The sequence below is a fragment of the Pithys albifrons genome, chromosome 2, assembly GCF_047495875.1.
Source record: "Pithys albifrons albifrons isolate INPA30051 chromosome 2, PitAlb_v1, whole genome shotgun sequence".
Classification (NCBI taxonomy): Eukaryota; Metazoa; Chordata; class Aves; order Passeriformes; family Thamnophilidae; genus Pithys; species Pithys albifrons.
The window spans coordinates 34,735,819-34,797,206 of NC_092459.1; the positions used below are offsets into that span (position 1 = coordinate 34,735,819).

General features: G+C 42.1%; 1 protein-coding gene across 2 annotated transcripts; it reads left to right on the top strand.

Moving 5' to 3' along the window:
* The first annotated feature begins 25,609 nt into the window (after window positions 1-25,609).
* HTR1E (5-hydroxytryptamine receptor 1E) lies at window positions 25,610-59,003 on the top strand. 2 transcript variants are annotated; one of them, XM_071547844.1, is made up of 3 exons: window positions 25,610-25,682; window positions 49,010-49,231; window positions 57,314-59,003. In XM_071547844.1, the coding sequence occupies exon 3, from the start codon at window positions 57,478-57,480 to the stop codon at window positions 58,570-58,572; it is 1,095 nt and encodes a 364-aa protein (XP_071403945.1). In that variant the 5' UTR covers window positions 25,610-25,682; window positions 49,010-49,231; window positions 57,314-57,477; the 3' UTR covers window positions 58,573-59,003. The 2 variants fall into 2 exon arrangements, with proteins under 2 accessions (XP_071403945.1, XP_071403944.1); XM_071547843.1 differs by lacking the exon at window positions 25,610-25,682 and adding an exon at window positions 43,481-43,569.
* Window positions 59,004-61,388: the final 2,385 nt, after the last annotated feature.

Here is a 61,388-nt window from a genome sequence, read left to right on the forward strand (position 1 = left end):
GGAGGTTTTTTTTTGGCATCTCTGCTCCCTCACTTCCCAGAAAAGAGAAAAACAAACAAAGATTCCACATATTCCCTATGAGACAGGGTCCCTCTGAATGGAGAGGTGGAGGGGTCAATCACAGCAGTTTCCAGACATTGTGGCCCACACACAGATGTCAAGCTGGACTGTTTCCCATGGAGCTCTCTGGTCTTACACTATTTAATCTGTAACAGAAAAAAACCAAAGTGGTCCTGAGGTTCATTACCTGTTCTCCCTGGTGCAACATGAATCAGAACTTGAAAAACGTCACCTGAAGGATAAAAGACTGAACTGCTAGTGAGTACATGTCTAAGTACAGCTTCAGGTATTTGATACCAGGACTTCAGCAAACAAATCAAGACTTTTATCTTGCATTTCTCAGGACTTAAGCAGACTTATACATGAGATGTCAGGCAATGGGATATGCTTATGGGCCAGATAGTCAGTTGAGAAGGTGGGAGATGAAAGAACATGGGACCATTGGATGCACCAGGACGTAGACACAAAGACAACGACCAACTGTCAGGAAGACCAGGAACTGACTCCTGTAGGGAGAGGATGCAGGAACAGATGTGATGATAGAGACAGATGGATGGTTCCCCGCGTTTTCCATCTGCATATGCTGGAGATCTTTTTCCTTTTCACTACATCATTTTGTTCCTCCTAGTGGTTTGAAGTATGTCTACTCACTGTTACTATTTTCTGGCACCTTTCTCGTGTGCCATTTTTTCTGTTCTACATGGTATGGATTTTCTTTGTTTCATCACTTCTTCTCTTTTTTCACCCAGCTTTGTTCCCAGTCTGTTCCTACATAAATTTATCCTGTTGGCCAGACATTATATAAAATATTGTAGGAACAGGATGTTCCTTTGAAACATAATTAAGTATGGAGTGTGAACAGCTGATGATCTGGCATTTTCACCAGGAAAAAAGGGGGCAAAAAAGGTCTTCCATTGCATGCCTATTTTAGATTAAAATTGCACTGGACAAAAGCCAGGTGGTACAGTGATCCCAGGTATCCCCCAAACCCTTGACTCTTCTCAGGATAAAAGACATTCTCAAATTCATCTTCACATACTAGTGTTTTCACAGTTCCCTCCAAATTAAGATATACAAATAAGAGGAATGGGTGAGCGCAGAAATCAGTCTGTTTTGATAAGGTCTTTCAGTGAAAAATGGCATGTAGTGGTGGGTCCACTGCAGAGACCTGGCTTCTTGTGGGATTTCAGCTCCATCTCCCACCAATCCCTTAGCCACCAGGGCAACCATGTGTGCAGAGAGCAAAGTGTTAAGTGCACAGAAAATTTCCTATGAGTGTGACTTTAAACAACACATGTAGATAGTGGTGTGACCAACCAGCTAAATGTGAAGTCTCAGATGTGCAACTTTGGGTCTACAGGTGGAAGAGAAGAATTAAAAATTGGACCAGACACACAATGAAGTATGAGCATCAGCACTTTGGGAAAAGCTGAGACAGTCTGGAACTTCCCAGGTTATTAATTAGATGTTAAACACTATGTCACGAGTTAATCCTACTTACACAGAAACACTCAAAATAACAGCTATTTTTAGCCTAATTACAGTCAAATAGAAAAAAAATATTTACAAGTTTACTGCAAGGAGGAGCTAAGCACTGCAACTTGTTTCTACTGATGATGAGGGTGGCTCTTCCAGGACCAGAATTTTTAAAGAAATTAAGTCCCTTTCCCAGTGCTGCTAAATGTTTCAAATGGTGTTTCATCTAGGATTGTTTTGCAGCCTGTGCTGAGCAGCAAGATAGGAGAGATGATCACAGCAATCCTTTTAGGCTTGTCCCCTACCACATGTACCTAATAAAAGTGTCTTATCAGGCTGCCTGGAACAGGGCCATGTATGGTGGTTATGTTCTTACATTGTATGCAAGACATGTCTGCTTTTCAGTGGGTGGGATCTGAATCAGAAACAATCTGCCTCAAACTTCCTAGGGCTAAGGAACAGTATGAAAGCACACACAGGAATGAACATAGAAAACAAGGGAAGATACAGGAGGTACAAGGCCATAGGCCAAAACACGCTGCTCAGATGGTTCCTCAAGTGGAGCAGTGAGAGCTGCTCTGAGCACCAGAGCCACCCTGGTATTTGAGATCCTTGCAGACTGAAGCCACACTTCAAGGTGCCACCACTGCTTTGCACAAGCTTAATGTGAGCAACCTGCTGAACTGAATGGATGTCAAGAAGCAATTAGGCTGAGAGGTAAATCAGGCTTTAGTCTTTATCACAGAATTCCACACTTTGCTGTGTTTTCCCTGATTTGTTAAATAATTCAAATCCTGTATGTTAAATGGGGATATTAGGAACCAGAGATGCTCAAGTCTATCTTTTTAGAAAGTCTACTACATACGAGGAACACAAGCAATTGTCATCATCCACTCCATTCTTGCAAGTTCAACCATTGTGAAAATGTCAGGGTAGGCTAATTGTATGCTGCATAATGTATTTGACCTACCTCTTTCACTCAGATGCACTTGAAACTACTCAGCAATCCTAAGCAAATCTTGCAATGAGCACTAAATTCCCAATGTTATTGATTTATAGGTTTACTGCTCCCTATATGATTATAACTGTTCAATAGGTCAAGCACTCTCTTTACTTAATTAATATTTGCCTCAGCCTGAAGGCATCTTGGTGGAAAAATCCTGGAAATATGCAGTCTGCAAACTTTGTGGAGTTAACAAGATATTTATACTTCCTTTACATGCTGCATTAATCTTCTATCATAACCGGAGACACATCCAGTGTCTACCTTTGGGTTGGCTGGAGAAATGCACAGTACCAAAATTTCTCTGCTTCCTTGTCACCTACCAGTAACTGGTTGCTTATTGATAAATACATGCACACTTCATCATGTCATCCCCTCAGTGCAACCCTTTGTCCTTCTTCTTCAGGTAGCTCTGTTTTGCTTGACATCAATTAGTCATGCTGTGTCAAGCCATGTGCAGGCTTTCAAAATGGTAGCATCAGGCTTAGTTTCAGGAGAAAGGATACAAGGGCTTTTTACTTGTAAGTGAATACACACCTGGGCTCCCTTTAACTTAATTTTTACAGATACTGTGGCTTTGACCCTGACGACAATCAACAGCAGGGCTGTGCACCACTACCAGCAGGCCCCCACACCACAAGCAGTGGTCCCATTCCTGAAGCATGGCACCTCTGGCAGGTTTCAATAGGTGTCAATGTCTGTAGTGACTCTAGTAAGTCACCTAATGCACCGTGCAATGTCTCACCAAAACAGCAACATCTGGTCTTGTGGGCAGATATGAGTGAGTGTATTATATATAGACACTGATCTCAGTATACTGGAGGATTTATTAGCATCCTGCTGTGGCCTAGTCCCACAAGCCCGGCTGTCCCAGTGCCAATAAAGCTGCTCCATTATCATGCAGACAGTGCTCCATTGACAGGGAAAGCTGATCCGTGTTGACTCCTGTATGCCAAAAAGCAGCATGCTGCCTGCCTCTTAGTAGGGCCAGAACAATTTTCACATGGTAACCCCTCAACAGTCAGGTTAATTGTAAACCTACACTAATCTTTTGGGAGACTCTCAAACATAATTTTCAATTTTTTTGCTCTCAAAGGCTTCGGAGTTTTGGTATATGCTCAATTTCTTAATCAGTGAAAGCTGTAAACGTATCTTTGTTACACCATACAGCAGAACGCACCTTGCCTGCTTCCTTTTATTTATTTTCACAGATAAATTATTGGATTTTTCATCTCCCAGGCACTATTCAACCTTTAACTCTTCTTTCACATTTCCAGTCATCCAGCAAATTCCATTGCTTTCTTTTCTTGTTTATTCTTATTCAGTTTTCCCTTGAATGAACACCTTGTGGTTGGCCCTGAGGGGAATATCTGTTTTCTCTCTTTCTTCCAGGAAGGGAATGGGAACTGAATAACACGGGGGGAAGGAAAGAGGTGGAGATGTGCCTTTCTGCCGGCATATTGAGATTCTGTGACATATTGAGATTTGCCTATTGTTTTATACCATCCTTGGACAGACAATTCTTGCAAATCCATGTATCTTCACCAGCTGATGATTCTTCCTGCACTCTGTCTGTGTGGTTTCAAGCAGCTGCCATGCTATCCTCATAAAAATATATTGTTGGCTTTAAACTACAGGCATCTGACTGGGGATAGCAAATACTACTGCAGTTTCTGCAAGTTCCTCTAACCCTGGCTCTGGTACCCATCCCTCTGTCTGCCATGGCCTGTCCATGGTGTTGCAGCTAAAGCTGTGTTTTTCTCTCCCTTCCTGCCCTCTGTGGCTTTTTTCATTTTCTGATGCATTGCTGCCAACTTCATATCCCCCTTCTCCTCTTTTCCTTGTCCCAGGGTGTTCTCTCTCTACTCAGATCTCTAAGCATCTTGCTTTTCCCTTGCTGACTACTACTATCCTAAAATGTCCAACCTCCCTAATTTTCCATTCTCTCAAGATGCGAATAATTTTTTCTTTCCTCCACCTCTGCCTGGGGCATTTCTTCCCTCATGTAGGATCATCTCCTTTCTTCTCTCTTGCCCTTCTTCAGTTTGGTTCTGATGTTTGCAGTAGCAAACCCCACACTGGTCCTTTGCCTCTCCAGTCATTCTGGATCTTTTCATCCTAGTCAGGTGGCACCTCTGCATTCTGAAGGCACAGCCCTGCACAGCTTGATTTCCAATAGATCCCAGTCTTTAGTCAATCAGCATTTTTCTGTAAATGCTCAGTGTTACTTATGAATGGGAGTCTTTAAATCAACTTCATTCTGACTAATTTCTTTAGAGAATTTCCTTTAAGCAAATACTTGAAGCTTTGAGTTGTATCATGTTTGCTCCTGGACTCAAGACAATTTTACTTCAATGAAGTTGTTGGACTTCAGGAGATTGCATTTCTCAGCAGGTCATCAGGCTTTCTTTCCCCTTCATATTTCTACTGAATTGAATCAAATTTCTGAATTCCTGAATTTCTGCTGAATTAAATCAACAATAGATATTGTTGATTGCATTCGTCCAAAAAGGGCATTAAATAGAACCTCCCTGGGTAATTCTTCTTCAAGAAGCATCTTGTCTTGAGAGCAGTTTGTTTTAACCCTGGCATCTTTCTCAGCAAAATTTACACATTATGAAGGTCCTGTAATGAACACTTTTTTTTTTTAAACATCACATCATACACTTCTTTGTTCTACAATTCTTGTTCTTCTTTGTTCTTGTGCATGACTGTGAGCCTTTATCTACCACTAACTGCAATGGGCATGTTGTGAAAATACATCAGCATGTCCCTAACAAGGCTGAAAGCAGGAGGTGGCATTTGTCTCTGTACTTTCTAACATTATGTCAGGGAAAAATAAAGTAGATCTCCCAGCTGTGTTGCTTGTTAAAACTTTTCAATGAAACATGCAGATGTAAACAGCCGGATAGGATTTTTTTAAAAAACTCATGAAAACAAACTCTCTGAAAGTCAAAGGAATATCACTAATATTTTAAGATTTTGGAGTCAGTAGTACTTACCATGATAGGTTTACTATCAGAAAGAAAAAGGATGTTAACACTGTGGTTTAAATAAAGTTGTTTAATATAGCATTTAAAAGAACAGAAAATAAGTCACAAAAAAACCCAAACAAACACATACATACACAAAAAACCACACCACACCTCCCCCTCCCCCCCAAAAAAACCCCCAAACCAGACCCTCAAGTCACAATCAAGGCTTTTCAAGGCATGTAAGCAAAATTATTTGTCGCTGAGAATTAGAACCTGTTGGCCACAGGACTTATTTGTCACTTAGTTTAAAATGCTTTAATCCTTCACTCCCTTTAACAATCAGTAATTCACATCAACTGGTTTTCTCTTGGAGCACCTGGAAAGAGCAGCTGCTGCATGACCCAAGAGGCAAATGATGGTCCACCTTTGCTTCTTATCAGTATTAGTACCAGAGGAAGGACGTCACTTTGCTGGCATGGGAATTCTACAAAAAATCACCAGAATATTTAACATAGCAGACTGAGATTTTTTGTTTTCTATTCTATGGGGCTTATCCAGAAATACGACAGAAACCACCGAGTCACAATGGGAATTTGTATCCCCTGGCAAATCCAGATGAAATCCATATCTTCCCTCTCCTGACAGGAAAGGCAACCAGGATGGCTAGCACAAACCCAGCAGTGGCAGCAGACCTCAAAGTGATGAGAAAGTCTGGGCCTCAGGTTTCCTGTACTTCTCTCATTTGATTTTTTTTTCACCATTTTCCTTCAACTGGCCTCTTATTAGCTCTTCAGTTAGACCCGAGGTGACCTGTCATTTCCAGGCTGCAAAGACAAAATTATGTACACTGCTTAATCACACTTCTAAATGCACCTTGTCACTGCTGCATTGCATACACTTGAGATGTCTCACTGTTGTAGCTAATCCCCTGCACAGCACAAACAGCTCAGGCCAGCTGGCCAATGCTCATAACTGCCTGACATTTATTCCATCTAATTTGCAAAGTGAAAGCAACTTTGTTTAGTGCAGATCTCTACCAGTTCATTTATAGCAGAATAGCTCATTTAAGTGCTAATAGAAGAAATCTTTCTTTACCAGGATATTCATGGAGTTTTAGACTCCAATTCAAATAATTATTTCCTTGACCACTATAGACAAAATGAAATGGTGTTAAAGATTGGAAACACATGGAAGAATATTTTCATTAACAACGGAATACAACCATTTACCAATTTTAATTGGAGTGGCATCATTTGTATTGCTATAGTTAAAGGCCTACTGGTATTTGTGGTATAAATAGATGGCCATTTATCATAACATCTCAACATGCATTTACACTGAGATAAAACCTGACAGGATGTAATAACTTGTTTTTAAAATGTTTTTTTAAATGCTAATTTGATACATTTTCAGTGTAAGTACAAATTTAAACCCAGCTTTGTGAGAAATTAAATGTCCCTACTTTACAGCTATGTTGTATTAGAAAATCTTTTTAGCATTAACCAGAGGAGTTTCCTGCCCTGAAAAATATTTTCTGAGTTTTTGGGGTTTTTCCTACTGTCTATATTAGGATGAGATCAAGACTCTGTCAAAGTTATTGGCCACAACAGATAACAGCAGAAAAATAAGCATGGCCTTAAGCTATCTTAGGAATAGCAGCATTTGATGTTTGTCTTAAATGGTGGCAGAAAACTTATCTCTCATCTTCTGCACCCACAGTCCATGGCTCCCTCTGGTATTCAGGGCTTACTTCTCAGAACTTCTTATACTGGTGCATCCCAGTGTCTCCCTTGACGAGTTCCATAACAATCCTCCTAGGGTTTCTTCTCTAGATTTGCACACAAATTTTACCTGTGAACTGAGACATTTGGTTCACGGGCATTGGCCACCAGCTGTAGTCCCAGCTCCTCTCTGCTTCTCACACTCCTCTGCTTCTCACACCCTGCAGGTGCTCACACACACTTTTGGGGAAACACCTCTCTCTGAGTGATCTTTGAAAGCGATATAAATCCTATAGCACTGTCACTCCTTCACTTTGTCCACTCACACGTGCTGTCTGGGCATCTGTGTTCATTTGTACAAGCAGTAACAAGAGGCTGAAACTATTTATGGACCCTGCTATGCCAGATTGTGTGGGAGAGTCCCAGCCCTCAGTGTGCTTGTAAGAAGAGGCTATGCTACTTCACTTATGAATTAAACACTGAAGTTTGTGAAAGCATGATGATAGGCATCCCCATCCCTGCTGCACAAAGGTACTGGCTGCACAGACGTAGTCAGCAGTGGATGGAGAGTAGAAACTGGTCTCTATGCAGCAAAACTGTACATGCTATGTCTCTGCTGAGCTTCATGCAGAAAGAAAGGACTGTCCCAGTGTAGAAACATATGTGAACTGAGGAAGGTGAAGTCCAAGCAGAAGCAGCAGAGGAAGACTGAGGAAGGAGAGGCTGACCAGGAAAAATACCTCTTCTTCCTTTCATACATCATGGCAATCAGTGTCTTTTGAGTTTTCATTTAAAGACACATTGCTTGAGATTTTTTTTCTATATATTTAATAGGAAAAGAAAAACTTCGGTACTGTGACAAAAGCTCTCCTTTTGTCTGACAGCATAGTGGGAATGAAAATATTTTGCTCTGCTCTCCCTGTTTTCTTTCTTTGCAGACTCAAACAGGATGCCCACATTCAACTGAGGATCTGAACCACTTCCTGAGATTTCACTTAGGTTTTGTCCAGACTCTTTCTTTTTTCTTGCAGAAGAGTCAACGGGGAGTTAAATACAGGTTCTGTATGCATAGAGCTCTAAAGGCAAATAAAAATTCACTACTGAGCTGTGTGCATCCCTTTCAGGCATAAGGAATATAGTTCGAAGCTGATTCTGTACTTCTGAACTCCCAGATTTACTGTTATGTTACACATCTGTCCACTCAAGAGAAGCCCTTTAGGATTTTTTTTATTTCTATTCTTTTCACATGGCTGCAAAGATTAAGCCTTGCCATTGCAAGAGGAAACTTGTGTAGTTCCTAGATAGCAATCCAGCAGAAGGAGGTGGAAGCTTTCATGGCGTTGCAACTTTCCCAGCAATATCAGTGTCTTTTAGAAACAGGAGTAGCAAACACTTCTCTTTATTAAGTGATAAATGCTTACATTAAATTTGGGGTTACTTCTACCAGCTTGCTACAAACTGTGAGTTATTTATCTCACTCCAGACACACTTTTAACACCGCCATTGAAAAGCAGGTTTCTTTTATCCATACTGACTGTCATACAGACACCAAGACTTAATTATTATCCACATCCATATTGTGCTTACCAATTCCAGCACTAGCTGCTGGTAGATGATATGTCTTGGATTCCCCAGGCAATGCTACACAGGTGACCCTGGGAAGTGATAGTAGATTATTGTGGGACAACTTCTGTTCTACTACTGACTCCAAGTACTTCAGTTATTTTTGCCTGGCAGTGCTCCCAGGCTTGTCAGCCCTGGAGACTGGTGTGTTCTTGTGGTGACAGCTGAGTCAGTACAATTTGGGGGAGTGACCATTGGTTATTGAGAATGTCAACAACTCATGCATACACCCAAGTGCACCCCAAGAGCACAGCATCAGGAAAGTTGGCTGCATAACAAGATCCTCAAGTCCTGGCTTTGCTGAACCTCTAGCTCCCTGTAGCTGGAAGTAGTGTTTGATATGACACCAGCACTCATTGTCTTGTGCAAAAACAGCTAAGTGAATGGGAGCAGAATACTGTTGGAATTTGGGTATTCCAGCTTGAGTAGGTAAAACCCTGGGGCTTGTCATATTCTGTCATATATCAATGATGAAGGTCACATTCTGGCTAAGTTCCTGATATCAAGAAGCTCATCTTGAGCTTGACAGAGGAAAGCTTGGTGGGCAGCATGGAGCTGAAGGGGCTGCACTGGCAATTGACAGTGATTTGTAAGTAAAATGAAAGGTGAAAGGCAAGAAATCCCATTATTAGGTGGATCTGCCTTCTGAGCAGAACGGTAATGAAGACACAGGAAACGCAAGCTTTGTTCAGGTTCTGTAGAAGTGATAGCACCAGAAAACAATGAATCTTTTTGAGCAAAGAAGTAGCAGCAGCTACAGTCTGCTTAGAAAATATATGTAAAATACACAGTGGATTGCTGGAAGAAGAAAGTAAAAACAGTTTGCATGAGAGACAATTCCTTCCAATCCCTCTAAACACATGCCTCAACTATTTTATTTCAGGGGTGAGATCTAGCAACTTATTAATAGGAAAAATGTCTGCTTTGCTTATAACTTCAGCTTCTAAATTATTAACAATTCCTTTGGAGCTTCACAGTAAGGCAAAGGCAAATGAGAATCCTGCCTAAATACAGACAAACAAATAAATAAATAGTTAAATAAGTGTTAATCACTACACACATTCTATTAAACTTTTTTCTTTTGACTATCAGGTAAGCATTGGTAAAACACTAGTTGATACAGCTTTTAAGGCAAATTCTCCTGCTAGGCACCTAATTATGAATGCTACTGAAGTTGTTTATACCTCTAACTACTTATTAGTAGTTAGGTAGGTGCATCAGTAAATACAGAGAGATTTGTGTGATTAACTGTGCTAGGTAAAATCATTGGTTGTCAGTAAATTCTGGAGGTCAATATTTTGTTAAAAAAAAAAAGGAAATTCCTTGGGGGATAAAAAAGTAGACCCCAATTTTGTGCAGTCTGAACTCTGATATTCTATATATATGTGGCAAAGACCCTTACATGTCTGTCAGCATGTAAACACAAGCCTAGAGCTGTTGGGCAGTGTGAAGTCCTGTGCAGTATGAGGATCTATGGCTTGGGCTCCCTCTGAGTGAGGACACCTCCTGCCCACCAACTTTGGCAGCTCCTCTTCCTCAGTGGGCAACTGCTCTCTGCTGTTCTCCAAGCCACCTCCCTGCACAACACACCTGCCCTCTTCCAAAGGATTCTCCCCACCATTCATCCCTTTGCCTCCACAGTGCTGAACTTGATTCTTTGGCAGCCATGGGGATGAAATGGGAGACCTTCACCAGTCCCAGCATGCAGACAGAGCCAGGTGAGCTGGGCTCCGGTGCTGCTCACAATTTGTGACATTTTCCTTCCTTTCTGCTTCCTGGACTGACTTGACACTGCAGAGGGACCAAGCTTCTTCCAAAAAAATCTTAACCCCATGCTCACCAGTTCCCTGTGGAACATGCCTGTTGAGGTATGTACCGAGGCAATAACAGCTGCACAAGAAACTCCTGTCTTTGTTGAAAGATTGCCTCCTATGTTGCCATGGATATGATGACCTGTTTCTAAACTCTTTATTTCCCCTCACTGTATATGATCTCGGCTATGATCTCTAGATTTTGATCCATACTAAATAAAATTTTTAAACAAATTACTATTCTGCTTTTATCTTGTGATCGCCAAACTGCCCTGCAATATAGTCATTTTTGATTCCCCTTCTGCCAGTTTTTCCAAAGGAATCATCATCTCAAAGGAGAGGAGAAGAAACAGCTGATTTGGCTGAATGTGTTTTTTGCCTGTTTCTTGTTTCTTTGAAGGATGTTTTGTGCCAAAACAACAGAGCTGAAATGGATGGGGTGAAAATAATTATTTTTTAACCATGTTCCCACATAAACTTGAGAGATTCAGAACGCTGTCAGTAATGCTGGAGAAAGCTATCCATGTTAACTGTGCAACTTATTTATTCATCAGCTATGCTTGTTTACATGATGCATGAAAGGAACAAATTCTGAGAATAATAAAAAGCACATTCAGGTAAGAAAATGAAGCCTGAACTACAAGTATCTACAAAGTTATTGTGAGGGGGGCTGTCCTAGTTACAGCAGCCAGGACCAGCTTATCACTGTGTGGGTGTAACCAAAAGTGTGTATTCTATACCCTCTATCACATTTCTGATGAACTATTAATAATGGACCATTTGCAGCAGCTGCCCAGGGCACATCTGAGCCCTCAGGCTACAAGATGGGTATTAAAAGACCCTGTGAGATAGGGAAGTGTTCCTGTCTTCACACCAATGACTCAGCTGTGATAACTCCTCTACAGAGAGATTAGCACCTTCGCACCCAGACTGAGAGGTCATGTCTGCTAATGGGCCATCACGGAGTCCAAAAACTCACAGAGTTTAATCACCTGTTGTGGAACTCCCTGCCCTAGGGGAGGTACAGGGCATTTCCACCTGACCCTGAATCTTGGGGTTTTGGGACTTGTTGGATCCAGTGGAGGACCAGAACCTAAACAGGACTGCTACTGCCACTCTCAAACAGACTTCAGTCATCATCCTCACCAACAGGTGTTCCTTTCCTTTTACTTTATACTCAGGGGAACCACATGGTGCACAGCACAGGGGTTGATGAACACTATTCTGTTCATGACTCAGGATTCTGGGTTATGCATCTGGGTTTTGTAGGTTAAACCAATTTTTTCTCTGTATCATTGTATTTATTATAATCTTTTTATTAAATTGTAACTCTGACTTGTTATCTCTTTGGGTTGGGTTCATTTCTCCTCCCAGTTCACCTTTAAACCAGCACAGGGGCTCATTTCCTTTTTAAGGATTGTTGGTTTGTTGGGTTTTTTTGCTGTCATGGGCATGTATGTGCAAACTTCCTTTGTAGAACTCTCCATTTGGCCTGAAAATGTCATTTAAGAGCACCCTTCTTCTGTTATTTGTTCTCGAGTCAACAGCTCCTCTTTGAGCATGCAAAGTGAAACATCTGTGAGTGGATCTGAAGTTCAAATGCACCTGCATGAGTGTCAGAGATGCCAAAGACAACTGCAAAGTCACACTCACTTCTTCCTCTGGTCTGCAATGGTGCTGTTTGAAATGTTCTGCTTTGATCTCACCCAGGACTTAACTCCATTTCAAGCCCTGCCTTGAAGATGCACCACAGCCACAGTTGCAAACACCTTCTCCCATGATGTAAGAAGCAATTTGTTCACCATTTTTCTAGAAAGGTGGTTTAAGCTGGACTCGCTACTGTTCCTACATAGTTGAGCAGGGAGAGAAGATACACATGCCTGTTTGACACCACAAGGCAGCACCTCAGCAAGTCTGCCCTGTTGTTCTCCATGCAGGAGATGGCATCCAGAAGACACTCGTGAGGAAAGGAACTTGTGGGCTGGTGGGGGTCATTTGGCTCCACACCAGCACTCCAGACATGGGAAGTCTCAACTGAGCTGTCTGTATATTCAGGGGATTTCAACCCTGATGTTGGTTTTAACAAGAGATACCTCAATGTGTGGCCATGTGCAGTGCTGAGCTGAGGCCTCTTTTGGGACCATCCCTCTAAGAAAATCTATGTCCATACAGTATGAATGCAGGCACTGCAGGGGCAGGGGAGAACAGCTAAACGAGGTCTATACCTCTAGTTCAGCGAGGCAGCTGGTTCCACCACTGCAAGCCACACTCAGGGCTTTTACCCTTCTCACTTAAGTGTCATCAAACCAGAATACATAAATAGTACTGGGAGCAGAGAGACTGAACCTGCTTGGGTCCTGGCTAACAAATCCTGAAAAAGCAGTCAGTGATAATAGAGATAAGGGCTGTGGATTTGGATTAGCTGTCATGCAAAACTAAGATGACTGAAATTCATGTTTCTATAACAAAAATCTGAACACTAAGCAGAATCAGGGTATTTGGTTTTTTTAGTTTAAAATGCTGTTGTAACTTAAAAGGAAGTAACTGATTACTGTACTGTGTGCAATGCTATTTGCAGCATCATTAAGCCTCCCTGAAACCTTGCTATTGGAAACTAGATTTAGCCAGGGCCCATTATGAGCCCAGACAACTGTACAAAATTGCCTGTTTTTTTCATATAATTATCCCTAAAATATTTAAACTTTGGTACCTCAAATCAGGCATTTCCCTATTTACATTCCTAAATTAGAGTCCATTTGTTATTCATGACTTGCTTACCTGTAACACATAGATTGGGTGGTTCATACAACCCATCCCATCCTGTTTCAGAGGAATATGGTGTCACTAAATGTTTCTTGCTTCCTTGAAGCATACTGAACCCAATGCAGAGGTTTTGACATTTCTACTTGTCTGTCTCAGATGGCACCTAAATACTAGAAAGGCACTAGAGAGAGACGGGTTTAAAAAAATCTTCCTAAATATTTACCTAAATACAATCAATTGCTCTTCATGTTTTTATAAAAGCTCTCTATAGGAATCAGTATGTGGTGTTAGCAGAGGGCCAGGTTATGAGTTTTCTGAGTGATTACCTGAATCTGCATGCAAAGAGGGCAGTAAAGGACAATGCAAAGTACTGAAAGTATTTATAATATATTTCAGACATCAAAGGTGATAATTTCTCTTGCTATTTTTTTCCCTGTTAGAGTTAAAAAATGTGGAACCTACAGAAAAATTTAACCTGCTTAGGCCACTTTGTTGGTAACACCATTTTTGTAGTTTATCAAAGGATGACAAAGTTTTGAGATAGGATTACATGCTTTTCTGAAGGGAGGACATACTTTATCTCCCATGGTTTCTAGTGCTCCCCACTGTTCTGTGGGTCCCAGAGAGCTCAGCTAAGCTATGATGGTGGTGATCTGGATGTCTTTTTTTCATACCATTGCAACTAAACCACAGAGCTGAGGGGATTCACCTTGGGACCTTCAGGAAAGGAGAGAAGGATGTTTTGCAGCAAGAGTTTGATCTACAATGCTGTTTCTGGGAGCTGAAAATTCCCTCCTTTGTGCCTAAAATCCTTCCTAAGCCTCAGGATTTCCTCCCTGACTTGCAATGTCCAGCAGTGGGACACACATACACTGGTCACAACGTCCTCACAAGCTGCTGTTGCTAGAGGCTTCCTGGGTCTCCAACAGGTACTTCTCTCCCTCTTTGGAGAATGTCTGCATGAGTTCTGTTTTCCAGGGCTGGGGAGGACTTCCATCTCCTCCCAGATGGCAACCCTACCCGAATTGCCTCCTTCCCATCAGTCCCCACATTGGAACATACCCAAAATCTAGTTCTTCTGATAGAATTAGTGTAGACAAGATCAGCTTTATATGCAATTACTGATGGGGTGACTGAGGTGCTGTAGGTCTTACAAGGCTGTGCTCCCAAAAAGTCCTCAGCACTATCTTCCCACTTACCTTTGATTTTCAACCACTTCTCATACATCTTCATCTCAGCAACCTGCAAAACCCAGCCATCCCTTGGGGCATCATCTGTGACCTGTGTCAGGTGCTTGTGCTGGTACCTGACAAGTCCAGTGTGTTCTGATGTCATGACCAGAAGTGTCCCCTGTGGGGTTCACTTCTGTTCTGTTCACTCAGCCCATGCTCTGGCCAAGCCTGAAATGGAGCCCTATGGCTACCTGCAGTCCCAGGTAAGGGTCAGAACAGTTCCTCCTTCCAGACAGGGAAGGGTAGCAGGTGGGAAGGAGAAAAGAGGTCATGTAAATCCAGAAAAACAGTGTTGCTCCATAAAATGAATGACACATTCCCTTCACTTTCAAAAGCTGCCAACAGCAGTATGCACATCAGGAGCAACTTTAGGCTGCAGCACACAACCACACACACAGGGCCAGTCCTTTCTCTTCTTGGTTAAGAAGGTGTTTCTTTTCATAAACTACTGGGTGCCCCATAGAGGCACTGCTGGAGGAAGAGGCTTATTTTTCCTTTTTTGCAGCTGCACATCACTGAAACACAAAGTATGGGCTTATAAATATTGTGTAATTGAATCTAACTCTGTGTACTGTATCCTGTCAGTGGCACTGCCTTTTCTCCCAGACACATATCTTTCAGCACTTGCTGCTGTGATTCCCACATTAATATCTCTGCCTGTTGCCGGAATGTGCACTCCCATCAGCAGCTCCTTCCAGCAATAGCACTATTAAAAATAATGAAATGCCAGGTTATGCTACTGTGCATCTAGATCCATTATGGAAATGTGCTGCAGGACGATAGCAGCCTGAGTCAGTCCTCTATTAGACTTCCAGAGGGAAAAAATGCAAAGAAAGACATTTATCATTTTAAATAGCACCTGGGCTCCTGTCCATGGCTCACCTTTTACTGAGCAGTGCTTTTCCTGAAGGATGTACAGGGCAACACTTTAGTGAAAGAGGCACTGAACAAATCTCACTTTTCTGACAGTCCTTCTTTCAGTAGACAGAATCTCTGCTATTTTTATCTACCAGAACTGTGGGAAATAAAATGAAATGAAAGGATGTTGTAGGGTCTAGAAGGAGCAGGCTGGCAAAAGATTTCAGAAGATTGGGACAAACAGATCTAAACATAGGAAATAAAAAAATAGCAGACAATGTACAGTGAGTTTCAAACACTGTTCACTACACTGTCAGAGAGATCAATAATATTCTGTCATTATTGATTTCCACTGGGCATAGATGGAGTGTTGGGGAGGGAGCAACTAAATTGTGCAGAAGATATAAGGAACATGAAGAGTTAGGTAGAAAATACTGGTAACTGGACTTTTTCATGCAACAAATGTGTTTGAATTCTCTCAAAACAGGCAAGCCTGATGGCACAGACAAGTTCATTTCCATCAGTATTATTCCTCTCACTGGGAATTCTTCACCTGCTTCCTCTAAATAATCACAGGCCAAATGATATGAGCCTAAAGGAATACAGACAAGGCAAAGAAAATACTGCTTGGTAGTTGTCAGGGTGTGCAATATCTCCAGATTTACAGAAATGACCCACCCATCTCATTTGATTTGAGCCTGTGTTGGTGTTACAAAGAAAACAAACCTGCCTCTCCCTCTGTGAATTCACAGCATCTCTTGTCACAAGGATGCACAGGTTGTATCACTCACTTGTGTCTTGCTTGAATATTTTCAAGAGCACACACACATATACACGTAAGTGGACAATATGACCTCCCACTACCATATAAAAGAAGTTAGGATATAAATGGCATATACAGTGGCACATAAAGTTTTTCTCTGACCAATCTGGGATTCTAGGGGGAACCACGTCCAGATGTTTTTGTAGTTCTAGGACCACTGCCTTCTTACTGAGTGGGGCAGATTTGTTGCCAATTTCCTCTTTCTGTGTGTACTAGCATTGTCCTGCATACGCACTGTCTGTATTCCCTAGGAACAGCAGTGAGTAAAACAGAATGATCACATGAGGGCCATGAGAAGGAAGCAAAGCTGTCAATTTGTCAGGTATTTTGACTGAGTAAGAACCCTTAGCAGCTGGGTTGTGCCTGTTAGCCCATGCAGACAGATAATCAGGCAACAATCAGCAACTAATACAGTGCAAAGCAAATGTACCATGCATGCTTGAGAAACACAAAATCCATAAAAAGCATTGTTCCTAACAGATATGTATCTAAGCTGGGGTCTGTCAAGTCAGAAAGTTTATAGAGAGAGAATGTCAGCTCAAATGGGGAGGGCAGGGAGAGAGCAGGGAGAAACAGTAGAATCGCAGCATGTAAGTGGCTTCTTGCCTTATCTGGTGATGATGAGAAGACTTACCTGACCAACCACACCTGTAAGCATGTGAAGGATTTAATTGCTTGATTACTTGCAGCTGTTGTCCATAAACCTGTTCTCAAGAGCTTGAATACCTCCTTGAGATATCAATTTTTCTGTATGGTTAGATTCTCACTTATCCTCAAATTTTAGTGATAAAACCCTACAATTTAGTGACCTTCTTACTGGGCATTGCCACCTTTGCTGTGTTTTAGGTAATGTAAAATGTTACTTAAGCATTTGTTAAAGAATAGAGCATAGAATGTCTGAGCAGAGATGGTCTCTGCACAACTTGTCCCAACTTGTCACCTCTTGTAACAACTTGTCACCTCTTAGACTGAGCAGCTTTTCTTAACAAATTCAGCAGGCTTTGGGTGCAATTAAAACTGTTGCTATGAAAGTGTTTGAAAAGACTTAAAATTACTCCACTACAGGGAACTATATCAAATCTCAAACCAAAACAGAATTGTAGCCATTAAGTGCCATCTTCATTTCATTTTTTAAACCCATACTGAGATACATCCCTATTATGGGACCATATTACCCCTGCCTCTATTTATCAGCCAGTTCAACATCACCAGTATATCATTTTCAAACATCCCAAATCAGAAACTCACCCCTGTTACAATCAGGCCAAGAATCCCACAACGTCCCAGCTAACAGCTGAAGTTACAGCACCAACGCAAAAGAATGTTGCGTAGTAAAATTTACAGTCAGCACGGTAGGTGGGACAGATATAATTAAAGAACTGCTGCAGAATATAGTAAAAATGAGTCAAAATTTGGGGCAGTTTTGTGGGAGAAAAAAGAAGAGTTACAGAATATCTTTTTTTCCTGATGATTTTATCAACTATAAGTATTGCCTACAAACAGCTCTAGACATGCACTGTTTTGGGTACTCAGAGTGAAACTCATTTTGCTTTTCACTACTTCAGCTCCATTTTTTCCTTTTCTGTGCAATTTCTGTGTGCTCACATTTCAAGTCATAACAGAACACCATTATTTTCTTGATGTCTTCACAAATGCTTTTTTTATTAAGCTGAGAAGATACAGATTTCCAAGATTTTAAGATACTGTTTTGGTTATTTCTTATCTAGAAAAATGAAAGTAATTTGTAAGCATTTCTTAGTGATTTGTCAGAATAACACTAAATTACAGAAAAATAAAAGTGGGTAAAAAAATCATCCAGTCACTGTACAATAAGGGACTAAATTGCATACTTCAGCACACTCCTGTTTTATCAGAGAAATTCTGAGTGTGCTCAGATATACTGATTGCTGTACTAGACTCTCCCCATACACACAAAGTAATGGAATAAATTTTATATGAAATTTGAATTATTTGAGGTTTGATGAGTATTGCAGATCTGCTCAACCTTAGAGCTCTGCTGTATCTTGAGCCCTGATTTAACTTCTTTGTGAATACAACTTCTGCAGTCAACACGCAGTATTTTCACACAGCATTTTTGGGAGGTCTGAGCCCACTAGCCTGTTAAAGAACAGGGGTCCATAGGCATCTCAGTGCCGGGCAAGAAGGCACTGCGGCACCTTCACCCCAGTGATGCTGGAGTGAGGCGGGATGTGACAGACACCTTGCAGAAATAGCATCTCAGTAGGTGAGATTCAGGGGAGTTGAGACTTGTATGGTGTAGAGCAGAACAAAAACCAGGTTGGCTGTAATCAAGTTGAAAGACCATGGCAAACATCAGCCTTGGTGAAGCATTGATTGGATGTATCACATTAAGACATCACTAAAGCATTAACTAAAGCATATCCCTTACAAGCCGTGAGCAGTAAATGAACTGCTTGCACGAGAATGAGCTGCTGAGGTTGGAGGGATGCTACAAAATAGCATACTGCTAAATAAGCCATGCAAAATGACCAAGAGAGAATGATGGAGTAAGGGTGACATTAGTCGAACATTTACTTGTGCCTCTGATAGAGGTGGAAAGAAAACACCCAGAGTAAGTGCACACATAAGCTAAAACATAATTATTTTGACCACTGTACAAATGAACAAGTCACAAAGAGGCTTTGCCCCAGCACAGCAGTCAGAAGGCATTGTGCCCATACCATGCCACAGGCATTAACACTTTTGTCTGCTAGATGCAAGAGGGTTCGGTCTGCATCCTCTGGGCCATGCTCCCAGATAGACCTTTGCTGCTGAGCTGACACTGCAGTTGCTCTGTTCAAAACAAGACAGAGCTGACGGTACTGAGCAGCACATCACAACTCCAGGGCATCTGAGGCTGCAGTGCTGACATGTAGACAAGGAGGGACACAAGAACAACAGCAAACTAATGACCAATTGAATCCTTCTTGCTGAGCAGTATGATCCTACCAAGTTTTGAGTTCCAGTAGATTTTTTAGGACAGTATTTTTAAAAAGGGCAGCTCTGCTATTCCCTGCAGAAGTAGCAACTGTTTATACCTCAGGGTCCTAGAACTACTAATGACTAGAGACCACCCATGAGAAACATAAGCCTGAGTGTATTTCTGAGAAACCTAAACATAAAAGTACACAGTATTTACATTGGTATTTTTGGTATCATCTGTCAACTCTTAACTGCAGAAGTTAATCCAAATAAAATGAGGATGTTCCTTTGTTATTTTGCTTATGAGGAGTAATTGCAGTGCAGTAGATTACTGGGTACTGACAGCACAATAGATCACTTTTTCACAGAAGACAAAAAAAAATTATCTCCTTAAGAAGGTAACAGGGTGTCATCCAGAGCTCAGGATGAGGCAGCTTTGAGGAAAGGACTATGGTGAGTCTGGTGAGTGTCTCTCACAGCATCTCATCACAGCCAGAACAAGGTGCTTCAGAGAGAGCTGCAAGAGCCCTTAAAATGAGTTTTAAACCACTCTAATGCTGAACAAAAACCTATTATAACACAGGCAAGAGTGGTTCTGCAGTCACCTGTTTCTGAGCAGACAGACACTGCAGAGCATGGATAGGTGGGTGGGAGCAGCCACCTCCCAGTCAAAATGGCACCTCTGGAACCTGCTTAAATAATATTTTTGTGTCCCCTCCTAGATTTGCATCATCCTGCTGCACCTAGATTAATCTGTCTGATCAGCACTGCTTCTATTTGTGAGAAAACTGCAAAAAAACTCAGACTTGCCCCTAGCTAGGATTTGAGAGGATATGCAGAAAGTCTCAAGAGGTTCTCAATCTCCACTAGGTCATGACTACCAGAATTACTCAAAAGAAGTGAGATTCATTTCACTTCACTGTACATATCTTAACGTTAATCATTTCCATCTAAGTAAGTCACCCTGGGCTCCTTTAAGACTTGGTGAAGAGAAATGAGCACCTCCAAAAGGCAGCTCATTTGATCTTCACATAGATGCCTAAGATGGATGATAGGATTGCCTTCTGGAGGTGTCTATTTCTCTCCATTAACTATACAGAGAGCCTGAGGTGATGAGCTTGCACTCCAATGATTAACTCACTATGTCAGGAGCTAAAGGCATATGAATCCCACGTGCAGTGCATTAACATTTGAGCAGCCAGCTCTGCAGACAGAAGGGAGGGGGTTACAGAGCGCACTGTTGACAGCCTGCTGGCTTCCTCTTGCCCTGCAGAGATGTGCCTGGTGACATATTCAATGACTTCCTAAGAAAGAAGTAGCAACCTAAATGCAAAGAATGGATCAGGAAAGGAGAAGAGCAATACATTAAAAAAGAGAAAAAGAAATGTGTGTAAATATCAACCAGCCAACAGTTTCCTGCTGGATGTTTTCTGTCCAAAACAGCATGGCTGAGTATGACCAGCTATATATATATACAGCACAATTATTCAGAACTGCATTAAGGGAGACTGTGGTTAGCCCACAAGATGGTCTCATCATACCTTTCCCCTTGCATCCACAGTTCTGCCATGGTGGAAATTTGGCAGACTGAGCAGATGCATGTACAGATACCTGAATGCATGTGAAATCTCATCTGAAAGTCATATTCCTTTTCATGGCAAGATATTCACAACTATCTGAGAGGAAGCAACTCAGCAGGCTCTACATCATCTACCTATAAATATGCCAGGATATTACAGATCAGGTCTGAAGGAGTATTGCTGGGATGCAGTAAGAGATGATCCAGTTACATCAATACCTCCCCACCATGTATGAGTACTTGTTCCCAGCACCACTTTGTGGGAATTGAAGAGTCATCACCATTCAGAGATGGGCAGATAAGACACAAAACTCTTTTGAGCACCAGCCTGGTGCCACAATTACTGACTAATCCTGCCTCTGTAGCCTGTCACAAGAACAGTTTTTGGCAGTCATTTCAGCTCTTTTCACAGTCACATGAAATTAATTTAATTATTTTCAAAAAATCTAAAGAATAATGAGATTTAATTGACTTAATGTGAAGCTTTCTGGGCTGTCACTCCAGCCAGCTTCTGATCAACTTGCAATCATTCAATGTGACTGACATTTGTGCTTTTCATTAAAAGCCCATTGTCTCAGTTAAAATCCTTCCTTCTATGCTTAATTTTGCATAATACTGTTTTTATTTTTCCAATCTGTATTTTTATTGTCAGGCACACTGGACAAAGGGCTCTCCATGTGTATGAGATTGACACATCTGCCTCCTGCTCCTAGAAGCTGGTTTTACCTGTAGCTGCAATATGTTAGGGGAGGATGGGTGAGATGCAGAGTCACTGCCTGGGACATATGCCAGAAAGGCAGTGTTTTATACAATCATGCACATGTCTGAATAAATTCTAATAAGTTTTTATTTGTCTGACCATAATGATGAAAGCCCCACTGAAGATTATGGCCCTGCTGTGGCTAAGGTTGTATGAACACATAACAGCCTTACCATCCTTCTCTAATCCCCAAACAAAAGTAAGAGACATCAGAAACTCTATCTAAAGTCCAAGACAGAAATTCTCTCCAGCACTGATGACTATAAAAAAAATGCTTGGGAATCTCATTCCTTTGTTATTCAAAATTTAAGAAGTGTATTAACACGTCATTAATGAGATCCATAGATTTTTGCTCTTTTTGGTCATCTTCCACTTCCATTTTAGACCACAGAGCTCTCCAGCAATCTTGAACACACTTCACCAAAAGCACCAGGACAGAATTAAAAAATAAGTGTGATGGGTTTGATCCATGGCTTCCTCAGTTACTAGGTGTAACTAAGGAAATGGACATTACAAAGTATTCCACACGTGTGTTCCACATAACAGAGGAGGAGGGGAGATAGGAGGGAGTTTGGTCTTCCTGGTTTCGGCTGGGCTGGGGGGAGCGGGAGGGGCCTGGACAGTCTGTTCTGTTTCTGTTGGTTTTCCTAGCCCAGGACGTGGTGGGATTGTGTCATGCCTGTTCTCCTTTCTTGGAGTCTTTAATTGTATTTGTCTGTTCCATTTGTATGCCATCTCCTCCTGTCCTATTTCCTGTTCTATTTCACGGTCTCAGGCAAGAGATCCCAATTGTTGTGCTTCAAGGACATTTAACCTTGAAAAAAAAAGGTAACTTGCATTTTGAGTTCTGTCTTGCAGGACATAAACCATCAGATGAAGAAGACCTGAGCTGAACTAGTGTTGGTGTCCAATGACGAACTGTTTTTTCCTGCCTGGAGTACCTACCCCATCCTAATGGACTATTGCCTACAATATGGAGGGGTGGAAGATGGCCCTGGAAAGAACAAGGACTGTTTAAGCGCGGGAATAGATAGATTTAAGATATGAGTGACATAATATAGTATGGAATAAGGGGTGGAGCGTTATGGGTTAGCAAAGTAGGCCTAAATTTAGGCTTTAAAGTTCAGACCAGGCCTGGGATTATCAGCTGACTTGAGCTGAGCTGGGCTAGCTAACAGCTGATTTCTTCTAGCCAATAATATTGTATTCCATACCATATTACATCATCTCAAAAGGAGTAAAATCCAGTGTGTGGGAGTGGCTTGGTCAGTTCCATCATGGCTGAACTAGGAGGAGAACGTCTTGCAGCTCCTGTCTTGGAGTAGGCCTTGCTTCTGCTGCTGCCACTACTTGCCTTTTGTTTGAGTTCAGGGAAGTAGAAATATTTTGTTGTTACTCTTTCTCTTTCTTGCAGGGTGTCTTTTAGAGTGCTTATGAATCTAGAGTAATGGGCTTTGTATTAACTGGGGAGTGGGAGGTTATTTCTTGTAATACTATACATAACTTGTGTAAGTGTGTGTTGTATTGTAGTTTTCTCTTAGTTTTCTCTTTTCTGTACAAATACATATAGTTAGTTTCAGCATAAACCTGGTTTAGAGGTTTTTTTTTCCTCTCTCTCTTCTTCTTTTTCTCTTGGCTAGTTGGGGGGGGGAGGAACACTTTTTTTTCCCTCTGTCTTGGACAGTTAGCATTTTGCCAACTCAACCCAAGACAATAAGTCAGGTTGGAAAGGACCCACAAGAATCATCAAGTCAAACTCATAGTCCTGCACCACAAGAGTCATAACATGTGCCCAAGAGTGGCATCCAAATGCTTCTTGAACTCTGGCAGGCTTGGTGCTGTGACCACTTCCCTGGGGAGCCTGTTACAGTGCTCAATTACTCTCTAGGTGAAAATCCTTTTCCTAATATGTAACCTAAACCTCCTCTGACTCAGCTTCATGCCATTTCCTTGAGTCCTGTCATTGGTCATAAGAGTGAAGAGATCAGTACTTCCCTCAGGCAGAAGTTGTAGACTGTACTGAGGTCTCCGAGGTCTCCTCTTCCCAAGGCTGAATGAACCAATTGTCCTCAGTTGCTCCTTGTAAGTCTTCCCCTCCAGAACCTTCACCATCCTTGTGGCCCTCCTTTAGATGCTTTCTAAAAAGCTTAATGGCTTTTTCATATCGTAGCACCCGAAACTGCACACAATGTTCAAGGTGAGGCCACACCAGTGAAGAGCAGAGCAGGTGACTGTCTGGTAATGCTGTGCCTGATGCCCCCCAGGACACGGTTGGCTCTCCTGGCTGCCAGGGCACTGCTGGCTCATATTCAACTTGCCTTCAATCAGGACCCCCAAGTCCTCTTCAGCAGTGCTGCTCTCCAGCATCTTGTTCCCCAGTCTGTACACACAACCACAGTTGCCCCATCCCAGATGTGGAATCCAGCACTTTCCCTTGTTCAACTTCCTATGGTTGGTGATTGGCCAGTCCTCTAATTTGTCAAGATCTCTCTGCAGAGCTTCCCTGACTTCCATGGAGTCAACAGCTCTCCCTAGTTTTGTGTCATCTGCCAACTTGCTTAGTATCCTTCTAGTCCTGCGTCCAAGTCATTTGTGAAGATGTTGAAGAGCACAGGGCCCAAGATGGAGCCCTCTGAAACCCCACTAGTGACAGTCACCAGTCTAGTGCTACTCCATTCACTATTACCCTCTGTGCTCAACCCATGAGCCAATTGCTCACTCACTGCATGATGTGTTTATCCAGCTGTGTACTGGACATTCAGGCTGGATAAGTAGGGCTTCCCTCTGATGAAGCTGTGCTGTCAGTGACCAATGACTGCATTGTCTTTCAGGTGTTTTTCATTACCTCCCAGAATAATTTTCCTTAGAAAAACAGAAACATTTTCAGGCCCTCCTGTCACACTCTTATCCAAATATTTGGTGTGTGGGGAAGCTTCCATCCTACCTACTGGGCAGAAAATACAGCATCACAGTTACATTTTACAAGATAAACATTGCTAGTGGAAATTATGTCATTCTCAGAGGGAACAGCTACTTGACTTTGAGTCATTGATGCCTTCTAAAATCTCTCTGTGGTACTTCCATAGGGTACCTATCACGCTGTACAAGGTATACAATGAAGAACTGAGCGATGTCGCTCCGGTGCGCTCAGACAAGCGTGGATGCAATGTTACAATCACAAACTACGCTCGCAAATCCACATGGCTCTCACTATAGCCCCGCCTGGACCGGGAGCGCATCCGCGGCATCGGTCAGCACGGGATGCACAGGGACGGGCTGCGAGGAGAGGGGGAAGTCCCAGGCAGGCTCCCACTGTTGCTAGACAGTCCCCGCAGCGCTCTGGCCGCCGACACACCTGCTCTGCGCGCCGCTGCCCGCACCAGGCGGGCTGAGCTCCGTCCGGGAGCGGGGTGACCCAGCCCCGCGGGGGGCTCCAGGCAGTGCGGCAGCCGCTCGCAGACCCACGCCCGACAGGGCTACGGTAGCGCCTCCGACACGGGCCCAGCCCCCGCGCATCTCTGGCGCGGAGAGCGGCGGGAGTCGTGCCTGAGCCCGACAGTAGCCACGCCGGGGAACGGGAGAAGCGGCGGGTCGGTGTCGGGGCTGGGGCCGGGGCCGGTCTCCCCTCTCCCCACCGGCGTTGCCCGGAGCCGGCGGTGGGCGGGCGGTGCCCCTGGCGGGCACGACGGGGCGGGGCCGCTACCGCTGCCCGTGCCGTGTCCCCGTCGGCGCGGAACGCAGCAGAGCTGAGCCGAGCGGAGCCGCCGCATCCTCATCCTTCCCCTTGGCCCAGCCCCGCCGGCTCCCCCCGCCCAGCGGGGCGGGAAGGCAGCGGGCGCTGCCCGCAGCCGCGGCGCTCCCCGGAGTGGCTCTGCACGTCTTTCTCCCCCCTCCCGCCCCGCCGCCGCCGATAAATCCCAGTGCCGGGGGGCAGAGCAGCACTTGGATGCTGCCGCGCTGTGGGCAGGCGGTGGAGCTCGGACGCCCCCGCTTCCCCACCCCGGGGTGGCGACCCCCGCCTAGGGGCAGCAGGAACCGCTACCACCGGAGCCCAGGTGAGTGTCCGGGGTTGGGAGCGCGGGAGGAGGGACAGGACCGTGCAGGGGTGGCAGGGAACTCCAGAGATGTGCAAGATGCCTCGTCTAGCATCCCCGGTGCTGCCCCGGGGGGACGGGCTACAAGGAGGAATCCCGCTAGCACAGCGGGGAAAGGAAAACTCATGGGTTTTCCTTTGTGAGCTTGAGGCGGTTCCCGGAGGTGTCCTTGAGGGCTACGGGGCTCCAATGTCCGTGGGAAGCTCGGAGCGGGGGTGAGCGGAGGGGGTATGCTGGCCAGACGTGGCTTCCCCGCGGCGCCCAGTGCTCCCGAGGTCCCGGTAAGCGGCGTGCTCTCCAGGGTTGCCCAGGCATCCGAAGTCGCTGTTCGTGTTGCTGTGAGGTCGTACGTGACCTTTTCTCTCAATAGATAGAAAGCACAGCGCTCTGCCCTCTGCCTTCCTATGCCTGGGTGGGTGTTGAGTGGTGGAATGTTGCACAGGATGTGAAAATAGTTATTCTCAGTACTGTACGAGGTGTACTGTGCTTCGGGACTGGACCTCCAGGGGTGTGAAATACAGCTGCTGGACTATCTATCTACCTGTTAGTGTTTGTGACCCAAAACGAGTATCAGGTGGAATATAGACCTTCCTTTGGTCACAGGTTGGCGTCTCCTTCAATGTACGTATGTAGAGAGATAGAGGGCAGAGAACAGGGCTAGATCATTTTATTGTTTCTAGCCAGTCTTAACACTTAAAGTCCATTTTTGGGGTCCATGCTGACTCTAAGTAATGGACTATTAGAAACATAAGGCACTTAATCTGTGTTTATTTCCTAGTGACTGAGAATCTTACTGAAAAAAAATTCTGAAATGTTCAGCTTCAAAAGAATGGAATTGGTATGTGATCATGGTGTACTAGGGCTCTAAGTTAAAAAAATAACCAAAACGAACAAACAAAAAACCAACCAACCAAAACCAAAAAACAAAACCAAACAGAAAAAAAACCACACCAAATTTGTAACTCTAATGATACAGAAGCAGCACTATTTCCTATCAAGGAACATGTAAGTATAGCATCCACACAGCAAAGTGCTTGTTAAATTCAAGCGAGGGCTTAGGTGTCATGAACTTCAGTGGAATTACTCAGCAGCTGAAGGCAAGGCTGAAGGCAAACGTGCTTCTGTGCTTCCCCAAACCAGGGCTTAAGTGCTGCTTATTGAAGCATTCAGTTGCATGAATCACAGTCATTCAAAATTTCAAGGCAAACCGTATCAGAGAAAACGTGGACTAAACAACACCACCAGCCTCTCTGCATGAGGACTAGGTAATCACCAGTGCTGTGGATTTTTCCCGTTTTTTAGGAGGTCTGTAAGTATGGAGTGAGCTGTTCTTGACTATCTTGAAAAGCAGGTCACAACCCCATAAGAGCCAGAAGCCCTCCCTGATCATGGGCTGGCTTCAGCCTACCTTTGCGCTTCAGTCATCTCTCAGACTTTGGGACTTGAATGGACAGATTTCATATGCTCTACCCAATTTTAAAAATGGAAGTACACAGAGAATCTCTCGTTTGGTAAGACTATGATTTCAATTCATTTACAAGCACCAAAACCAGAATATTGTCAGGCACCAGATACATAGATAATTATCAGGAACCAGAGCACTTTCCAGCATGAAAAAAGGGAACATTATATAATTAAGATGTCCAAGGAATAGCATTTATTTCTAAATAGATTTGTTCTTCTTGAAGAACATTTCCTACTGACTTAAAACTGTTACTGAATATTTCACTTCAGATTGTACCAGCTTTTTTTCATGATTAGCTTTAAAGCCTGTGTTAGGACTAATGCTGGTTATTTCTTGAGTATATTCCCAAACTTTCAGTTCAGTTTTTCCATGTATTGACTCACCATTCATGTATAGTGTGATCTAACACATTTTGATGGTAATTTCATCCACATGTGATACATTTCATCTGAAAGTCTTGAGGTATGTGGATAAAACAATATTGCTTCCTCTCATGGTTAAATGAGAGAAAAAAATAACCCTGAAAGTGCATTTTTTTTGGTTTTTTTTATAACCCTAGACAAATAGGATGTTAAAAAGATAGGTCTCTGTACTAGGTCTTGCTTCCAGTAAACTTGTTGATGGTGGTTTGGAGTCCTTCCTCTGTTTCTTGTGGGTATTGTTTTTTGGGAAGGAGGATCTGGACCTTCCAATCTTACACAACTTCTTCTTTGATTCATATGAAATTAGAGAAAATTGTACTTACTGTTCCCTGTTATTTCTCTGCTGACAAAGTCCTGTACATGCTGAAATAATCTGTATCCTTAAGTATCTTCCCATTCTTTTCAGGACACAGATAAGTATGCCTGCCTTATGAGCTCAAATAGAGTTAAAATGCACTTTTATTTGTGTTGTTATTTAACAACTTGATGAGTGTATAGGCAGAAGCAGAGTTGGTTACACAGTTCTGAGATTTAGCCTGCTGCTGTTGATGATGTGCCTTGAAGCTTTGTTGGGTTTTGCTTTTTTCTTTTACTGTAAAACCCAGCTTCACCAAGTGGCCACCTAAAGATAGTGGAGGTTGGCTTTAAAACTCATGTATCCCTGATCCTGGTATTCCTGCCAAAATCCAGGTGCCCCTTACTGGCAATCACATTAGTATGTAGAAGGGGAACCCAGCAGCAGCCCCTCTTCTGACTGAGGGGTTTGGATTTATCATAACCTTCCTGTAAGAATGATCTACTTAAGACATGGGGATCTCTTCCAGGGCACAGAGGGAGTAGTCATGTATATTAAAAATTAAGAAAAAATCTCAGAGTAAACAGTGATAAAAGTCTTAAATCAGTTCAAAGCTATTTGGAGAGTCATTGGTCAAACACTGGGAGGACACCATGAGAAAGAAAAAGGTCACCAGGCCAAACGCATCTCCATCTAATTATATTTAGTCTGTCAAACTAATCCCTGACACAACTTGACTGAAAAAACGTCAGTCTAGCTCTCCTTAATCAAGTGACTAATGTATTAAAAAGGCCAGCATCTATTTCTCCACAAGATCAGGTATGCAAATACAGCTGCTTATGATCAGCCCTCATAAATTCAACAGGGTTTGACCTGTGTAAAATTAACCACTTGCCCAAGGTTTTACTTCTACAAACAGCTGGTGGATTAGCCCTTCTGAACCATTTTACACAGATAATTTGGTACTCTTGACAGTCCTGGCAGTAACAAATGTGGGGTCTGTAGAGGTCTCTCTGGTGGGAAGTTCTACAGGTGCAGATGAGGTCAGAATTTGAATATAACTGAGGTGAAGTGGAGATGTGATCTGCAGAAGTGAGTTCAGGAATGCCAGGTGGGAAGCATCATGCTGACCTGAGAATAATCTGCTGCACAAATGTAGTATGGGAAGCAGCTTGCCTGGTTGCAGTTCTGCAGAAATAAAAAACAGTGCTGAGAGAAAGCCAGACACTCTCACAGGGCGGCTGCACAAGCAGGATTGCACCTTACAAAACATGTGGGATTTGATCCTCCAGCTCAACATTTGTGAGGTGTTGGCTGGACGACTCTACCACTGAGAACACAGCTGTTCAGTGTGTCAGCTACTGGTGAGGGCACAGGGAAGGGTCTGAGGGAGATTAATCAGGCTCTTCAACCTGAAGAGTGGACTGAAGCTGGACACACTCGTAGCTGCCAATCTATAAAAGTCCGCTCCAAGAGGAAGGGTGTTATCAGACAGCATGGGCTCAAGCCCTAGTGCAACCAGTGTGCTGAACTGCTGAGAAGCTTTCCGTGGGGAAAGTTTCTAAGAGCCCCGTCACATTCACAGCAGGAGCTGTGCTTCCATCCAGACAAGGAGATACCCTGAAAGAGTCACATGGTAGATATGCTGGGCTTGGATAGGACTTGGAGAGTCCTTGTGTAACAAGATGCTCCTACTACAGAGGGATATTTTTCTTTGGTCCTGCAGACAGCAAAGTCATCTTGGGCATAACTGTTTGGGCCTGTAAATTATATAGAATCCTGAGAAACACACTGATCAGACCCCAAATCCAACTCCTCTGCTCATGTGGAGCATTTCCTTACTGTTTCTTCACATCCATAATGGGAACAAAGGCAAAATGCTGAAACTAAGGCCACTCTTTTAAAGACAAGGCTTAGTCTTACATGTGGCAGTTGCCAAGGCTGTGACTGCTGCCTGAGGCTTCCTGAATGCTGGTTTCCCTTCTGTTGCCTTTGCTGACTGGATCCTTTCACCCAGCTGGCAGCTTCTTGGGTTGTATAGAGACTGCCTGCTCTCCCGGCACCCACAGGGAAAATGCCTCCTCACCCCACTGCTGTGGCCAGGGGACATTTCCACTCCTGCCTCTGCTCTGAATACCAGTACACAGTGCCAGAGTTTCCTTCTTCATTACCTATAAGGGCTGAGTACCTCCCTTCCCAAAGAGCCTGTGTGACATGGGGTGCAGCCTTTCCCTGCTCAGCCTCACTCTTATGGGAAGACACGAAGGAACATCTCCACTGGGAACACGCAAATTAAATATTTCTTTGCAGAAGCTCACAGCAAAATTTCTTCTGAGGGTCACCCATGTCCTCCCAGAGATCTGTTCGGGATACTAAAAATGAAGGAGGTTTTTTTAGCACCCAAGTCATTATTCAGTCTCTGCAGTACTCTCAGAAGAACACAGTGGTACAATATCAGCAGCTCACCAAACACAATTTAAGAGCTAGAGCAGCATGCTGCTGGGCCCCACCATTGCCACTTGGTTGCTACCACTGGAAACCCTTCTCCTTCACACTTCTGGCCAAACACCACAGCTTGAGGCTGGCAGAGAACAGGCTGCACTGAGAACTCCAGCACCACTCTTGCAGAATTACTCCATTTTTTGTGCAAGACTTTCCAAGTTTGGATATCCTGGTGACATATCGTGCTGACAGCTTCTAATTATGCTTATGGTTGATTTACTAATTTGTGGCTATTTAAGACCTAGAGGTTGTGGAAAACCAAGGTAGATCCCTTTCCTGAACCTGCATCTCCTCAGCAGAGCCTTCGAAGGAGGGGTGTGACGCATATCCAGCTCTCCATGTTTGACAGCCTCAGTCCCATTGTGGGCTACCTGAACCTTTGGCTGACTCCTGTCCCTTCAGACTCCTTCTTCATGCCTCTAGGTGTTTTTGCAGCTACCTGTGCTGTGGCCACCTGTCACTATTTTTCACTTTCAGCCCAGAGCCCAGATACACTGACCAGCTCCAGATCCACCTTCTTTTAATCTGTTTGTAAAGAAGACTTTTGTTTACATTTATAGCATAAGCACCAAAAAAAGGAGATATATTTATAGACCTTATATTTATTTACTTTCAGATTAACTTACTCCTCCTCACAAGCTAAATTAGACCAGTTTTCCTACTAAAGTATTAGTGGTTCCGGTTTACTCTTTTTGTTTCTTTTTTTTCTTTTTTATCAAACAGGCCAGGCTACCCTCTACCCCAGAGAGCAATTTCTACCTGCCCTACTGTTTTGCTGCTTTTTTGTTTTTTTAAATGCCCTTTTCAAATATTCATTTCAATATCTATTTTGTACTAGGATAGGAGCATGCAAATGGAGACCTACATAGCAAAATGCTCTCTTGAACTGTGCCCCATGGTTTGGGTCCTGAGCTGCTTTTGTCTTTGAGTGTCCTTAATGTACGAGACAAATTTGAAGCCAAACATACATGCTGAAAAGAAAGAGATTTATGATCCCGTTTCATCAAGCATACATATGTGGAAATATCCCTTGCCTGAAAGCACTGACTCAGAGCTCACATGTAAATTGCCAGGATGATTCCACTAGTCTGTGTTTCACAGAATTGAATGTTCTCTGCCTTGCTTCAAGTGTTTTGTTGATGAAAATCTTTCAGTTTTCTCCTAGAAAGAGTTTTGTAGACTGTTGGACTGTAACTATGTCTTTCTGACTTGCAAACACACAATGACTGCCAGTCAAATTAATACCTTAATTTTAAAATGGACAGCTTCTCATCAACACCACTGTATCCTTGAAGTAATGTTTTTGAGTAGTATCATTTCTCATATGTGTGAAGTGCTGCAGAAGGGGAAATACTTGGAGCTTAGCAGAACTGTATCTGTGCTGTGTCTTAGCTTCACATCCCAAAAAATCCAAAGGTGCAAAACTGAAGTTGGCTGCCCAGCAAGATCTTGTCATGGAAGCAGATGATCGTAATACACAGGCATGATTCACATGTTTTTGCAGTCATTAACTTCTATTTGATACATTTAGAATGGCAATTCATTAACGGACTGAAATAACAAAACAAAGTGCTTCTAAAAGTGCTGAAATAGGTTAGGTTCAGAAGTTATCTCCCAATTTGGAAACTGAGTGAAGTCTGCAATGGGTTACACAAGCAGGCACACGTACATTTTATTTACTAGATATTTTCCAACTGGTTCTGCCAAACTTCTTAGGGTCAGAACAGGACATGCCTGCTCTGACCAATGTGAAGTGGCCTGGCTGGGTACATGATTGCACCCAGCTTCTTGCTTGATCCTGCTTGCTATGGTAGCTGTCACTGCTCAGGTGGTTTTCTATACAGTTCATTTTTCCCTGAGTTGTGACATTCAAGCATCCACTTTTCTCTTCTTGATGAGAATAATGCCTTTTTAACTATTATATTTCATGAGCTAGAATAAACTGGCCAAGGAGTCTCACAGAGCTGTAAATATTTGATGAAACTGCTTTGCATGACATGAGTGTGAACTTCAGTGTAAGAGACAGCTAAAAATCAAATTATGCTGGGTATTGTCTTCAATTAAGAATCCAGGTAATTAGTGGTTTTGTTTTCTGGACTGAAACAAAGATCAGAAATTCCTGAATAGTTGGTTGGACAAATTATGCATTAGTGGCTGATATGAATAGAGCACTCACCTGGGTTACAATTGCACTTTTCTGCTGTATGTGTATGAGTCTTTCTCTGGGCTGCCTTTCACACAGCAGCTGCTTGATGAGCCTTAGGAGAGCTTTCAGGGATATTAAAACACACAGTGTTCCTCTGAAAAACAGCAATCATCTTGTCCATATTTGAATTCCTCCCATAGGTCCTCAGAAAAGCTAACCCATCAGATGCACAGGGAAGGGCCAGGGGAGGTCTCATTAGCTATTTGAGCTTTTTGCTATTGGGAAGCCTGTGATCTCCTCCTTTGGATATTTTCCAGTTGTGTCAGGTAATGCATGGACACAAAAGAAGAACTTCCTCTCTTATAGATGAGAACAAAACAAATAATAAAAAACAACGAGTATGAAACAGTAAACTCTTATTCTAATACAAGCAATAGCAGTTATCCAAAATCATTACAGTTTGTGCTTGAAGACTGAGGTCAGAAGACCTCCCATGATGAGACTGCACTGCCTGATTGAGCCTTGGTGGGGTCTAAGGGGTGCAAAATGTTGTGTTTGCTGTTGGGGGACAGTTACTACAAGTCCTAGTTGCTTCTACTTGTGAAGAGTTCAGAAAAAGAAAGTAGGTAAATTTCTACATAGAATTTTTCTTATCAAGATTAAAGAAGTGAAAGTAGCTCTGCATTTAACCTGTTCATTGCGATGATCTCTGTTCTATAGAGTTTGAGGCAACCACCGACTTTCTCATCTCTCTAGTAGATGAAGAATGTCTGTGAAAGAGGGAAAAATCTTCCATTAACAGCAATGATGCTGAATTTGCTCTGAAACCTTCTCATTAGACCATGGCAATTGACACTTTTTAGCAACTTAGTGCAGTCTAGTTCTGTTTGAAAAGGCTACAGTATTTAGTGTCAAAATACCAATTTTCTGTCACTGTTGGTTTTAGGCTTGGAGTTATGATTCAACATGTATACTGAGCTGCTAAAAGAAAACATATGTCATACAGAAGTAAAGCTTGTTTATTTTCCCAAGTATTTGGTAGTAGAAAAACTACTTTCCAACACAGGAGGGAAAACCATATCATAAAGAAAAATAGACACACAAGGGATTTAGGCACAGCATGCTTTGAGGCAAGTTTGATATGTAGGTGGGTGATATATATACTGGGATTTACTGCTGGAGGTATTTGCAACTTTTTTCACTGTCAAAAAGCACATCATGGATGTTTGGAAACTTATAATTGTGCTGTTTCTGTTAACTGTTTATGTTAATAAGTGCTAGCAGAGAACCCTGCCCAATGCTGCTGAAGGGCAGCCAGAATAACAAGTAAGAACATCCTCAGCAAGACCTAGGGACACCCAAGATCAGGTTGGATACTGAGATTGAAGCTTTTGTGAAGGTAACACTTTGCATTACCAGGAAAGCCTAAATCTGGAGTATGGGCAGGTCCAGGGAGAAGGGAAGATTTGGCCAATCACAGCACTATATTAAAAGAAAAAAATCCCACCAATTTTCCTGAGTCCCTGCTATGAATGGTCCAGGTATGACCAGCTCTTGTGTCACCAATCAGCCCAGTGCAGGTGTGGGGAGCTCATGGCTCTCCCTGCTGTGCAGCTATGTCCTGAAACCTCTAGGACCTTCAGGAGCACCAAAGCCAGGAGAAAGCAGTGGGGCTGTTACCATACAGGCTGTGGAGCAAGAACTTAGAGTGTAAAATGTAAAAGTAAGTTAAAAATGCAGAAGCTAGCATTTATCTTATTGTGTGGTTTAATTTGTACAGCGCATCTTACTCTGATCTTATCTTTTTCATGTATAGCACGTTCTGGTCAACCATTTAGTAAGAAATTCACCTAACAGTAAGAGCTGCAGTAAAATAGTCCTTATTTACTGATAGATTTATAGCAGAGAAGGTTGCAGACAGCATGCTCTGAGCTGTGTGATGATTTTAATGTGAGGGTGGCATTTTCATGATAACATTTCCATTAGTTCATAACCAAGCTATTGTTTTCTAACCAGGCATACAATGGGCATTATTGAAAAGGAAGACAATATATATATTTATCTTTCAGAAATTTTATTTTGGGTATATGTAATATTTCTCTACTTTGTGTATTTAATTCATGATACTGTTGATACCATGGTCTGTTTTCAGAAAAATATGGAATTTTGTTTCTGAAACTGGCTTATAAAATAGTAGTTTTTAAATGTCTTCAGCAGAGGAAGCATGGAAGTAATTTTATTTTTAGTATTTTAAGCATAATGCTTTTACATTGTTGATTCAACAGCATATATCTTAATGGAACTTTTAATGTAACAACGTTTAAACAATTTTACTATCTAGTACAGCAGTACCAACACTGATCTAATTTTGGGTCATTTTAGATAGAATACTTTAAGCTGTTTCATGAGGCATGAAATCCTGCATGAGTGGTTGAAACTGTGTGCAGTACAAGGCTGAGCAATACTGCATGATCATGAAAATTATTCTGAAAATCAGGAGTCTGAATTTTCACTTTTGCTAGAATGTTTTTTGGCAGATAGAAGGGGTAGGGAGGGGGAAGAAAAGGATGTTACGGAGTTGGAAGGAGCTTGAAGTGTGCAGTGCACGTAAAAGTAAACTTTGGCCAGTGATTGCCAGGGAGATGATGGTAAGAAAATCATCAGCAAGCTATGGCCACTGATAAGTGTCACATCCTGGCTGTGCCTAACACCTCGGAGTTAAATTCCTGAAAATTTCTTGGTGATTCCTTGCATTCCTTCACTGAAGTGTCAACAGACAGAGATGTAGCTAGTCAATGCTTCTGCAATAATCAGCCTTGCCTTCAGAAATGTCCCTGAACAACAGTCTATTAGTAGGTCTCCAAAATGATGCCTCTTTACCTAATTTCTTTGGTCCCTCAAAACTTGTATTCAATTTCTATTACATGCCTGTCAGATGTGCTACAAAATAATACCCCAAACTACTGACTTTGTCAACTTTTTAGGTATAAATTTCCCTTGAAGCCATTTCCAGGACACTTTCAATTTTCATTGTCAGTTTGGCCAGATATGTTGATGCATCACTGTCTCAGTTTAAAAAGAAACCAAGATGTCTATCAAGGAAAGTGAGGAACTCTTCCGGACTAGGAAGGGCCCTCTCTCTCCTCAAAATCACTACAACCTTTGAAATTAAGAGACTTAAATGAGAAAATGTAGAGAAGAGGATAACAGTTCTTTACTACAAATATATATGTATATCCAAAACCAGAGCAGAACAAACAGCAACACCAGAACTAAAACTTTCAAACAAATCAAGTCCTGTCTCTTCCCCTTCGGTACAGTTATTTTTACACACAGCAGGAGGCGATGCTGTGCCTCGGGAGGCAGAGGCTGCCGTGACTCGCGGGTTCTGGCGAGGCAAAGACATGGGTAGGGATGTGTTGATCCTGAAGCTCCCATGGGAATGGCGGTCATAGGGACCGGCTGGAACCTCTCCCTTGGGCAGTGCAAGGACCTTCTCACCATCCTTTGTCCAAAAGCGTTGGGGGTTAACAACTCCTCTGCAGATGGTGCTGGCCCGTCGGTGACTGGGTAGCAAACCGAGGCAATGGTGGGTTTGGTCTCAGAACGGCACAGGGCACGCCGAATCAGGGTGGGTGAGACAGGATCCCCCTACCAGTGCTTCCACCAGCTCAGCAAGTGGTGGCTGGACACCCAAGCAGACAGAGGACAAAAGTGTGGCGGGGGAAAAAAAAATAAGGGAAACCTCACTGTTGCCACCTCCCAAGACAGGGAAAAAAATGAGATCCTCCCTCTGCCATACAAAAACGAAAAACACCTCCGCCAATCCTCTCCCCAGCCATCATGTTGGAATGCAAAGCTATCAGCTATCCCTTTGTTTAGGTTTTAGACAGTTAGGTGGCTCTGGGAGCAGGTAGTGAGAGAGCTGGGCCTCAACAAGCTTTCTCGTTCTGGCTTCCAACTCCCAAACTGCTGTGTTTGTAAGGGACAAAAAAAATCCCATGAAAGATTTTGAAACTATAACAATCGCCTACTTTCAGTTATGCTACAGTGTTAACCTTTTTGTGCTAGCATTTATCCTCAGTTGCACTGTCCTTTTCATTGAAGTCACATGTGGATGTTGCCAGTACCTTTGGAAAGAACTGGAATGCCTCTGGTAATGTAGAGAGCTCTACACCTTCACCTATAGACACTTTTTCTGAATCAATGTCATCCAGGAAAATATAAATGACCCAAAAAAACCCCTGCAATTTTTCTGACATTTCAAGTTCTAAACATAACCTAACTAAAGAGAAAACTGTCTTATGGTGCTGATGGGGATCATATGTGAATTCTGTTCTCTTAGTGACACCTGCAAACTCTGTTAATGCCCTCATAAGTAAGATATATTTAGCATCAGCTATTTTTTAGAGAAAATAGCTGGCAGTCCAGTACCTAGAAAGTATTGCTGTAATATATACTGCTTCTGGGACTACACGAAGGAAAGGGTCTGGGTTTGGTTGAGAGAGGAGTCCTGTTTGTGAACTTTAGTTGGACCTGCCCACTGTTCTTCTATGCTTGAGGTTTCTCAAAGCAATGTGTTTCCTGGATGCCCAGATAAAGGGCACAGAACTCAGTCAGTTCAGATTTGTTTGACCTTTCCAGAACTCTGACTTTGGTGAGCCTTTCACCCATTTCAGTATTTCTCAAGTAGGTTTTCTTTTTTCAATTTTTCCCAAATCCTATGGTGCCTGGTCAGTGTTTGCAGGCAAGCAGCAAGACCACTCATCCCCAGGTAGAGGGATCTGGTCCTAAAAATGCACCCTGGATAAAAGGAGACACAGGCTGCACTCCCAGGCTAGTGATGCTCTGGCTAATCCTGCTTCACAGAGGAGCCCGGGTCATGTAATCTCCTAAAGTCCCTTCCAGCATGGCACTTTGAATGTGATTTGGCTCCTGCATTTTTATAGCATCATGTAAGTGGCATCTTCCTGCTCTTCAAAAAGGCTGCCAAAACTTCCATTTTATTCATGAATATTAATGATAAACCAATAAAATGTGGTTTAATATCCCCCCTCCCTGCTCTCAGTAATTAAATTTCTATTCTCTTTGCCAATGTTAAATCATCTGACAAAGTTCTTGCAGAGTAGCATGTTGTCTAAAAGCCGTTCATCTCTCTCATTCTTTGCAACATAGGGAATATGCACACCACCATAAAGAAGTACTCAGGAAGAGTAACACTGAGTAAGGGAATATTTCTTACTGGAATACTTGAGAGCTGCTGTAGTTGTGTAGATGATATGCTAATCCCACTCACTTCTGGTCGTGTCCCAGCAGTGAATGGCCAGACCAGCACCCACCATGACAGACCCTGCTTCCTGGATGCTTACTTTCTTCTAGCTGCTCCCTAAAATGAGTTATTAGAGACTGTCCAGAATGTTTTGACATGTTCTTCTGATTCAAGGGTATCAAATTCAGCTACTGTAGCTCTGGCAGTGCTGTTTTTTCTATTTCCTTCAATTCCCACCAGAAATTAGGCAGAGGATCTGGGATTCAGATGTTTGAGATTAATGGGATTGCTCAGGTATGGAAGCAGTGACAAAATGGAAAGTTATTCCTAGTAGAAAACATAATTAGTCCCTTTCAGACCTTCAGTTTGACAGTACCACTATCATCAATTATTCTCTGTTGGGAATATTCCATTTTAACAAGGTTCACTTGTAATATCATCCTTTCCCAGTAGTATCAGAGGAGAGAAGGTTTCTTCAAATCGTTACCTTCCTACCTTGAGATTTTTAAAATTTAAGCCTCCCACTTATCATCTGATACCTTGCATTGACTTCAGCACCTGAACAATTCTTGTACTCTCAAGTGTCTGGAAGTGAACTCTTTTTTTTTTTTTTCTTTTCTCTTTTTTCCCCCCTTTTCTGGAAGGAGTCTGCAGAGAAAATCAACAATGTTTCCAAGCTAAAAGGTATTGTAACAAGTAAAGCTCAAATCCTCAGTGTGGGAAAAACATGTCAATCTGGCAAAGCTATGAGGCTGGATCTCAGGGAGGAAAGGTTGCTCTACTGTGTTGGTTTCAGCTTAATCAGGAAACTTGTGTCAGCTCTGGGTCTCAGCTCCTGCTCCTGCGGGTCACAGCAATTTTTCCAAGCATGCCACCTGCAGCTTCTTCCAAAGGTATTAAGTTGTCAAACTGAATTCCTCAGGTGTAAAATATGCTGTATTTGTAAGAGTGATGCTGCTGTCCTAGTGCACACTTCTTGGGAGGTTTAACAGAGCTGAATTCAGTTTGTGCAGTTGGGTTTTCTCAGGCCAAGGAGATCCTTCCTCCATGCCAGCATTGGTGATGAAACCTCATGGCCCTATGCAAAAGTCACACTTTCACTTAGTTTCTCACCCTGCTGTTCCCTCTCCCATTTTGCCATCTATAATCCAAAAATACCATCTCCAATTTAGATTTAGATGCACAGCTGTGTGACTCAATCCCCTAGATAGGTTTGATAATCAGCCTTTATGCACAGCTCCAAGTTATTTTGAATAGAGGACTGCTGAAAATAACCAGAAAAAAAATTTTAAAAATTGTGAGTGATATTCTTTCCCACACCTCCATATTGGGTCACACTGTGGATAAACACCTCCGAATAAATATGTTCTAAATTAAATTAATCACTGGCTTTGATGGGTATAAGATGAGGTTCGCAATAAAACCTACATGAAATCCCACCAAGATGTTGAAGTCCTATCCAGAATGCAATGGGACTGGTGTGCACTTCTGCCAGCACACCTGGCCACAGTAGCTGTCTCACAGATCACTGTACCCTGATGTGGTCCATTTCTGCCAGCCTGAACTTGCTGTTCAGATGTCCAGGGCTAATTGCCATCTCCTTGCTCAAGTGACACCTCAGGAGGTGGTGGGACAAAATGAAATCACTGTTGTGACCAAGATCAAGTGCAGTGAGGGCATGATGCAACTGGTGAAGGATCTGGAGCACAGGTCTTATGAAGAGCAGCTGAGGAACTGCAGGCATTTAGCCTGGAGAAAAGGAGGCTCAGGGGAGACCTTGTCACTCTCTAAAACTACCTAAATGAAGATTGTAGCAAGGTGGTGGGTCAGTCTCTAAGCTACAGAAGAAGAGGAAAATGTCTCAAGCTGCTCCAGGGGAGTTTCGGAATGGATATTGGGAACAGTTTCTTCACTGCAAGGGTTGTCAAGCATTGGAATGGGCTGCCCAGGATGCCATCACTGGAGGTATTTAAAAGACCTGTAGATGTGGCACTTAGGGGCATGGTTTAGTGGTGGACTTGGCAGTGCTGGGTTTAGGCTTGGATTAGAGGGCTTTTCTGACTAAGCAATTCCATTATTCTATGATTGCCACAGCTGGACAGGACCCAGCTTCAGCCCATGGGGCCTCCAGGAGGGTTGAAAAGTTGGTTGCTTTTCAAGGGCTCTCAAAAACATTTAAGTTCAGCAGGGAAGCTCTGCTGCCTCTGCAAAAGAGGTGTTTGCTACTGGCTGCTATGTTATACAGGCACTCCAGTTGTCATAGGACTTCAGATGAAAATGAAGAGGCATATTTGAATCCAGTTGTTCTGAATACTTTAACTTGATTATTTGAAGCATTTATAATAATTGTATTAAAACCCTCATTTTCATTGATGGGGTTGTTTTTGCAAATTATTAACAATTACAGGTCACCCTTGAGATGGAACATCTTAGAATTTGTTGTAAAAGTTTTTAAAAGTAATTCATACCTTATTTACTCTGTCACAAGATCATTTCATGTGCTGATGCACTGGGAATGTCAGGCTGTGCTGATAAGAGCAGTTTTCCTTCTATACGATTTTATTCCTATGTAAATATAATCAAGGCAAGAAGTGTCTTAGGGGTGCCTGATCACATGCATTAAATTATCTCCCTTTTTGCCTCCTAAGCCAAATGCTTGCAGAAGTCCAAGGTTTCTGGGAAAGAGCCATGGCTTAGGGCAGCACCTTTCATGCTTGGCCTCTGAGCCTTCACCTGTGCTGGCTCTATGCTGGCAATCCTCAACAGTGATTCACTGGGAACTAAATAGGTCTCATCTTCAGCACAGCAACAAACCCAACAGCTGCCTTGGGAAATACTGTTATGTTTCATGTTAGGTTTGCGTTTAAGATGTTCTGAATTTAGGTTTATATTGAAGCAAGACTCCAACAAACATTGAGTCTTGGGAAAACTGGAATTGAGGTATTTGGGAGTGATTCTTCCAAAATTTGTGGGAAAATGGAAATCTTTTCACTATCTGCCAAGAGCTGTATATTAGACTTGTGAAAGAAGGTATGGAGTGATATCAAGAGTACATGTGTCTGCATATCTGAGAACTGGAGCCAACACGCCAGCAAAGCTTCTATGTGGCACAGGGAAGAGTACACCAGGGCACACTGAAAACATCCAAGATACAGGAGAGGACAATCTTTGGACAGGATCATATCTTAACGGTAAAATTTGAAATTTGCTAATTATTTTCTAAAGCACCACAAGGAACTAGTGGTATTCAATGGGGTTCTGGCTGAGTGCGAGGTACCCTTAAGATGACTCCATCCATCTGCTGGAGGCTTCAGTGTGTCAGAGACCAGGCACTCCAATAAAGGGTGATCCCAGACTACCTAGCAAGCAATCATTGAAGTTACTCTCACCATACAGATAGAGTAATTTAGGCAGTGGTCTATGCATGCTGATGACCCCTACAAACTAGACTGGTTTTGATTAAGTACCCAAGAGTGTTTTCAGATGCCCGATATAAGACCTTTTCAGATAAGGAGCCTATTGTGACTTGGTCAAACCACTCCATCACTACACCATATAATTTGAAGGATATAATTTGATGCTGTGTAATCCATCAGAGTTCATCTATCTCAACTAAAAATTACTTTGTACATGAATATATGAAACTCTAATGCTGTCCCATTTTCCAGTTCCCATAAATTAAATGTCTTCAGTAGAAGACTGAGAATATATAAGTGAAAGGATCAACTCTCTGCCCTTTTACACTGACAAAAGGTTGTAGCAGACTACAGCTAAAAAGTAGTCTTAACATGTGTCTCAAAAGACCCTAGAGTAAACCCAATTAGGAAAGAGAGTTAATGGTATGTTGCCTGTGTATGATGGGACTGCAAACACAGAAGTGTCAATAACTTGAAGTGAGAGTGGCTGCTGTTGTTGCTCTTTTTTTGTTTGATTTTTTTGTTTCAAACTACTCCAACATCCTGTGCCAAATAATTTCAATACCTTCCACATATGAGTTATAATACATAGTCAAAATTTACTGCCATAAACATATACTTAAGAGTAATTTGTGCTAATCACTGTGCTGTCAGTACACTTATTTAATTGTGAGTGTTTACTGGATGATGTACATAGTGTCTCAAAAAATGTTTTCTGTTTCTGCTTATATGGCTTTTTCTGCACTAGTTTCACCATCTTAGCAAAATATCAGATACAATTGTCTTACATGGATTTCATCTGAGACATCGACTGGCATAACCAGTCAATATAATAATGCTCACAAGGATGCAGGGAGGAAGATAAGACAAACCATAGTACGATTGGTAGTATAGCAGCATCATTAACTTTTTTTTCCCTGTACTAAATTTTTCACAGACAAGAGCATTAGTAATTTTAACTTTGATTGAGAACTGCTATTATCCACTCACAGCATGTGGGAGCAAACAGGCACTTGGATAAATCACAAAAAAGAAAATCACTTAGCATGCTGCTTCCCTCAAAAACACCTTTTTCTGAAGGTATAAGACTTGAGTGCTGCAGGGAGAGCATATCTGAAGAGAGAAGCAAGCCTGCAACAGCCCCAGGAAGCATGCTCAAGGTCAGCCTCTCACAGAAGACATGGAGGTCATGTTTGACTTAGAAGGTATTCTGATATGTTTAAAAAATTTAAGTAATTAAATAATGCAGTGAATTAAAGCCATCAGGATTCTAATGCAGTGTTAATGGGGTCTTTCAGAAATCACGAAGATGATTTTCATGAGTGACATAACTGCAGCCATTAGCCAACTCATCCAAGAGTAATCATCCATTAAACGTGAGTGCCTGCGCTTCCTTAATGCAGAGCAGCATGAAAAGCAGCACAAGCATTCTTGCTTGCAACCACGGCAGTGAGACACCTACAAACAACTTCTGAATTGCCTCATTTTCCTCCTGCAGGCACTCAGCCCTGGAGTGTGTTTGCCACCCTTCAGCAATGGATGAAGCTGGCAGTGACTCCACCAGCATGAGTGAGCCAGAGGCCTTCTCTACAACCAGTGCTGCTCCAGCAGATGGCTGGGTGAGAAGCAAATCAAACTGATTCAAAATGTGGAGTACTTCTCACATGGTCATTGAGAAGAATACAACAGTCTTCACAAAACCTCAACACTCTTGGATTGACATTTTGTACCAAGTGTGCCAGCAGTGTCAGCATGACAAAAGACACCTGGGAGTAAGGGCTACAACTACTCCTTTAACATTGTTGGAACAGCCTCCATAATAAATTTTCAGATCCTACTGACTCTTACAGGATGTGTCTTCTATGCCAAGGCCTCCACAAAGGACCAAAATCAGAGGATGTTTGGAACTTCATCTGAACTGTGAAGAACTAAGCAATAAATTAGTGAAATATGAAGGTCTCAATATGAATATCATTACAAAACTGTCTACTGTGTCTCATATTTAATTTGCCGCCGCAATCTGCAGCCATCTGAGATGTTTCAGCTTCCTTTTTATAACCATTGGGTACCCTGAGAGATGCTCTCCCAGCTGAGGAGTCCCTGCATCACCAGCACCTCTGCTTTGACCAGTGGCACTCCTCCAGATCATTCGTCTGCTTCTCAGCCTCCAGCATGGTTCTAAATGAAGCAAATCCCTCGCCACTGTGGGGAGAGCCACAAAGGGCCCTGTGGCCTGGTCAAACAGTGGGAAAGCAGGAGAGCAATGCCAGACTCTGGCTACCTGTAGCTGCAACCTCTTCTGGCAATTTGGGATTGCTCAGGCTGTGCAGCAGGTTGGTGCATCTCTCCAGGGATTTATCAAGAATAATTCTGTTGTGTTTTGTGGTTTATGATTCACTACCCCAGCAGCCTGCTCTGCTGCCTGTGCCCCTGAGTACTTCTGCAAAAGCCAGTCAGGGTTTCACATTCCTTCAGATCTATTCTGTTTTGGTGATTTCTGAACTCTAAATTCCTTGTCATAAGTGGTGACCATGTAAGCCCAGAAATAAATTCATGTAGTGGTGACACAGAATCACAACAGCTCCTTTTCTTATCCCAAGTTCTACTCTGTTACATTGGTCTAATGGCCTAGAGACTCCACTACATGAAGGAAGAATATTTACCTTGCACAAGCTTTGCCTGGGGAAAATTTACTCAGTCTAGTAGGATCTTCAGGACCATCCTGTTCAGAAACTAACTCTCCATCCAATAAATGCCACACAGGTTGGTATGTGTTTGCTTTGGAGACAAAAAAGTATTGCCTGGTGAGCAATGTCCACATTTAACAAAGCAGGAGGGGTGTCAGGCCTGGCACCTTGTGCAAAAGCAATTAGTATTGTTGTCTAAGTGAATGCTGCCCATTATCTCTCACTGCAAGCAATGCTAGGCTGGATATCAGCTGCAAAGCTGAACGGGATCTAGGAAGTAAGACAGTAAGTCTTCCCACGTGGTATGAGGAAGTCTGAAATGCTGTTCCAGCCCTTGCTGGAGTGAACAGGGGTCATGCAATGTCAGCCCCTTTCCTTTTGTCACCTCAAGAGCAGGTGAGTCAGCACAATTGTGGCATTCATTATTAGAATTCAAATTCTAAACTGATGTTTAAGTCCAGGTCCTTGGACTTCCAGTATTTAAGAAATGACATACTGGTTGTACAATTTCATAGTAATTGTATATGTACAAAACATATGTAATGCATACATTTTTAGTTTAGTATGAGTTAGAGAATGTATGCTCTTTAAATTTTATAGAGCTGATGAATTTTAAAGCATTTTGGTTTGCTGTATTCACCTGTGATCCTGCAGTGATTTCTATCCAAGCCTGTATCTATATAAGCTTCCTGAAGCACCTGTCTGGTAAAACAAGAGACAGACATTTGCCATCTTCTAACCCTTTATCTTCTCCATAATTTCTGTTGCAGAGCAAATCAAGGCTTTGCTTGTGCTGCTGATTAAAGTACTCTAGTTTAATCCAGAAATTAATATTCTTAGTTAGAAAAATATATTTGAAAGGCACACAGTAGATGTGAAATGTATTATGCCCTTAAAATCAGTCTTCTACCACTGAGACAGGTCAGGTACCTGGGGCGGAGCATTGCAGGGGGATTCTGGTTAGTTTTGTTTTTTTCTCCATGACCCTTTCCTTGTTAGCATGATTTTAACATTTCTAAATTGTTATGAGTATTGACTCCTTCAGCAAAACCCAACCCAGGGCAAGACATGTTCACCTAAGCATTTTTCTGGTTAATAATTGGCTGTGTGAATAGGATGTTATTAGCATAAACCACAGTCTTCTGTATTCAGTATGACCAATTTACGACAAAAAGGGAAAATAGAAAATTGGTATATATAGTTTGTAGCTGAAAAACGTATGACTTTCAGTGGCACTCTGTTGAGAATTAGAGCCAAACAATGTCTTTGTTTCTTTTTGCATTATACATATCAACTCCTGCTATCTTAATGTACAGTACTTCAACAGAGTCTGATTCATCTTGTTTTATTACACTCACTAAAGGACAACTCATTCTTTATAGTAAGTGAAATTATGTAATTACTCTATATTTATGTTGTATTTGTGGGTTAATTATATTGTGCTTATGGGTTTTGACAGCTAATTATCACTAATTCATATAATGACATGTCTGAAATGGTTGATATTCAGTTATTTTCATAATGATTTTTAGCTTATTCTGTATTTACATCATGCCCCAGATAAATAGTTACAGTACCAGTTATGTGATCTTCTTTGCAACTGAAAGTCTCCAAAAGCAGAGCTACGGTTTGGTTATTCCAGGTAGTGGACAAAATTAAACATTTTAGGTTGTGTTTAGTAAGAGTTTCAGGGAAAACATATGTCTTCATATGGAAGCTACAGCTAGAAGTAGTTATCACTAAGACCCTGAATAATGTAACTGTGGTATCACAACAGCAACTGTATTCTGTGGGTAACCAAAGAGTTGTTTGTATGTGCTGTCAACTCAGCAAGTGTCTGGGCTTGATCTAATGATTTCCATGGTTTCCACTACCAACAGCAAAGCTCTGGAGATAAAGGCAGTAACTTTCTTTTTCATGTGCTTTTTCAAGAGCTATTGACCAGGTTTAGCTTGAGATTTTTGTTCAAATTGCAGCCCAGGGCCCAAGTCCACCAAGAGTTTGCCTTAAAACTGAGATGGTAGTATGAGTTCAGTTCAAACACAAACTCACACTACCATAAATGTACTGCAGCAACTTTGGATCCTCTTCCTACATGGCAAACTGAGGGTGCACCAGGCCACCATGGAGGTCAGAGCTCAGCCAGCCTAATACCTGAATGTCTACGTAGGGTTTGCACCCAGGACTTGTCCAAGGAATGTTTTCTCATACTAAGCAGGAGTCTGTCCTTGACCTTTAGGCTGTTGTACACCATGTGGGCTGTCAGTACTTCATTTCTCCTGCGCTTGCAGCAGGCACACCGGCCAGATGGAAATCCCACGCTCGCAGTCCCAGGCAGCAGGCTCGTGCCACCAGCCCAGTGCTGCTCACCAATATGGGACATTTTTCTACATGATTAAGAACCCACAGCACCTTCTGTTACAATAATACTATTTGTTCACTCACACAGAATTTTCCTTTCATACCAAGTCTAGAGTCATTGTATGAGTCAACTGCTTTATTTTATCAGTGAGAAATTGGGCATATATTCACTAAGGCTTAATCTGAAACCTTTTTGCTCATAGTGGAAGTATCTCCGTTGATTTCAAAGGATCTCAGATCAAGCTTCAAGGAGTACTAAGTTTTAGCCTGTCATATTCATTCATTTGAAGCCTTTATTAATTACAGAGCGCTTGTATAAAGAACCAAGTGATGTGGAGATTAAATCAACCCCATTGACATAAGTCTCCTGATACATATGAGCAGCAAGAAACAAATATTGACTGGAAAAACAATGCATGTACAGTGACATTTAGCTTGTATAAAGTGATAGTCTCCATATAAATGCAAATAGCACCATTTCCCCAGAGCTGAATCTATAATACTCATCGGTAAATATTTGTGTGTCTTTGACATGTCTCTAAGCAGCAAGATGAGGAATTGAGATGGAAAATGCATTTGCAGGTGAGAATTCAGTACAGATTTTTTTTTTTGCAGTTTTTCTCTCAATGCATTTGGGAGACCTTGAAAAGCAGATGCTTCCTTTTCTAGTTAGTGGTTTAAATGCAAAGCAACAAAACTATAACAGACCACGGCATATTAAGTTCCTGCCAGTAGTTTCCTGATCCTGCCACTCATGCTGTGCTACATGGCTGAACTCCAAGCCTGAGAAATTCCTCAGAAAGAATAACTAAAGCAGCTAATTAATTTAGGAGCCTCCTACCCATATTCAGAAAGGATTTATGCACCCAGGAGCTAATGTTTCACTGTCTTTATATGAGAGTTAGGGATTTTGTAGACCAGGGTTTCAAGGACTTAAGTGACCTAAGCATTTTTAATAATGCAGCTCCTGTATAATGTAGATACAGAGATACAGAGGAACAACAGCACAGTTCATCAATATGAGGAATGAGTGCTCAGGCTCTTCAGTTAGGAAAGAGAAGATTTGAGGGCCCAACTGATGAAAACAGAGGCCTTTAAAGCTACAGGTGACACAGAAAACGTGTCTGAGTAATAACTGTCACCACAGGGAATGAGTGTTCCCTGCAAGGTGCACTCTTATAAACATTTAGGTTTCCTTTAGGCCATGAAACAATGAAGATTAAGTAGGATTTCAGGCATGTGCCTAGAGATAATAAGCCCAGTTCATTAGCAGGATACAGAGCTGCTGAATTTCTAGAGCCAACTCAGCATTCAGGCATCAAGAGCTGCAGGACAAGTCAATCCCCTTGTCTTCGCATGGTCTCCCACCCACAAAGCGCTTTTCTCTCTCCGCTCAGGTGTTAATAAGTGAAGAATTGGACTGTGCCTCCCACAGGACCTGTGTACAATATGTAAAGTGTTAGGCTTGCAAACTGTGTTGGGATCATCACCTCAAAGAGAGCAAAAATAACTATTGCCAGCTGGGGAAAAACCCAATTGTTCCCACAGAAACTTTGTCTAGTTATATTAGACATAGTCCTTTTATGAGGAATTTTTAAGGTGTTCCAGTGAGGTGCTTTAAGAGTTGGCAAATGAAACAGACTTTTTTCTAATTCAGGATCTTTTTAAAATACTTTTCCCACGTACGATTTTTCTCCAGCAAAATAGTTATTGGTTTACAACAATTTTATAAGATCTGCATGGTTTCTGTTCTCAAAGACCATGGGAGGAGAGTCACAACAAGGCGTTTTTGTTTGTAGTTACAAAACAAACACAACATTATTATTTCAAAGGATAATAACCTTTGAAATAGCTCATATTATTGAAAAAGTTGCCATTCCTGGAGCTCTGTGGCTAGTTCTTCCATTCTCTACATAACTGCAACCTGGAAAAGTCAAGATTTATTTTTTTTGTAGAGAGTAAACATTAATCAAAATGAGTTTGAATAATGGATTTTCTTTTTGTAAGTCCATTCAAAAGGGGAAACATACATTTCTTACATTAAATTAAATTAGATTAACCATTAGATTAAATGGCTAATGAGCAAGGGGTCACTGAAACATTTTGTTGCTGGATCCAGTTTTTAAAGCAAGAGATTTTTTTTTCCAGAAGATAATAGAGCAAACTCCTCTCTTCCCAAGTCCCACAGTACTTTGTTGTGTGATTCTCTATTTCCTTCAAACACCAAGATGGTCCCAACTAAGAAACGGGGGATGTCTTCACCACCAGTCTTCCAGTGTTGTGACAACATGGTCTCTCCAGTCGGAATTACTGTCATTTTGGTTTGGTTTTAAGGAAAACATGGCTGTCTTTTGCTTTGGAAAAATGTTTCTGGAACTTGTTGTGCATGGATCTGCATCTTGGCTGTTGCTTGGCAGACTGAGTGATGTGCCTGCAGGAAGAACAGCAGGTTTGGGGGATGGATTTGCCTGCTCAGGACCATTTGTACATTGTGTCTCACCTTACTAACCAGCTTCATGAACCTGTGTCCCTGGACCACCCATTAGTGAAGCATCATCCCAAGTGGTGTCCTTCTAAGGAGGGCTGTAAGTGCTGGAAATGGAAGACTTGTCTGCCCTGCTCCCTTACGAATTATAGGGAGCGATCTTGCAGTTTAGCTGCTGATGTCTGCTAGGGTATCTCAGTATCCAAGCTGTCCTCCCACCTGTATTTTATCTTATTGCAGGTCTTAGTCATACAGTCAATGAATAAATAGTCTGAATGAAGGTTGAGCAGAAGGAGGATTATGAAGAGCCCCAGGACCCGCCAATACTCAGCATTGACTCTCTTTTGTTTTGTGCCTGTGTGTGTGCCTTGCTGAACCATTCCACAGGACAAAAAAGGAGGCGCAGAGCAAAACAGCCAAGCCAAAAGCAGCAGTGGATATTGCAGCAGCACAGAACCTGAGGTAAATGCCTTCCTTTGGGACAGTCACCTGTTCCCTTGAGTCTGTCACCAGGTCTCTGAAATTTTTTTGTTTTCCTGAAACAGGAAAGGATCCAGAGCAGGGATCACTGCCATGATCAACCTTGTGAAACAACATAGGTTAAAAAAAAATAAAATATTTTAAAATCTGGTTAAAACAGAGGAGAAGGAAAGTTGGTAATGTGGCATCTTGTAAGGATGCATGTGCAAAGACAGGTAGAACTGAAAACACAGAAAAAAGGTCTTTAGTAGTGAAAAACATTTAGGAATATGAAGTTCAAGGAAGACAGTCTTAACCACAAGTTTTCAAAAAAAAACCAGTTGGAGAATAATGTCTCTATGTGAGAGTGACTGTTAAGCATGAAGCTTGCAAGGGTCAGTAACACAGGCAGACTGTATTTTTCTTCCCAGATGAGAGGTTAAGTGTGTAGGTTACCTGTCTCTTGGGTCTGGCTACCTATAAATTAGGAAATCACCAGGGATCAAGAGCACCATTGCACTGTGACACAGCCCTGGAGCAGCTAAATGCTGCCATGGTACAATTAAACAAGCTGTAGCCCCTGCTGGCATAGATGTCATGCATGTATCAGGGTACAGCACTTCAGCTAAGTTTAATCAGGTTAACTCATTCAACAAGGCTGGAAACTCCATGGCTGAGAATTGCCCGTTTCTTGGCTGGGTGAATTAACCCATTTGGCACTCCATGCTAATGTAACATGTTCTTTCTGGCACCCAAGCCAGCTCATTTCAGCACTTATACAAATGCAGTCTGCAAAACAAACGGAGACAAATCAAAACATCTTTTTCTTTTCTGTACTGTCAGGCACAGATTTTTAGTGAAAGAAGGTTTCTATCTCCATAAATCATCTCTGGAGAAAGAAGAGGCACAGGAAGAAGGTCTTCCTGCCACACCTTAGTGGGAAAGGCAACACTTACATGTTTTGACAGTGTAGGGTCGTACAATTGATTACTATATATTCTACACCAAAATACTTTGCAAGATCCAGCTACCCATGTCTCTTGGCTCCACGCTATGGGAAAGTATAGACTCTGGTGTCTGTACGTTAAACATCGCAGGATTTAAGGCATAGCCTGAAAAGGGTAGGTGAACTGCACACAATGAGCTGAACTTCACGTGGGTATTTTGTGCAGTATAAAACAAAAGAGACTTTTTAAATGGACAGTGCTAAGGGTCTAAAGTGTTATGAGAAGTGATGGTGAGTTTTGAAGTTATTTTTTCATTTGAAAATCTCTTTAAAGCAAATTAATATAAACTTAAAGTATTATTTATTAAAAATTATTGCAACTACAGTAGGCAGCTACTCTAGTTTTTTTATGAGGAATCTGTACATTTTACCACCACAGAGAATTTTATTTATGTCTTACTAAAACCAGAATTAAATCTGCATTGTCAGAGTTTGTATCAGACTGCAGCTCAGCAGCATCTTAGGATCTTTCCCTACCTAAGATTTACCAAATTTTATATTGAAAGTAGATAAAAATGAGTAATCATCTGTGAATGATAATTATGCTTGTAGGAGGGAGCATGGTTTGGATACCGTCACTAGTTATTGTTTCTCATTTGCATGTGCCATGATCTGCACCAGAAAAGCTTACCTCCATCCCGGATGGATTTCTTTTTTAAAAAATGCTTTGCAAAGCTGTCAGCTTGTGGTCTTTCATTGAGTCCAGATCACATTGCACCAGGACTTTTTGGAAGGCATCACCTCCCCTTTCCTATCAATTTTCTCCCAGGCTTCTAACTTGGGAAGAAAATTCTCTAGGCTGGCAGTGTCCACTGGGAAGAAAGGCTAAGCCTCCCTGACAAGTAAAGGGAGATCCACCTTCTGATGCTGAGGGAGTTAAAACATCATGGTCACCGTGGCATTTGTTCTAGGCATATCAACAAAAGAGAGCAACAAAACATCAGATCCAGAAGCAGAAATAACAGTGCCTAAGCAACACTTCGCAGCTTGCCATTTTAGCAGCCCCACAGACAGGGTTTAGTTTTCAATGGAAAATAAGCAGAGCCATGAGGGTTACTGCACACACACAGCTGGCCTTCCTGAGCACTTAGGCAAGAGTACACAGACTCACCTTGTTGCCCTGAGGAGGTGATTGGTAGATACCCAAACCACTGGGCCTGGGGCAGGTATCAACACAGCAGCACCAGGGTGCTGCATCCCTCTGTCCCCCTGGGTCCCTATGCTAGCCAGCAGGGGAAAAGCCCCTGTCCCCCCAGGCCTCCCAGCCATGGTCTTGGGTTTGACTCATGAGCTCTGGTCTGGACAACAGGTTGGGTTATTGCCCTGATTTTGGCTGTGGATGAACAACCCTTACTCCCTTTTTCCCTTATTATCCCCTCTTCCACTTTTCATCCTTTTCACCAGCCTTGGCCCTCCCTTTCTCCTTCTCAGCCTCCTCCCAGATGGACAACCCTGAACAAATTACATTCTCTCCATCGGTCCCTGTTTTGCAACATCCACACTCAAACCTGGTATTTCTGACACAGTTAATGTAGGCAAGCTCAGCTTTATATGCAATTATTGTTGCAGCAGCCAAGGTGCTGTGGGTCTTGCAAGGATGTGCTCCCCTCCACTTTCTTGTGAATTTTGACCACCTCATCTCCATCCTTACCACCTGCCAAAACTAGCCATTCCTTGAGGCATCATCTATGACTTGTTTCAGACATCTGTGCTCTTACCTGTCACATCCAGCATGTTCTCATGTTGTGCCCAGCAATGTCCCTTGTGCTGTTCACTCAGCCCATCCTCTGACCAGGACCAAGCTGGAGTGGAGATGCTCTTGCATCTCTGGCAATCTGGATTACATAAACATGCTGGAGAACAGGCTGCAAGCCATTATAACCTTGATTACAACTTACTGTACTTCAGTTACTTATGTCAGGGTGACTACATGTATGAGCATTAGTCTGATGTCCAAAGATGCAAATACACAAACAGGTATGCCTTCACACATCTTGCTTTGTTGAGTCCTTCCAGCCTGTCTCTCCATCATGCTGCTTGGTTCACTACATGGTGTGCAGAGGGAAAACCTTTACTTGAAGGTCAATTGCATAGTATAATTCTTACAAATTTCTTACTAATTTCATTCTTGTTCTAGTTCAGTCTGTGTAGGAAAAGGTCACATCCCTTAATCTGAGGTCCCATAATGCAATAGGAATTTCTCAAAGAGAGGTTCTTACAAAATTTCAGACCCCACACAAAAGTACTATTTCATTTATTTTCCTACCTCAGTTTATGCTATTGTGAGAATACCTCAACCTGCCTTCTAATACTTTGCCTTCATTTTGCTGACAGTACAACTGGCATCAGAATTTCATGCTGTGAATGTGAATATGAGCTGCCTGGTGATGGCAAGATTTTATTTTGTTGACAATCCTGCCACAGATTGGTGTGATTCTGACCATCTCCATTTTCTCAGCTTTGGGGTCCTGCTTTTCCCAATAGGACATGTTACAAAGAGCATCAGTGCCTATATAAATTATAGACATTCAAGACTGCTGCCATAAAATGACCTCTGCAGCACTGAGATCCTCAGAAATCCAAAGCAACACCAGCATGCTAGAGTACAATACAAAGTATTTGGAAATTTACAGTCTTCAGTTAAACTCAACTCTGTCATTTGACTACCAAGAAGACGTGAAGTCCAGGATTTGTTGACTTTACAAAAGCAAGATGATCTAGCAAACTGCAAGATCTTGCAAAATAAATTTGAAGTGAAAGGCCTGAATTTCAGTGCATTGTATGTGAACTTGAAAAAGACAACCTCTTTGAAGTAATGAGGAAGAGCATTGGAAGTTTAGCATCTTTCCATATTTTGAAATATTAGCATTATCATAAATGCGCTAAGTTATATTTTCCATAAACTGTCTCACAAATCATTCCACAAATTCTTGCCCTTCACAGCTACAGACATGGAAATATTGAAAGTGTGAAGCACTCAAACCAATTCAGACTTTATCAAAGTCAAATTGATTTATTGCTGTTAAGGGCAAAAAGATGTAGCAGTTGTATAGAGTCAGAACCGTGGATGTAAAGGAACCAACCTGTCCTGCACATATGTGTGTGCAATGCCAGTTCTACTTTTTCTCTCCAAGTGATGTATTCCATTACTTATGAAATGGTAAAAAGTTCAGTGGCCAAGGAGCAGGACTCAGTCTGTCCAGCAGAAACTCAGAGTATTCTGCTACACCATGTTCCTCTGCTGCGAAGTGGGAAATATTTTTTGGCAGAAGCAGACATGGACATTGCCATCTTGCAGCTTAAAACTGTCCAGTTGCTTTTAAGGAACAATTAATCAACCTCTTTCCCCTTTCTTCCTCCTAGACAGCACTCAATGCCATTAACAATAATCAGCTAATATGAAACATAATTTATTCCCATTTGGAGGAACCCAGATGAGTTTCTCTCACCAAATGTGGGTAATTAGTCTGTGTGTGTAAAATCCTCTCTGTAGGAAATGACTGATGGCCTAAAGGAATACAGCTGCAAAACATAAACATGGCAGTGCTTTTAATGAGAGTACTTTAAATAACTGTTATTAGTGTTCCTTCCAAGATGTCACTTAGAGATCCACCATCAATTAGTATAGTGATAGCAATACTATATATAGCAATTGTACACAAGTGATAGAGATGCTGGAAACCAGCTATCGTTGACTAAAGAGAATAAAATTCTCCTTGTTAGCACACATATTATGACCACAAACACACCTGCATTTTTAAAGATTAATGATAAGTAGCATTTTAATACTGCCCTTACTTACTGCCCTTACTTACTGCCCTTATTAATAAGCAAGGTCAATTGCTGACATCTCCTAGTAAATCACTTCTCATTTTAAAACCCCATCTCTTTTCTGCACCAAAATACTCCATATAGATCCCGTCTAATTCAAGAGTAGAGAGACAACAGTTGGACAAGCAAGGACAATGACTGAGAGGCTGAGGCACAGGCACTGCAGGAGACTGGACATGTGCCCTGGCCGAGTCCCTGGAGGTAGTGGCTGAGATGGCACCAGCAGGTCAAGGGAGCCTGAGGCTGCTCCAGCACAGCCAGGGCTTGTGGAACCCTGTGTGTTCTGGAAGGCAGGAGTTTGGATTAGATGATATAGAAACAAGGATGGCTTGAAAAGGGGAGCAGCCAGGGGGATCAGCAGGAGAAAGGAACTACAAAGCCTACAGTCAACTAATTATAATGCCAGTTTGTGTCCTCATAAAGTGGGTAAGGGATGATAAGAGGCTCATACTTAAGCTATAGAAGAAACCTTCAGCCCTTAAAAACTGAAATTACTTTTCAGCATTTAAATATACTCTCTTAGTAATATTGGTTTAATACCGTTTTTGTATGTAGTATTTATATTGTCTGAATTGCTAAGGGCTCATTTCCTATAAGGAGCATGGGAATTAAAACTGAATTAACTCCCCACTGATGGGTTTTGACATCATCAGGGTTTGCCTGATTTGAGGTACCTGCAGGCTAGTGTTCTACAGGGATGATGCTTTGTTTATATTTTATCCTGTCTTCAATCATTGCAGTGATTTTCCAAGGAAAAAAATGTTGGCCCCTCTGAGCAGTGAATAGATCTAAACAATGGGACTCCTCCATGTTATCAGTAGTATCCTTTGTCCTAAAGGAAACCTGGTGCTTTGTCTGATTACGTTTGTTTAAAGACAAGTTAAGTAAGGAAAGAAAGAATTTATTTTTCAGGTATCCGTGTGGTACAGGGAACAGGCAGAGTTAGAGAGGATTTGCCTTGGAATACATCAAAGTGTGTAAGGCCATCTTGGGGGAGAACCACAACGATTCAGCTCCTACTGGGCTAAAAATGCATATAGGCAGTCCTCAGCAGAGGAAATGGTGGTGACCACACAGCATGGGAAGATGTGCCACTGCCATGAAACTTCAGGGCCCCCAGAGAAGTGAAGGACAAGCAGAAAGAAATGCTGCTTACATCAAGAAGTGCCATGAGTTCTCCCATGTGGACTGGCTCAATAAGCAGTTGTGGAGGGCTTGGGAATCCAATGGTGTGTTCAGATATCTTTACTTGTGGACCAGGGTCCATTTGCTAAGTGATAATACTGAGGAAAGCTTATTGATTACATTTGCTTCTGGTACATGCACCAGGACTGCAGAGAGGTAGAGAAAACCTTTTTGCTTTATCCTCTGGTCAAAGCATCAGATGTAACAAAGGTGCAAACTAAGGAAAACAGGATCTGACTTTACAGAGAAGACTCCCAAGAACAATTTGTGAAATTGTTTGAGCTGAAGTTTTGATTTTAGGCCTGAACAACCAAATTGCCATTTCCAGTACAGTAACAACCTGAAGACTGTTGGATGTATTTCCATCTGAGTTCTCCAGTCATTTTTTAATAAGCAGGCCTGATATTTTCTCCAAGGCTATTCATACTTAACAGCAATTTAAAACCATTTCTTAAGAGTGGAGTCTGCTTTGGGGGGAAGGCAGTTCTGCTGTTCCTTGGGCAGAATTTAAAACTCATATTTTCCTAACCCAGAGTCTATGACAATACAGATCTGCTTTCCTAGAGCCTATCCATAAATAGCAGACTTTCTAAAGTTACTATTTTTGATTGTTTCTCATTCAGCTCATTCTGAAGATGGTACTCCAATTTCTGAAATAGAGCATATGTACACAGAGCTAAGCAGCTGACTAGCTTTAAATTCTTAATTCCTCATTCAATTTCTTAATTCCTCATTAGCTTGGGTGTGCAAACTCTCTCAGAGCCTAACCCAAGTCCCACTGGTGTCAGTGAGAATGGGTTTTACCTCTCAAATTTAGCCATCTAAAAATCAGGCATGTATTCTAAATGCAACTGTGAAGGAGCCACTTGTAGTCAAAATAGAGAAAGATCAGCATTTCCAGGATATGATTCATAGCACCTGTCTTAAAGACTTGTTTTGAGAGGGGACAAGTGTATTTCTGGCAGCCACTATCTAATTCCCCGGCCTGTTGAGGGAGCCTGTACAACTAGCCTAGAAGTCTCCTTACCCTTTGATAAATGAAGCCAGAGGAAGGAATGTTTCTGTTTATTTTAATAGAAAAGGATTCAGGCTTTCAGTTTTCTACTTCCTTTACACCAAGGTAAATTACAAATGAGTAAGCAAGGCCCCAGAGCATATCCCAAGCTGCATCTTATGAACTGGTAACTCTGGCCTCAGTCAACATTTGGGATGTATAGAAAAGACATATGAACTCCTGAAACAAAATTATTTTTTTTTATTATTCGTGCTTCGCATCACCGGACTCTCTGACAGAGAGCACAGTTAGACAGATATCTCACAGCAATGGCAAAAGCTTTTTGTCTGTCTTCTTTAAAGACATTCACAGTGGGATATGTGAAATGTCAGGAATAATTAGACAAAACATATAAGCTCCTAGCAACACTGATATGCTGTGTAAAATGAAGCATTTGCCATAAAGCTTTAAACATTGCTTGAAACCTGCATGATAAAGGTAACCTGAGACGTTTTTAAGCACAGTTTCCGATATATTAATACAGACATGGATATGCAAAAGTGTAATAGAAAACTATGAAATGCTGGTATGACTTCACTGAGAGAGGCTGCTCTGCTCCTTTATTTCAAAGGTGATTTATAGTAGTAATTGATGCTTCTAATATAGCAATTAAAGTGAAAAGGCAAATTTCCTCAGCTCATCTGCTGGAATGTATTTTAACAAGCAGGAAAAGGAATAGCTCCAAGTATCAATAATTCACAAAAATTATAGAAATATTTGTGAGAAGGGACCTCTGGAACACCCTTAGTCCAACCTCCCACTTTACGTAAAATCTCCAAAACCTAAGAAGGAATAACCATTTCACATCAGCAGGAATTCTGGCCTATAGTGTCCTTTGGAGAAGAAAAAATGCACCATGAATGCAGAGAAAAGGGGGGAGAAAAGGCAGGAGAAGAGGGGGAAAAACAGACCAACATTTTATTTGAGGTAGTAATATTAGAAATGTAGAACTCTGTCCAAAAGGTGGGATTATCCTAGATTGACTAAGAGTTGTGGTTTTATCTTCTAGGAAAACAATGAACAGGAGGAAACCTGGAAGCTTTTTGCTGCTCTGTTGAATATGGGATTATAAAAAAAAAATTGCACCTGGAGCATCTCTTTCAAATGGATGACTTCTGAATCTGGAACTCCTCATTACCTGAAGCAGCAACTTCTTGCATCCTGGAGGAGAAAATGAATTTCACAAATTGCACCACTGAAGCCAGTGTGGCTGTGAAGCCAAAAACAGTAACTGAAAAGATGCTTGTTACCCTGACCTTGGCCACAATCACAACCTTGACTATGCTGCTGAATTCTGCTGTAATTGCAGCAATCTCCACAACCAAGAAGCTCCACCAGCCGGCAAATTATCTCATATGTTCACTAGCTGTGACTGATCTCCTTGTTGCTGTTCTCGTCATGCCCTTGAGCATCACTTACATAATGATAGATAAATGGACTTTGGGATACTTCATCTGTGAGATCTGGCTTAGCGTCGACATGACCTGTTGCACATGTTCAATCCTTCATCTGTGTGTCATTGCACTGGACAGGTACTGGGCCATCACAGATGCTATCGAATATGCCAGGAAAAGAACGGCAAAAAGGGCTGGGCTGATGATAGTCACCGTGTGGACTATCTCCATTTTCATATCAATGCCCCCTTTGTTCTGGAGAAATCACCACAGCGTCAGTATTCCCAGTGAGTGTCGCATTCAGCATGATCATGTAATCTACACTATTTATTCCACATTTGGGGCATTTTACATTCCCTTGACTTTGATCCTGATCCTGTACTATAGAATTTACCATGCTGCAAAGAGCCTTTACCAAAAGCGGGGTTCAAGCCGCCACCTCAGCAACAGGAGCACTGACAGCCAAAATTCTTTTGCCAGCTGTAAGCTCACACAGACATTCTGCGTCTCGGACTTCTCCACATCTGACCCAACCACAGAGTTTGATAAAATCAATGCGTCTGTGAGGATCCCTCCTTTTGAGAATGACTTGGACCTGGCTGGAGACCGTCAGCAGATCTCCACGACACGGGAGCGAAAGGCAGCTCGCATTTTGGGGCTGATTTTGGGTGCTTTCATTTTGTCCTGGCTGCCCTTTTTCATCAAGGAACTGCTTGTGGGCCTCCACATTTGCACTGTCTCTCCAGAAGTAGCAGACTTCTTGACCTGGCTTGGATATGTCAACTCCCTCATCAACCCTTTGCTGTACACAAGCTTTAACGAGGATTTCAAGCTGGCCTTTCGAAAGCTTATCAGGTGTCGAGAACATACTTAAAAATACTGGGAGATGATGATGCTCATGTAACTCCTGGCCTTAAACATGAGCAAAATAATTTGACTCTGTCACCATTTCCCTGGATAAAGGGATTTTTCTGTTTGCCTATTTGCTTGACTTATCTTCAAACTGTAATTCATTATGCTGTTTTTTTAATCTCTAGCGTTATTCATGGTAAAGGGTTTGAAATAAATTTATTCTACAATGGAAAAGATTTTTTAGACATGAAACAACAAAAAAGATATTACTCTTAGATACTCATGTTTAAGACATTTTGTGTAATCAATGATTCAAGAAGCAAATGATGATACTCACTTTTATACTTTTTGCATTTAAGAATCAAACATCTAAACTGTCATGCATTGTATAAACTGAACCCTATAAGTACATATTTAAAAATTAATAAACATTTCATGGTCATGACAGCTAAACAGGAATGCTCTCTCCAAAACAGAAAGCAAACTTCACTTCATTGCATCTAAAAATTAATCCTATTTTGTACTCCAAAGGAATTATTTAAGTGGCTCTTTTCATATAGTATTCCAGATTTGTCTTCAAAGCCTTGGGCAGACACCTGTGCAGTTTGTTTGGACATTGAGAGGGTGCAGCTTGTGAAACTAAGTGCACATCTGACTAGTCACACTTTTAATGCCACTAACCCTATTTCTTCAGGCTTTGTACCTTGGTCAGTTCTGGAGTGGTATTATTCACTTGTGCCATGCTTCTCTTGGCCCTTGTAGTGAAGAACCCCATGGACTGAATGATCTTACCCCACCAACTTAAACAACTGGAAATCTCAGCAGGCCAGGAATACACAAAAATTCAGAAACACCAGCTAAACCCAAATTATTTTCTGTTTGAATGTCAGAAAGAAAAATTAGGGAAAATAACTTATTTTTAATATCAGTCTGCACATCTGCCTTGTCCTCATCTTACAATTTGGAATGGCATTCTTGCCCACTTAACTATGATCAAGTCCTCTAGCAGCATTTGTTGCTCTGGGAGTGCTTCACAGACTTACTTCCCTTGTCTTGAGAGACAGACAGAGAGTCCTTTGTATCCTGTCTTCTGTGCTTATGGAAGTAAAAGTGTCCTGATTCATATATTGTGGATATCAGGCTGGGAAGGGGCAAAGTCAAATCTGGTATTGTCCATTAGAAACTCCTAAGCACTGTTTAAATATTTATTACTTATCTTGCACCGTAATTTTCTTCCCTGTTCATTTTTCTGGACAAATTATTTTTGAATGACACCAATATACTGTAAGAAAGTATCACATACTTCAACCTGACATGCAATAAGCATGAACTATAGTATGGCAGTTCCAAATCTATCAAAACAAATATTAGACGTAGCAAAAGTGTTGTAACAGCACTGGAAGCCGCCTAAAAAATGTTTTGAAAATTTACGAGATGACAATAATTTTTCTTATCAAGAGTCAAGGAAGTGTAAGTAACATGTGAAAAATAAATTCCAGAGGCAATGGAGAAATTACATCTTTACTGGTGAGAGAAAGTATTTGGTTGGAAAGATGCGGTGCCACAAGCTGAGTGTAAATCAAGCCTGAAGGTGACAACAGCATGGCCTGCTCCTTACCCACATGCAGTGAGGTTCTTCTTTAAGAACTCCAAGTTTCCCTACCTGAATTTGAAGTGTTTACCTCCAGCTGCCCCTCTGAATCTACTGTCATAGTTGTCTCCTCCAGATGCCTTCTGGGTTCCCTACTAGCTAACATTAATACCTAAAAAGGGGGAAAAATTAATTTCAGCCACTAAAAAAAATTTTTAGTGAAGAAGCACAGAGATCCCTTATGAGTTTCCCTTTTTGCAGCTTGTTGGAGGTGGAAACTTTTGACTGAACCTGGGGAAATGTGTACTGACCCTGTGCCTATCTATAAAGCTTCCATAACAGCTCCCCAGAATACACATGCTATTAGGAAAAAAAATAGCTGGGAATTAAAATAAAATGTATTATTTTTAAGAAGTGCTGCAGAATGCTTTTTTTCTTTCTGCAAGCTCAGTGGAAATTGTTGTAAAAGAAAAGAATTGGGCATAATTTCCTGAAACAAGGTGACTGTGAGAGGAAAGACAGGACACAGAAACAGTTGTGGCTAGAAGAGAGTAGGTTTTAGTGTCCCGTGGGTCATTTGCTGCTCTGCTACAAGGGTGGCCAGCTACAATAATGGTCAGAAAGGGAAGAGTAAATGTGCAAGACTGCCCCAGCAGACAGTCTGAGCCTCCCCAAGGCACTCAGCTAAGATGAGGCAGAAGCTGCACCCTAGGCAGCTTCCTTGGGGCTGTCACTGGGGCTCAGATTCAGCCATGGGCCGCACAAGGGTCTTTGATAGGAGTGAGGAAGAGGTGGGAATGGCAGTACTGGTGGAAGGTGTTTCAGCGTGGAAAACCAGCAAAATGAGAGAGGCTGCCAAGTCTCATGGCTGCTCTTAAGGGCACATTGGCACACAGAATAATTCAGGCTGGAAGAGATCTCTGGAGGCCAAGTAGTCCAGCACCCCTACTAAAAGAAAAAGTCAAAATGGGACCAACCCCACAGCTCAGCACTGCTGCTGAAATGTGGTGTGCAGTCACATTTCTTGTGGAAGAGGAGTGGCTCAGTTAACTCTGCTGCCAAGACTGATGCTCATTTAAAGCCATAAGCATGTCTGAAGGGCCAGAAGTGTTGCACATGACCTCCACAGCAGCTGTCATAGGTAGGTAGAAGTGCTTCAGCAACATGTGTGAAAGTTGTCAAATACAGGTGCTGCATCATCTTCATTTCTACTAATGTCTTCCTTTTAGTATCTGAACTCCACTATT

Bases quoted from the DNA above. Each gene is read 5' to 3' on its own strand.
- HTR1E (XM_071547844.1), top strand. From the start codon at position 57,478: ATGAATTTCACAAATTGCACCACTGAAGCCAGTGTGGCTGTGAAGCCA.